The following is a 72,089-nucleotide window of genomic DNA, read 5'->3' as shown; positions in this document are numbered from 1 at the left end:
GGAAAGCTCTAGCAAAGCTGGTAAATTTAGTGAGCTCATTACCTGGAGTTTACCTGGAGAGAGTTCCGGGGGTCAACGCCCCCGCGGCCCGGTCTGTGACCAGGCCTCCTGGTGGATCAGAGCCTGATCAACCAGGCTGTTGCTGCTGGCTGCACGCAAACCAACGTACGAGCCACAGCCCGGCTGGTCAGGAACCGACTTTAGGTGCTTGTCCAGTGCCAGCTTGAAGACTGCCAGGGGTCTGTTGGTAATCCCCCTTATGTATGCTGGGAGGCAGTTGAACAGTCTCGGGCCCCTGACACTTATTGTATGGTCTCTTAACGTGCTAGTGACACCCCTGCTTTTCATTGGGGGGATGTTGCATCGTCTGCCAAGTCTTTTGCTTTCGTAGTAAGTGATTTTCGTGCGCAAGTTCGGTACTAGTCCCTCTAGGATTTTCCAGGTGTATATAATCATGTATCTCTCCCGCCTGCGTTCCAGCGAATACAGGTTTAGGAACCTCAAGCGCTCCCAGTAATTGAGGTGTTTTATCTCCGTTATGCGCGCCGTGAAGGTTCTCTGTACATTTTCTAGGTCAGCAATTTCACCTGCCTTGAAAGGTGCTGTTAGTGTGCAGCAATATTCCAGCCTAGATAGAACAAGTGACCTGAAGAGTGTCATCATGGGCTTGGCCTCCCTAGTTTTGAAGGTTCTCATTATCCATCCTGTCATTTTTCTAGCAGATGCGATTGATACAATGTTATGGTCCTTGAAGGTGAGATCCTCCGACATGATCACTCCCAGGTCTTTGACGTTGGTGTTTCGCTCTATTTTGTGGCCAGAATTTGTTTTGTACTTTGATGAAGATTTAATTTCCTCGTGTTTACCATATCTGAGTAATTGAAATTTCTCATCGTTGAACTTCATATTGTTTTCTGCAGCCCACTGAAAGATTTGGTTGATGTCCGCCTGGCGCCTTGCAGTGTCTGCAATGGAGGACACTGTCATGCAGATTCGGGTGTCATCTGCAAAGGAAGACACGGTGCTGTGGCTGACATCCTTGTCTATGTCGGATATGAGGATGAGGAACAAGATGGGAGCGAGTACTGTGCCTTGTGGAACAGAGCTTTTCACCATAGCTGCCTCGGACTTTACTCTGTTGACGACTACTCTCTGTGTTCTGTTAGTGAGGAAATTATAGATCCATCAACCGACTTTTCCTGTTATTCCTTTAGCACGCATTTTGTGCGCTATTACGCCATGGTCACACTTGTCGAAGGCTTTTGCAAAGTCTGTATATATTACATCTGCATTCTTTTTGTCTTCTAGTGCATTTAGGACCTTGTCGTAGTGATCCAATAGTTGAGACAGACAGGAGCGACCTGTTCTAAACCCATGTTGCCCTGGATTGTGTAACTGATGGGTTTCTAGATGGGTGGTGATCTTGCTTCTTAGGACCCTTTCAAAGATTTTTATGATATGGGATGTTAGTGCTATCGGTCTGTAGTTCTTTGCTGTTGCTTTACTGCCCCCTTTGTGGAGTGGGGCTATGTCTGTTGTTTTTAGTAACTGTGGGACGACCCCCGTGTCCATGCTCCCTCTCCATAGGATGGAAAAGGCTCGTGATAGGGGCTTCTTGCAGTTCTTGATGAACACGGAGTTCCATGAGTCTGGCCCTGGGGCAGAGTGCATGGGCATGTCATTTATCGCCTGTTCGAAGTCATTTGGCGTCAGAATAACATCGGATAGGCTTGTGTTAACCAAATTTTGTGGCTCCTCATAAAAAATTAATTTTGATCTTCGACTCTCAGTCTGGTTAGTGGCTTGCTAAAACCTGAGTCATATTGGGACTTGAGTAGCTCACTCATTTACTTGCTGTCATCTGTGTAGGACCCATCTTGTTTAAGTAGGGGCCCAATACTGGACGTTGTTCTAGACTTTGATTTGGCATAGGAGTTTAGTTTAATATGTTTATTATGCACCCCATACCCATCCTGTGGGCGGTAGTCAAAAGATTACAGAGGTACATAATTGGTCCAGGGACTGGACTCCAAAGTTTTGATAGCTGAGCAAGTTACAGAGATAATGAACTCACAATTTACAAAGGTAATTTTGGCATAGGAGAAGAAATACTTTGGGTTTCTTTCGATTTCATTTATGGCTTTTAGTTCTTCCCGCGATTCCTGACTCCTATAAGATTCCTTTAGCTTGAGTTCAATGCTTGCTATTTCTCTGACCAGTGTCTCCCTACGCATTTCAGATATATTGACCTCTTTTAGCCGCTCTGTTATTCTTTTCCGTCGCCTGTAAAGGGAGCGCCTGTCTCTTTCTATTTTACATCTACTCCTCCTTTTTCTTAGAGGAATAAGCCTTGTGCATACATCGAGTGCCACCAAGTTAATCTGTTCTAGGCATAAGTTGGGGTCTGTGTTGCTTAGTATATCTTCCCAGCTTATATCGGTTAGGACTTGGTTTACTTGGTCCCTCTTTATGTTTTTGTTATTGAAGTTGAATTTGGTGAATGCTCCCTCGTGACTAGTCTCATTATGTCGGTCTGGGGCTCCGCGCATACATGTCTGAACCTCAATTATGTTGTGATCTGAGTATATTGTTTTTGATATGGTGACATTTCTTATCAGATCATCATTGTTAGTGAAGATGAGGTCTAGTGTATTCTCCAGTCTAGTAGGCTCTATTATTTGCTGGTTTAAATTGAATTTTGTGCAGAGATTGAAAAGCTCGTGTGAGTGTGAGTTTTCATCAGAGCTGCCTCCTGGTGTTATTACTGCAACAATATTATTTGCTATATTCCTCCATTTTAGGTGCCTTAAGTTGAAATCCCCCAGGAGCAAGATGTTGGGTGCAGGAGCTGGAAGATTTTCCAGACAGTGGTCAATTTTTAACAGCTGTTCCTGGAATTGCTGGGATGTTGCATCCGGAGGCTTGTAGACTACCACAATGACTAAGTTTTGGTTCTCGACCTTTACTGCTAAAACTTCCACTACATCATTTGAGGCATTTAGCAGTTCTGTGCAAACAAGTGACTCTGCAATGTACAGGCCAATAGTTGATTAACTAGTTGTAATCCCTCCCACTCCCAAAATTTTCCTTCCATCCACAGGCATAATATTTCCCATGGGCATATTTTTCAGTAGTATGATTATTCCCACAAGCATAATAAAAATGTTCATCACAATTTGGTTAACACAAGCCTATCCGATGTTATCCTGACGCCAAATGACTTCGAACAGGCGATAAATGACATGCCCATGCACTCTGCCCCAGGGCCAGACTCATGGAACTCCGTGTTCATCAAGAACTGCAAGAAGCCCCTATCACGAGCCTTTTCCATCCTATGGAGAGGGAGCATGGACACGGGAGTCGTCCCACAGTTACTAAAAACAACAGACATAGCCCCACTCCACAAAGGGGGCAGTAAAGCAACAGCAAAGAACTACAGACCGATAGCACTAACATCCCATATCATAAAAATCTTTGAAAGGGTCCTAAGAAGCAAGATCACCACCCATCTAGAAACCCATCAGTTACACAACCCACGGCAACATGGGTTTAGAACAGGTCGCTCCTGTCTGTCTCAACTATTGGATCACTACGACAAGGTCCTAGATGCACTAGAAGATAAAAAGAATGCAGATGTAATATATACAGACTTTGCAAAAGCCTTCGACAAGTGTGACCATGGCGTAATAGCGCACAAAATGCGTGCTAAAGGAATAACAGGAAAAGTCGGTCGATGGATCTATAATTTCCTCACTAACAGAACACAGAGAGTAGTCGTCAACAGAGGCAGCTACGGTGAAAAGCTCTGTTCCACAAGGCACAGTACTCGCTCCCATCTTGTTCCTCATCCTCATATCCGACATAGACAAGGATGTCAGCCACAGCACCGTGTCTTCCTTTGCAGATGACACCCGAATCTGCATGACAGTGTCTTCCATTGCAGACACTGCAAGGCTCCAGGCGGACATCAACCAAATCTTTCAGTGGGCTGCAGAAAACAATATGAAGTTCAACGATGAGAAATTTCAATTACTCAGATATGGTAAACACGAGGAAATTAAATCTTCATCAGAGTACAAAACAAATTCTGGCCACAAAATAGAGCGAAACACCAACGTCAAAGACCTGGGAGTGATCATGTCGGAGGTCCTTCAAGGACCATAACATTGTATCAATCGCATCTGCTAGAAAAATGACAGGATGGATAATGAGAACCTTCAAAACTAGGGAGGCCAAGCCCATGATGACACTCTTCAGGTCACTTGTTCTATCTAGGCTGGAATATTGCTGCACACTAACAGCACCTTTCAAGGCAGATGAAATTGCTGACCTAGAAAATGTACAGAGAACCTTCACGGCGCGCATAACGGAGATAAAACACCTCAATTACTGGGAGTGCTTGAGGTTCCTAAACCTATATTCCCTGGAACGCAGGCAGGAGAGATACATGATTATATACACCTGGAAATTCCTAGAGGGACTAGTACCGAACTTGCACACGAAAATCACTCACTACGAAAGCAAAAGACTTGGCAGACGATGCAACATCCCCCCAATGAAAAGCAGGGGTGTCACTAGCACGTTAAGAGACCATACAATAAGTGCCAGGGGCCCGAGACTGTTCAACTGCCTCCCAGCATACATAAGGGGGATTACCAACAGACCCCTGGCAGTCTTCAAGCTGGCACTGGACAAGCACCTAAAGTCGGTTCCTGACCAGCCGGGCTGTGGCTCGTACGTTGGTTTGCGTGCAGCCAGCAGTAACAGCCTGGTTGATCAGGCTCTGATCCACCAGGAGGCCTGGTCACAGACCAGGCCGCGGGGGCGTTGACCCCCGGAACTCTCTCCAGGTAAACTCCAGGTAAACAATTATAAAGGCAGTGTGAAGTTATTCTATTTATATGGCTAAATTTTAAATTCATTCACAATTTTGAGTACATGTCATACATTTCCGCGACAAGTATTATATTATCCTCAGTGCCTACCTGTTTGTGGCATCTCGGTTGATGGTAATGTTGGCAGTGAATGTTGAGGTGGAGGGCGGCGACCTCTGCCTCTTGCAGTGAGGGCAGCCAGTCTGGTAGTGTGTTGGGTGACAATCTTCTCCAGACTATGCATGCTCCTCTGCACCCGTCTTATCACCCGGCCTGCAGTGAGTATACTATTACTAGTCGCTAATATAAATTATCACACTTTCAAAGGACCTTAATTAGATTATGAAAAGGTTGTAAATTATAAAAACACGACTACACGTACCTCAGGTATGGCTTTTGATTAGGTTACACACAGGCTTAACTTTTTCTTGTCATAGCTTCGAGAAGATAGCTCTCCTTATAATTACACTCCTAAGAACATATTCATCAAAACTCATAAAAAAAAGGAATCTTGCAAGGGGAAACTAGTACATTACAAAGATACCATAATACATAAACTTTGTCTTAGGAGTCTCAGCCAAACAAAACCCTCACCATTATTTTCCCCAGAGTGATTCAAATTAGATCTGATGATACATACAATCTTGTGACTTCATATGACTATACGAGTGGGTGTTATAGAATTCTCGCTGGTTTCCGCCCATCAAGAGAGGGTGAGCCAGACTCGACCCCCGTGATGGTGTCTCGAACAGGCTGTGTAAAAAACACACATGCGGAATCTAGGGCATTTAGTAAGACATTTCGCCCACTAGGCATATCGTTGGATCGATAAAGTCTCCCTGGTGCACGAAAGGTCTCATTAATAAATGTTCTAGTTACTGCATATGTTTCTTTCTCACATACACCTTCTCTTAGCTGGAGACTTCAACATCAACCTTGGCTTACTAGATGATCAGCCTGTAACTGATTTCATCAACAATATGAACAACACACTTCTCATACCAACAATAACTAAACCAACCAGGCTCACTGAGACAAGTGCAACCATAATAGACCACATATGGACCAATATACTAGCCCCCCTTAAATCAGGGATAATCACAGATAGCACTACAGACCACTACCCAACCTTCCTCCTGACAAACATTAGCAAACCACCACTTGAATACAACAAAGTCTCATTTAGACTCCATGACGAGGCCTCAGTAAGGAAGTTCACAGCTGACCTTGAGACTGTTGATTGGCCTACAGAATTCTCCAAGGCCAATGGTATTGATGACTGGACAGACATTTTTCTTAACAAATTACTTAGACTATACAACAAACATTGTCCTATAAAAACAAAACAGATCACAAACAAACGGCTTGGTTGCCCATGGCTAACCAGCACCATTCTGAAATCCATTGACAAGAAACACCAATATGAAAAGCAATATAGACAGGGCTTAATACACAAAGATACTCTTAAACACTATTCATCAGCTCTCATCAAAGTGATAAAAAAAGCCAAACAACTATACTACTCCAGTAGATTCACAGACACTAGAGGAGATATAAAAAAGACCTGGAAAACACTCTCTCAGATTCTAGGGACCCACAAACTGAGAAAAACCAAGAATATTGTCCTAACTAAACCTAATGAAACACCACTACATCCCACTGACACAGCTAACAAGATAAACGACTTCTTCTCAAACATAGGATCTAATCTCGCCAGTAAAATCCCACATACCAATACCCATGCCGGGGACTACCTAGATGGAAATTTCCCTAATTCCTTCTATCTTGCACCAACTGAGCCCACGGAAGTCATTGAGATCATAAAGTCACTTAAAAATAATTCGGGGAATCTGTCTCATGTCCCACCATTACTGTACAAGCGAGCGGCCCATGTCCTTTCGCATGCTATTTCATTACTTTTTAACAAGTCAATAGAGACTAGCACCTTCCCGAAACTACTCAAGATGGCAAGGGTTACACCAATACATAAAGGTGGTGACCCTACAGACTTAAACAACTATAGGCCAATATCTAACTTACCATTGCTATCCAAAATCTTTGAGAAACTCGTGCACAGGAGACTGTATTCATTTATAACGGCTCAAAACATACTCAACCCCTGCCAGTTTGGATTCAGGAAAAATAAAAGCACTAATGATGCAATCATAAAAATGCTAGATCTGCTTTACACAGCATTGGAAAATAAGGAATATCCACTAGGAATTTTTATTGACCTAAGAAAAGCTTTTGACACAGTAGACCACGACATCCTACTCCACAAACTTGATCACTACGGTATAAGAGGCCATGCGCTTGCTTATTTCAAATCTTACATTACTAATAGGTATCAGTACGTCACCATTAAAGACACAGCATCAGCAACACGGCCACTTGATACTGGAGTTCCGCAGGGAAGTGTCCTTGGTCCCCTGCTCTTCCTCATATACATCAATGACCTTCCAAACGTATCCCAACACCTGAAACCCATTCTCTTTGCTGATGACACGACTTATGTCATCTCTCACCCTAATCTTGCCACCCTCAACACCATTGTGAATGAGGAGCTGATTAAAATATCGACTTGGATGACAGCCAATAAACTTACGCTTAACACTGACAAAACCTACTATATTATGTTTGGTAGCAGAGCAGGAGATGCACAAATTAACATTAAGATTGACAACACTCTAATTACCAGAAATAATGGGGGAAAATTCCTAGGCTTATACCTTGACAACAACCTGAATTTCAGCACCCATATCCAGCATATAGCCAAAAAAGTATCCAAAACGGTTGGGATCCTCTCCAAGATACGATACTACGTGCCGCAAAATGCCCTTCTCACACTATACCACTCACTTATTTATCCATACCTGACCTATGCTATTTGTGCTTGGGGATCAACTGCAGCAACACACCTAAAGCCAATAATAACCCAACAAAAAGCTGCAGTAAGAATAATCACTAAATCCCATCCCTGGCAACACCCCCCCCCCCACTCTTCATAGATCTAAACTTACTCCCAGTTCAGTACATCCACACTTACTACTGTGCAATCTACATCTACAGGGCCTTAAACTCTAATATCAACCTTGACCTAAAACGCTTTCTTGATAGTTGTGACAGAACCCACAGGCATAACACCAGACATAAACATCTCTACGACATTCCCCGTGTCCGACTAAACCTTTACAAAAATTCAATGTATGTCAAAGGCCCTAAAATCTGGAATACCCTACCTGAGAACTCTAGAACTGCAGACACATTCATCACCTTCAAAACTACCATTAGAAAACATCTTATCCCCCTGATACACCCCGTCAACTAACTATACGAATACCACCTGGTGGTTCACACTTACACTCACTCACTCATTTGACCATAAACAGAAATATTAATCTCAGTCTTAAAATAATGAATCCTGTGATACTCCAATACTGAAACTATGTACTGTGCCAAAACAAAAGCATTCACATTGCTAAACTCACAAACTAGTATTTAGTCACTTAGCCATAATACCAACTTACCTCATAATTTGTAATATTTTACAATTAAGAATAAAACTAAGTATGCCCGAAATGCCTAGCCATGCTAAGCGTTCTAGTGGTACACTCTGTATTCACAATTTTACTACATGTAAACCAAACAATGACCAAATTTCTGTAAACTCAGCATTGTAATCCTTATAGAGAATAAACTTTGAATTTGAATTTTAATTACATAGACTCCACAAAAGTCATTATTAGACCTTAGTGCAATTACAAGTGAGAGTCTTGTTCTATTTTTAATTTGTATTTTTATATTACTAGTTTATACCTAGTTGTATTTTAGTTCATTCCAGCACAACACATAGACAACATCAACTTCATTATGTGTAGTAGTGACTATACCCTACATGACCAAAATACTCTAGCTATATACTTGTCCAAACTTCCTACCACTACAGATATCAGTACTAGAACTCAACACACAACTCAGGATATAAATAACCATAATTTAAACCTAGAAGATGATTGATCACGTTGACCCTGATCTAAACCTCCATAATCTGACACCCAATCAAAACCTATTGGAAAGTAACTGCCTTTATTACACAGCATCACAAGCCACCACTATCCTAAACAATGCTAAAAGTCTATCAGTACTTAACTACAACATCAGGTCCTTAAGCAAACACTATGATGACCTCCTAGCACTCCTTGAATCACTAAAGACACCCTTCTCCTGCATTATTCTTACTGAGACCTGGCTTAAACAGGACACAATAGATATCTACCCTCTACCAGGATACACAGCAATTCACAACTGCAGACCAAACCAAGTTGGGGGTGGTATTGCAATCTATTACTCTAACCAATTATCTTGTCTTAGCACCACTTGCTTTAGTGATGAATGTGGGGAATACATTTTTACTAATTTTACTGCAAAAAACCTTAAGACGCCTATAACAATCGGTACCATTTACCGGATACCTCACACAAACATCCCAAATTTCAGTGAGAAATTAAAGTCACTAATAACAAACAGACAAATGAATAAGCACCACCTTCTCTTAGCTGGAGACTTCAACATCAACCTTGGCTTACTAGATGATCAGCCTGTAACTGATTTCATCAACAATATGAACAACACACTTCTCATACCAACAATAACTAAACCAACCAGGCTCACTGAGACAAGTGCAACCATAATAGACCACATATGGACCAATATACTAGCCCCCCTTAAATCAGGGATAATCACAGATAGCACTACAGACCACTACCCAACCTTCCTCCTGACAAACATTAGTAAACCACCACTTGAATACAACAAAGTCTCATTTAGACTCCATGACGAGGCCTCAGTAAGGAAGTTCACAGCTGACCTAGAGACTGTTGATTGGCCTACAGAATTCTCCAAGGCCAATGGTATTGATGACTGGACAGACATTTTTCTTAACAAATTACTTAGACTATACAACAAACATTGTCCTATAAAAACAAAACAGATCACAAACAAACGGCTTGGTTGCCCATGGCTAACCAGCACCATTCTGAAATCCATTGACAAGAAACACCAATATGAAAAGCAATATAGACAGGGCTTAATACACAAAGATACTCTTAAACACTATTCATCAGCTCTCACCAAAGTAATAAAGAAAGCCAAACAACTATACTACTCCAGTAGATTCACAGACACTAGAGGAGATATAAAAAAGACCTGGAAAACACTCTCTCAGATTCTAGGGACCCACAAACTGAGAAAAACCAAAAATATTGTCCTAACTAAACCTAATGAAACACCACTACATCCCACTGACACAGCTAACAAGATAAACGACTTCTTCTCAAACATAGGATCTAATCTCGCCAGTAAAATCCCACATACCAATGCCCATGCCGGGGACTACCTAGATGGGAATTTCCCTAATTCCTTCTATCTTGCACCAACTGAGCCCACGGAAGTCATTGAGATTATAAAGTCACTTAAAAATAACTCTGGGAATCTGTCTCATGTCCCACCATTACTGTACAAGCGAGCGGCCCATGTCCTTTCGCATGCAATGCAATGCAATTTCATTACTTTTTAACAAGTCACTAGAGACTAGCACCTTCCCGAAACTACTCAAGATGGCAAGGGTTACACCAATACATAAAGGTGGTGACCCTACAGACTTAAACAACTATAGGCCAATATCTAACTTACCATTGCTATCCAAAATCTTTGAGAAACTCGTGCACAGGAGACTGTATTCATTTATAACGGCTCAAAACATACTCAACCCCTGCCAATTTGGATTCAGGAAAAATAAAAGCACTAATGATGCAATCATAAAAATGCTAGATCTGCTTTACACAGCGTTGGAAAATAAGGAATATCCACTAGGAATTTTTATTGACCTAAGAAAAGCTTTTGACACAGTAGACCTCGACATCCTACTCCACAAACTTGATCATTACGGTATAAGAGGCCATGCGCTTGCTTATTTCAAATCTTACATTACTAATAGGTATCAGTACGTCACCATTAAAGACACAGCATCAGCAACACGGCCACTTGATACTGGAGTTCCGCAGGGAAGTGTCCTTGGTCCCCTGCTCTTCCTCATATACATCAATGACCTTCCAAACGTATCCCAACACCTGAAACCCATTCTCTTTGCTGATGACACGACTTATGTCATCTCTCACCCTAATCTTGCCACCCTCAACACCATTGTGAATGAGGAGCTGATTAAAATATCGACTTGGATGACAGCCAATAAACTTACGCTTAACACTGACAAAACCTACTATATTATGTTTGGTAGCAGAGCAGGAGATGCACAAATTAACATTAAGATTGACAACACTCTAATTACCAGAAATAATGGGGGAAAATTCCTAGGCTTATACCTTGACAACAACCTGAATTTCAGCACCCATATCCAGCATATAACCAAAAAAGTATCCAAAACGGTTGGGATCCTCTCCAAGATACGATACTACGTGCCGCATAATGCCCTTCTCACACTATACCACTCACTTATTTGTCCATACCTCACCTATGCTATTTTTGCTTGGGGATCAACTGCAGCAACACACCTAAAGCCAATAATAACCCAACAAAAAGCTGCAGTAAGAATAATCACTAAATCCCATCCCTGGCAACACCCCCCCCCACTCTTCATAGACCTAAACTTACTCCCAGTTCAGTACATCCACACTTACTACTGTGCAATCTACATCTACAGGGCCTTAAACTCTAATATCAACCTTGACCTAAAACGCTTTCTTGATAGTTGTGACAGAACTCACAGGCATAACACCAGACATAAACATCTCTACGACATTCCCCGTGTCTGACTAAACCTTTACAAAAATTCAATGTATGTCAAAGGCCCTAAAATCTGGAATACCCTACCTGAGAACTCTAGAACTGCAGACACATTCATCACCTTCAAAACTACCATTAGAAAACATCTTATCTCCCTGATACACCCCGTCAACTAACTACACGAATACCACCTGGTGGTTCACACTTACACTCACTCACTCATTTGACCATAAACAGAAATATTAATCTCAATCTTAAAATAATGAATCCTGTGATACTCCAATACTGAAACTATGTACAGTGCCAAAACAAAAGCATTCACATTGCTAAACTTACAAACTAGTATTTAGTCACTTAGCCATAATACCAACTTACCTCATAATTTGTAATATTTTACAATTAAGAATAAAACTAAGTATGCCCGAAATGCCTAGCCATGCTAAGCGTTCTAGTGGTACACTCTGTAATCACAATTTTACTGCATGTAAACCACACAATAACCAAATTTTCTGTAAACTCAGCATTGTAATCCTTATAGAGAATAAACTTTGAATTTGAATTACTTGTAGGTGCTAATCGCCATTTACAACCTTACCCAGGCTGTTGGCGCGATCACTTGCCCCTTTGACCTCTATTGTGGCCTCTTGCGCAGCCAACTCTGTCTTCTGCAGCCCAGCCTTCATCTCTGACTCCATCCGTCTCAGGTGCTCCTGCCAGTTCTGTTCACCACAAGGGATGCACACCGTCATGTAATATTCTGCTTATGTGTACAGAGTAAAGAATGTGAAAAATGTGGAAATGGGTGTAAATCACTAGTTAAAAAAGTAATCAAAGCAATGAGAATAACACATTATATGTATTTTCTTCAGAAGACTTTCTCCATAACGGTGCCCTGTGGCGTGGTGGCTAAAGCTCACGTTTCGCACAGCATTACCACAAGTGTGTTTGTGTGCGTGCTTGTGCGTGTACTCACCTAGTTGTGGTTGCAGGGGTCGATTCACAGCTCCTGGCCCCGCCTCTTCACTGGCCGCTACTCGGTCACTCTTCCCACTCCATGAACTTTATCATACCTCTCCTTATAGCTATGTATGGAACCTGCTTCCACTACATCACTTCCCAGACTATTCCACTTCCTGACAACTCTGTGACTGAAGAAACACTACCTAACATCCCTGTGGTTCATCTGAGTCTTCAACTTCCAACTGTGACCCCTTGGTGCTGTGTCCCATCACTGGAACATCTTGTCTCTGTCCAACCTGTTGATTCCTTTCAGTATTTGTATGTCGTTATCACAGTGTGTGTGTGTGTGTGTGTGTGTGTGTGTGTGTGTGTGTGTGTGTGTGTGTGTGTGTGTGTGTGTGTGTGTGTGTGTGTGTGTGTGTGTGTGTGCGACCCAGTTAATATTTGTACTTATAACTCACTACAATTGTAACCGGATGTGGACGTGTGAATGGCTCATTACTTTGTAATATGTTCATGAATGTAACCATATATAGAAGTGTAGATGATTCATTACCTTTGTAACTTGTCATGATTGTGACCAGATCTACCTGGAGTTTCGGTCCGACTTGGACCATTTACCAAACCAAATTTACCATGACCAAATTTGCCTGAAATGCTCTACATAACAAGTGGCTTTCCATATGGTAGTATGTCATTGATGTCAGCTAGGCCTGTATACCATGTACATGTACTTGTAGAAAATAAAGATAGTATTATTATTATTATTATTATTATTATTATTATTATTATTATTATTATTACCTGGAGTTTACCTGGAGAGAGTTCCGGGGGTCAACGCCCCCGCGGCCCGGTCTGTGACAAGGCCTCCTGGTGGATCAGAGCCTGATCAACCAAGCTGTTACTGCTGGCTGCACGCAAACCAACGTACGAGCCACAGCCCGGCTGGTCAGGAACCGACTTTAGGTGCTTGTCCAGTGCCAGCTTGAAGACTGCCAGGGGTCTGTTGGTAATCCCCCTTATGTATGCTGGAAGGCAGTTGAACAGTCTCGGGCCCCGGACACTTATTGTATGGTCTCTTAACGTGCTAGTGACACCCCTGCTTTTCATTGGGGGGATGGTGCATCGTCTGCCAAGTCTTTTGCTTTCGTAGTGAGTGATTTTCGTGTGCAAGTTCGGTACTAGTCCCTCTAGGATTTTCCAGGTGTATATAATCATGTATCTCTCCCACCTGCGTTCCAGAAAATACAGGTTTAGGAACCTCAAGCGCTCCCAGTAATTGAGGTGTTTTATCTCCGTTATGCGCGCCGTGAAGGTTCTCTGTACATTTTCTAGGTCAGCAATTTCACCTGCCTTGAAAGGTGCTGTTAGTGTGCAGCAATATTCCAGCCTAGATAGAACAAGTGACCTGAAGAGTGTCATCATGGGCTTGGCCTCCCTAGTTTTGAAGGTTCTCATTATCCATCCTGTCATTTTTCTAGCAGATGCGATTGATACAATGTTATGGTCCTTGAAGGTGAGATCCTCCGACATGATCACTCCCAGGTCTTTGACGTTGGTGTTTCGCTCTATTTTGTGGCCAGAATTTGTTTTGTACTCTGATGAAGATTTAATTTCCTCGTGTTTACCATATCTGAGTAATTGAAATTTCTCATCGCTGAACTTCATATTGTTTTCTGCAGCCCACTAAAAGATTTGGTTGATGTCCGCCTGGAGCCTTGCAGTGTCTGCAATGGAAGACACTGTCATGCAGATTCGGGTGTCATCTGCAAAGGCAGACACGGTGCTGTGGCTGACATCCTTGTCTGTCAGATATGAGGATGAGGAACAAGATGGGAGCGAGTACTGTGCCTTGTGGAACAGAGCTTTTCACCGTAGCTGCCTCGGACTTTACTCTGTTGACTACTACTCTCTGTGTTCTGTTAGTGAGGAAATTATAGATCCATCGACCGACTTTTCCTGTTATTCCTTTAGCACGCATTTTGTGCGCTATTACGCCATGGTCACACTTGTCGAAGGCTTTTGCAAAGTCTGTATATATTACATCTGCATTCTTTTTGTCTTCTAGTGCATCTAGGACCTTGTCGTAGTGATCCAATAGTTGAGACAGACAGGAGCGACCTGTTCTAAACCCATGTTGCCCTGGGTTGTGTAACTGATGGGTTTCTAGATGGGTGGTGATCTTGCTTCTTAGGACCCTTTCAAAGATTTTTATGATATGGGATGTTAGCGCTATTATTATTATTATTATTATTATTATTATTATTATTATTATTATTATTATTATTATTATTATTAACCAAAGAAACTTATTAAGCAGCTTAATTCAGTGTAGCTTGTTGATAATGAGGTCCTTTGGCCATTTTTTACCAGGAACCGTCCCACAATAAACAACGGTTTCTATATACTGCTAAGTGAGCAGGGCAAAAGTGTGGAAAATTTTGAATTTTCCTAAATTCAGCATGTGTAAATTTGAATAATACAATTGTGTAATAAAATGTAATGCTGATTTGACCCTTTCGAGAAATTTCGAGTGAAGGGGGGAGAGGTGGAGAACATCTGCTGAGTGATCCAGACAGGGGAGATGCCATATTGAAGGTGAACGTGTGAACACTGGTCCTTTAATTGTGCAATGTAATCGGGCATCATCGAAGTTCAATAGGTGTATTGTAATTTAGAAATTGCTGACACGTTCCCGCTGAAGAATTGGGATAAACAGTATGGAAAACCTTTACAATTCGGCAACAAGAACGGAAAAATAGAGGACACCGATTCTCCCAGGAGCACACCTTAGCTAAGTGACACCCATAATGTAGTTTTGCATTTGCCATCATAAATTCTAGCTGTTGTGGTAGTGTTAGGGTGTGTTTAAAAAAAAATGATCCAGTAATTAAATGGTAAGTGGTAATACGAATTTACTTTCTAATAACACTATTGTAATTTATGTACAGTTTATATTCTGTATACCTAGGAAGCCTAATTATACACTTCACACTATAATTTACCAATATTGGTATTAATGTTTAATACTGTAATTACTGATTTAATATTAGGTCTAGCTTTTTGTGAGTGGTGATGAAGTGGGCATCGAAGGAGTAATAGTCTGGCGACCTACTGTGACAAAGTCCCACTTATCTCACTCAAATTACTTGCACGTAATAATTCAGGTAATACCCTGTAAACCTCATGCAAGTAATTGCTTACATAATAATTCACAGTAAGGAAACCTGCTCACATATTTCAATCTACTATACTTGTAATCTAACTACTTTCATCAAATAACAGAGAATACGCTACTGTAAAGTCGTTTCCTTTCTTTTCTGTGAGATAGAGTTTATCACAAACTAATATGAAGCCCTGACAGCATGGGTTAGGCCATGACCAACCTTGCTCTCCTCCCTCAGTGTGTGGATCTCAGATCTCAGATCCTGGATAGTGCGTCTCTGTGTGCGTTTAGTCTGCTTTTCACTTTCCAGTTCGGTCCTGAGGGCGATGAGTAATTGCTTATGGGCGCTCTGCACCTCTGCCACTGATGTTACGGCCTTCTTCAGCGACTCCGTCTGAGCCAGCAGGGACCGAACTACCTGTAGGCGGTACCAAAGGTAAATATCAAAACAGGAGCAGAACTCTTTATCATGATTGTTCAGAAATATTAAGAGTACATTTATATTGAAAACTATTTTTCAACAATCTTGAAAGACTAAACATAACTCATCTCACACTATCTATACCACTGTACATTACACACCAGCACGAACAACACACACCAACACCAACATGCATCACCCATACACACTACCATATCTACACGTGAGCAAACACTAGAACATATTTATTAAAAATCATTTCGATACTGGGACCTTGATAAGAAGTGATCAAAATCTGAGAACCGAAGCGTTTTCTAATAAGTGTTCTAGAGTGTTTGCTTACGTGTCTTTTGAAACCACCACACAAACACACACCAACACCACAATCTTCACCACCACCGCCGCCGCCACTGCCACCATCGTCGTCATCACCACCAGTGAGGGGAAGAAAACTATTATAGTCTTACCTCACCATGTTGCCTGACTGCTTGGCTCACCGTCTCCCTCTCGATACCCACCAACCTCTCGTCTCTCTCTCCTGAAATGGAAACATAAACAAGTGCAGTAATAATGAAGTTAACAAAAGAACCCTAGAAACTTACAAATTTATTCAAGTAGGAAAGAGAAAGAGCAAACCAAACCATACCACGGGTGGGGGTAGAACCCGCGATCAGAGTCTCTGATCGCGGGTTCTATCCCTACCCGTGGTATGGTTTGTTTGCAATCGTGTCATTACGATTTTGTGAGTCAAGAGAAAGAGCTTTCATCAATGAAATGTTTTATAAATTCTCTGCCACGTGTAACAAGCCACTTATCAAAATTAATGTATTCTAATTTTGCCAGTTCATAAGAGCTGCAATTATGGACACCCTTGTACTACAAAAATAATTGGAGAAAAGGTAATACATAGCCCGAATTACCTGAATGATAAGTAAAATAATGCTCGACCAAACCCACACAATCATTTTGAGGTAATGTTTTAAGTTTAATAGATTTATTATTCATCCCATACCCATCCTGTGGACGTTGAGGTAATATTAAAAAAAAAGTGAGAAAAACAAAGAGAGAGAACCAGCAATACGAGAGAACCAGCACAGAGGAGAAACAGTCAAGAAGTCTCACAGTACCATCACTTGAGCAGCGGCCAGATGTAGAAGTTAGGACGTCCTTGATCTCCCTGAGGATGTTGCTGATTTGGTAAGAGCAGGAGAGGACATCTGAAGGTGGCTCGGAACACTTTCCCAGCAGTGCCCACAGTAGCAACAAGACGACTGTCAATAATCTCATGTTGATGTATATGACTCAGCAGTGTTGATGGAGGTCATTCAACACCGTCAGCAGTATACAAGCTGTAGATCATTCAACACTCTCAGCAGTGTACACGATGAAGATCACTCATCCAACGCTACACTGCCTATATTCATGCAGCCTCTACAGTTATACTGATAACAATCAGTTATACCGATAGGTTATACTGATAACTATCAGTGAGCAAAGAAAGTAGATATGCTTAAAGATTTCTTCCTCTTTTTATTATGAGTACATGCTAACCTTCAGGAGGACTGCATAGGTGCTGGTGAAGGTTTTGTGACCTATGAAATTGAACCTTCCAACGTTCCCTTAGATCAGGACTGATTACCTCTCATTTCCTCGGACCTGTGTGATCCCTACGGATCACTTAGAGCCTGGGGAGTATTAACATTAGCAAATGATAGCATTGCACGCTGTAACTTATGTAATCACTAATAGCGTGGAAAAAAATATTTAATAGCTTTATCATGCACCCATACCCATCCTGTAGGTGGTAGTCACCTAATACCCATACTGTGGCAGTAGTCACTCCCATACATAGACTGTGGCAGTAGTCACTCCCATACATATACTGTGGCAGTAGTTACCCCATACCTATCCTGTGGACGGCAGTCAAAATATTATTTACCCACATACTGGGGTCAAGGGCGGGTCCTCGACATTTCGTTAGCTACGCAACAAATTTATTGACTGGGTAACAGTAGCAAAGAGTTAGTTATACAATGAATGCAATTCAGTTAAAGAAACTATACAATGAAGCATATTTAATGTTTCTAGTAAGCGAAGTTGGGATTCCTTGGTAGAACCCGTCGCTTTATTTCACAACGTCAGTAAACTTTCTTACATTGTGTGATTTTATTTAAAAGTGATTAAAAAGAGGCATCTAAAATTACAGAAAATCACTGTATAGAGGAGCTACACCGTAGCTAGGATCAGGGAGCCAACAATATGTAGTTTGACTGGAAAATACTTTGAGATTAGCATCTCTATAACGTTAAGCATCGTGCCTGGTATCAAAACAGAAGATGCATTGTAATTTAATTATTTGGAGAAAAGGGGTTGAGAAGGAAAGAAATGATAAATGCCTTCATAAATATGGGCTTTTCCACGTAAGAAATGTCTGCATCAAATGTGTCTTATTGGAAAATATTTTATTATTATTATTATTATTATTATTATTATTATTATTATTATTATTATTATTATTATTATTATTATTATTATTATTATTAAAGATAATTTCGAATGATGAAAGCAAATGTTATTGTTGTCATTCTTGGTATATGCATCTGATTTATTTGAAGATCAGATACAATTTTTATTATTCATTTGAAGGAGTGCTCATTTGCTATGAAGAACGATGCACTAGCTCTAACGCACGAGGTCGTGGATAGCATGACGCATTAGTTCTAATGCGTGTAATCTGTCTACAGGAACCTTAACAAGGAATCATTGAGGGCTTCACACAGACACGTCAGGACTCAGGCCCATCGTTGAATATGCGGCACTAGCAAGGAACCTACACTTGATCAAGCACGTTGACATAAACAACCTTGAGAATCTCCCAAGGTTCGTGATGAGACTGTTGTCGGAATTGAGAAGAGTTCAAACTAACACTAGAAGAGAACACCAGGAGGGACTAGTAAATTAATAAGTTTATTCAGGTCCATTAGGCAAGTCTGGATTTTTAGATTTGTCTTTAGTAACTTAGGTGTAAATTGCCCAGGTTAACCCAATACAGCCAATCAGTGACCTATTTTCATAATCTTGACATTTACAAGATATTCGAATTTGATAGCGTGGAGAGGGACATTGCGAGGAGGGGCTAAGGTGACAAATGATAGCTAATGACGATGGTAAAACGGATGATAGGGTGGTAAGACCCTTGGTTCATAAGAGAAAAGTCCCAGGTTCGATCCACGGATCGACGAGACTGAAGGGCAAGCTTCCTTACACCCCTGCCAACCTACAGCAAATAAAGTACATGTATATTACAGACTCGTGGGTCGCATCCATGTGAAAAATTGTTGTGCTCATACTGTATGCCAGAATATTCCATTCCTGTTGTAAGTCATATGGGCCATATGCCAATGTGTAGGCAAAGTTCAGTCCTCTGGAAGTATCCAAGTGTTAGGCTTCATGCGTGCATCATTGCATTACCACCTTTCTCACTCTGCACACTGACAGTTCATACACTACGTTCCTTGACCTTAAATCCGCTTTTGATGTAGCCAACCGACATGTAATCATTAGTGAACTTGCCAGAATGGATGTTGGAGGATGGCTTCTCCGCTGGATTAAAGGTTACCTGTCCAACAGAAAGTCGTCTGTGTTGTTCCAGGGACATAGAAGTGTAACTAAAGATTTTGAATTAGGAACCCCACAGGGAGGTGTGCTTAGTCCCACCCTTTTCAACATTTTGATTAATGCCTTACTTAATGCCATGCCTAGCCAGCCCCATCATTATATGGTTAGTTTTGCTGATGACATAATGATTCACACCACCGGATTCTCCAACATCCAAAACATTCTTAATCATGTACTAGCCTCGTGTCAGGACCTGGGGTTAATAATCTCAGGGGATAAAACAAAGATACTCAACAGGAGTCCTCCTCGGCAGAGAGGCACAGTTCGTCAGATCCAGTTGCATGATGGGTCTCTTCTAGAATATGTAAGCAGATACAGGTACCTAGGCTTTGAGGTTCCACTACTTGGACCTGTTGTAACGAGACTTTGTCGCCAATACAAAGAAAGGCTGAGAGCACTTAGAGTTGTGGCAGGTTTTCATCCCAGGTATGGTGCTAATGTTAAAATTGTGAAAATGATGTATCTTGCTTATATTAGATCATTGGTTGATTATGCGGCGCCACTACTTGCACTCGTGTCTGACTGGAAGCTTGGAGGGCTGGAAAAACTGCAAAACGAAGCAATGAGGATCATCCTAGGATGCCCTCGTACTGCCAAAATTTTAAATATGCGGAAAGAACTTAATATTCCAAGCATTAGAGATCGTGTTACTGAAAGAAATATCCTTATTGGGGTCAATATGCTTAGGCTAGCCCATTCAAACCCCTGCACAGAAGCCCTCCAAACTTTCCTCAGCACTGGTGAACATCCTTCCAGATGGATCGAAAAAACTGGAACCGACCTCCGCATGAACCAGCTACATGATCTATATCAAGTTAGACAACAGAGACATTTCCCTGCTCCATGGGATATTACCCCATTCCAAACTACCATTCCTCCATTTCCCCCCAAAACTCTTCTTAAATCACAACCAAAGCTTCGTCTTGAAGCCAAACATGATGCCTTAAGCTGTATTGATAACTTAATCACACAGAACACTCTTTCACAAATTATTTACGTCGATGGTTCTGTTCACCAGTCCACTGGTGCAGCTGGTAGTGCTGCTGTTGTCACACAGTGATGGCTCTCATAAAGAAATTGGAGCACGCATCAATAACTGGGCCTCTACCCTTCAAACAGAACTGTTTGCCATACTCCTTGCACTCAGATGTGTCCATGTATCTAAGGTTGACACTTTAATTGTAACTGATTCTCTGTCATCCATAAATGCTCTCAACTCATTAAGTATAAATTGTGGCATGCTTGTGTCAGAAGCCAGACATAGGTATGGTAAGATTGTGGACAGTGGAGTCAGAGTGCACATGCTGTGGATTCCATCTCACATTGGTCTTCAGATGCATGATAGAACTGATAAATTGGCTAAGCTGTATGCTTTCAAAGAGGGGGTAGATTACAATCTTGGGTTGTCAGTTAGCATTTTGAGAACAATAATACGAAAAGAACTTCAAATGAACTTTATTGACTTAGGGAGATTGACACAAGTCAGTCCATCTATCATCATTCCATCATGCAGGAGGAGCCACATGTCTATGGTGCATCCAACAAGATAAGCAGACTCTTGGATGTCACTACTGCCCGGCTCCGGCTGGGTTACAAGTATCTTTGGCAGGTTAAATCACCACCACCAGATGTAGACCAAACGAAATGTAAACTTTGCCAGATGGACTATTGTCACACCTTGCGTCATTACGTACTGGAGTGTGATCAAATTAATGAATTTAGAAACAACTCACTCAGAAATGTTCAAGAAATGGCAAAGTATTTTATCCACAGTGGTATATTGCAGACCATTCTGGAGAAATACCCTGACTTTGCTAGCTGTAAATAATGCATTACCATGTGTGTGTGTGTGTGTGTGTGTGTGTGTGTGTGTGTGTGTGTGTGTGCGTACTCACCTATCTGTACTCACCTATTTGTGGTTGCAGGGGTCGAGTCATAGCTCCTGGCCCCGCCTCTTCACTGATTGCTACTAGGTCCTCTCTCTCCCTGCTCCATGAGCTTTATCATACCTCGCCTTAAAACTATGTATGGTTCCCGCCTCCACTACTTCACTTTCTAGGCTATTCCACGGCTTGACTACTCTATGACTGAAGAAATGCTTCCTAACATCCCTTTGATTCATCTGAGTCTTCAACTTCCAATTGTGACCTCTTGTGTCTGTGTCCCCTCTCTGGAACATCCCGTCTTTGTCCACCTCGTCTATTCCGCGCAGTATTTTATATGTCGTTATCATGTCTCCCCTGACCCTCCTGTCCTCCAGTGTCGTCAGGCCGATTTCCCTCAACCTTTCTTCGTAGGACAATGCGTGTGTGTGTGTGTGTGTGTGTGTGTGTGTGTGTGTGTGTGTGTGTGTGTGTGTGTGTGTGTGTGTGTGTGTGTGTGTGTGTGTGTGTGTGTGTGTGTGAGTGTCTGTCTGTGTGTGTCTGTGTGTGTACTCACCTATTTACGGTTGCGTGTGTGTATGTGTACTCACCTAGTTGTACTCACCTAGTTGAGGTTGCGGGGGTCGAGTCCGAGCTCCTGGCCCCGCCTCTTCACTGATCGCTACTAGGTCACTCTCCCCGAGCCGTGAGCTTTATCATACCTCTGCTTAAAGCTATGTATGGATCCTGCCTCCACTACATCGCGTGTGTGTGTGTGTGTGTGTGTGTGTGTGTGTGTGTGTGTGTGTGTGTGTGTGTGTGTGTGTGTGTGTGTGTGTGTGTGTGTGTGGTGTGTGTGACTCAACAATCAATATTTGCACCAATAACTCACTACAGTTGTGACCGGGTGTGGAAGTGTGAATTGCTCATTACTCTATAATTTGTTCATGATTGTAGCCATGTATAAACGTAAGTAACCATTCTACAGAATTCATTACCTTTGTAACTTGTGAGCTCATTACCTTTGTACCTAGTTCAGCTATCAAAACTTTGGGGGCCCAGTCCCTGGACCCATTACGTACCTCTGTAATCTGTAAATACCTTTGTAACTTGTCATGATTGTGACCAGACCTACCTGGAGTTCATTACCTTTGTAAATTGTGAGTTCATTACCTTTGTAAATTGTGAGTTCATTACCTTTGTAAATTGTGAGTTCATTACCTCTGTAACTTGCTCAGCTATCAAAACTTTGGAGTCCAGTCCCTGGACCAATTATGTACCTCTGTAATCTTTTGACTACCGCCCACAGGATAGGTATGGGGTGCATAATAAACATATTAAACTAAACTAACATTGCGGTGCATCAAAGATAGGTGATACAGAAAAGGCCACCGGAACTGTAGGGAATATCTTTTCTCGGCCTTAGAGTAGTCAACAAGTGGAATACGCTAAATAAGATGGAATCAAGAACCATCCGCAATTTTAAGAAAAGTTATGACGGCATTGGATTATGATGTGTTTGCCCTTTGTGGAAGACATTCAGAGAACAAATAATGATGAATGTGGTTGTTTGGGTCACCCTAGGGTGCCTTGGTAAGCAAGTTTATTCAGGTATACACAAATACAATTACATAGATTATCATACTGATCATGCTGATGACACGACTTATGTCATCTCTCACCCTAATCTTGCCACCCTCAACACCATTGTGAATGAGGAGCTGATTAAAATATCGACTTGGATGACAGCCAATAAACTTACGCTTAACACTGACAAAACCTACTATATTATGTTTGGTAGCAGAGCAGGAGATGCACAAATTAACATTAAGATTGACAACACTCTAATTACCAGAAATAATGGGGGAAAATTCCTAGGCTTATACCTTGACAACAACCTGAATTTCAGCACCCATATCCAGCATATAACCAAAAAAGTATCCAAAACGGTTGGGATCCTCTCCAAGATACGATACTACGTGCCGCAAAATGCCCTTCTCACACTATACCACTCACTTATTTATCCATACTTCACCTATGCTATTTGTGCTTGGGGATCAACTGCAGCAACACACCTAAAGCCAATAATAACCCAACAAAAAGCTGCAGTAAGAATAATCACTAAATCCCATCCCTGGCAACACACCCCCCCACTCTTCATAGACCCAAACTTACTCCCAGTTCAGTACATCCACACTTACTACTGTGCAATCTACATCTACAGGGCCTTAAACTCTAATATCAACCTTGACCTAAAACGCTTTCTTGATAGTTGTGACAGAACTCACAGGCATAACACCAGACACAAACATCTCTACGACATTCCCTGTGTCCGACTAAACCTTTACAAAAATTCAATGTATGTCAAAGGCCCTAAAATCTGGAATACCCTACCTGAGAACTCTAGAACTGCAGACACATTCATCACCTTCAAAACTACCATTAGAAAACATCTTATCTCCCTGATACACCCCGTCAACTAACTACACGAATACCACCTGATGGTTCACACTTACACTCACTCACTCATTTGACCATAAACAGAAATAGTAATCTCAATCTTAAAATAATGAATCCTGTGATACTCCAATACTGAAACTATGTACTGTGCCAAAACAAAAGCATTCACATTGCTAAACTCACAAACTAGTATTTAGTCACTTAGCCATAATACCAACTTACCTCATAATTTGTAATATTTTACAATTAAGAATAAAACTAAGTCTGCCCGAAATGCCTAGCCATGCTAAGCGTTCTAGTGGTACACTCTGTAATCACAATTTTACTACATGTAAACCACACAATAACCAAATTTCTGTAAACTCAGCATTGTAATCCTTATAGAGAATAAAATTTGAATTTGAATTTGAATTTGAATACATAGCATATGTGTAGAGAACCTAGGATAACCCAAAAAAGTAAGTGACTTATTTCCATTAGGGTGGGAAAAAGTTGATGTGTTATAAAACGGAAATCAGGGACAGGAAGCCAACAACAAGTACAGGGATTGCCCAGTTCATTTGATAAGGCTTTCCAGTGTTATTTTACATCTGGGCACTGTTGTTGTTTCAGTGGCTTCCAATGACAGAATGTTCCACTCGTTTATTACCCTGGGATAAAAATATTTTCTGTTACTTCTCGTGCACTGGACAGGTACCTAAAGTCAGTACCTGACCAACCGGGCTGTGGTTCATACGGCATTTTGCGTGCGGCCGGCAGTAACAGCCTGGTTGGAGTATACCTGGAGAGAGTTCCCTGAGGCCTGGTCTCAGACCGAGCCGCGGGGGCGTTGACCCCCGAAACCCTCTCCAGGTAAACTCCAGGTGCATGATTACGAAAGCTTAAAAGACGTGGCCTCTCGTTTGTGTATTGTTAGGCATCTTAAAATCTTTCCAGATACAACTTTCGTTTAAATCCAAGATATCACAAACTTTGGTGTTCATACTTCAGTTAGTTTAGTTTACTTTCATGAATTTATATGAACATATGTGTATGTACTTGCGCATTTTGCATACGTATATAAGCATGTGTATGCACTTGTGACTACAGTGTTTGTGTGCATAGCTATGTTAATATTGGTTATCCTTACATATAACTAGCGACATTATAAGTTAGCTGTAATAATAATGGTCACACCACGGCATGACTGGTCACATCTTAAAGTCTCACTACTGTGTGATAATGGTGTGAGTGATAATATTGGTTACATTCCCATGTTAGTCGCACCGCTGTCTGATTTCAAATATAATACACTATCATACATTTAACTATGAAAATATCACCACACGTGATAGCATGATTAATATTGTCACTGTTAAGTAACAATGTGACCAATAATATTACAATATGATCAATACTTTTAAGTGGTCATTATTTTCACAATCCTTGTAAGGTACACGGTAGCAACCAACACTATGACAGACTATAAATATAGGGAGCTAATATTATCACAATATAGTCTCGTAATTAGAGGGATGAATAAGACCCATGTGCAACACGCCTCTTACTCTTTTACTTGTTGATGTTAAAATACCAGTAATACGAGCCTCGTAATTAGCTTGCCTAGTGAACAGCGGATGGAGGATCGAACCTCCACCACTGCACTGAACGACTTTCAGTAGGTCATGATTATTAAAATGATTATTTACGGTATAACGATGAAGGGAATAAATAGTTTATCAGCAACTTTATCTCGACACTTGACGTACTGTTAAAGATAATACCATCCACTGTGATCCCCAGCAACAGTGATGGTGGTAGAGGCTGCTCTCACCACTACGGCAGTGTACAAAATTGGAGACAGCAGAAGCAGAGAGGTGCAGAGTATGTGATAGTTCGTTAGCCTTGAAGAAGTAGTTTTGGGGTAGTCAGTCCCTATAATGTCTCATCAAGGCTTTCAAGTCTCGCAGTTCCGCCTGTATTAACCCTCTCCCAGCGTTATATATTCTTTTTCATGGTTTAGAAAGATACGTGAGCGAACACTAAGACATATGTATTAGAAAACGTTTCGGTCCTGGGACCTTGATCACTTCCTAGTGTTTGCTCACGTGACTTTCTAAAACAATTTGTTGATATCTATTACCAAGGTTTATATCATTCTAGTTCATGAAACGAGGTGTGGAACTGTATTTGTTAACCAAAGTGAATATATAGGAGGAACCCCAGTGAACACACGTATTGGCTGTACTGTATAACGCGTTTAGCGCTTCTAGTAATAATAATAATAGCAGTAATATTAATAAATCAACATTTTAGTGCAATTGGGTGAGATTTCTGAAGGATTGTTAGTGATCCTTTGAGAGGTTCAAAGGTGATTTATGAAGACTGCATAGAAACGAGTGACGTGATGATTGATGGTTGTTTGAGTGGTCATTGAATTTTGGTTTAAGTGATGGTTGATGGTTGTTTGAGTGGTGATTGATGATGGGTGTTTAGGTGATGATTGATGGTTGTTTGAGTAGTGATTGATGATGGGTGTTTAGGTGATGATTGATGGTTGTTTGAGTAGTGATTGATGATGGGTGTTTAGGTGATGATTGATGGTTGAGTGGTGATTGATGATTGGTGTTTAGGTGATTGATGGTTGTTTGAGTGGTGATTGATGATGGGTGTTTAGGTGATGGTTGATGGTTGTTTGAGTGGTGATTGATGATGGGTGTTTAGGTGATGGTTGGATGGTAAAAGGATGAGTTAAGTAAATGCTTAGTTATTGATGAAGACTGCTGGCCTAATGATCCGATATATTCACTGATAAGTGGAAGAGATGTAATTCTAAAGAAGGAATCATTTAGACGTAAAGTAACTGATGTTTATATATTTTTTAAAGTCATGGATTTAACGTAAACATATAATTTCAGTGCATCATTCACAACACCTGCACCTCCCACACTACGTACAATGACAACAACTGCACCTTACACACTACGTACGCCACGTCTGCACCTTTCGCACTACGTCCATTGATAGTACTACACCTTTCACACTATGTACGCTGACAACACCTACACCTTCCACACTATATGCACTACCAATAACACCTGCACCACCCACAACACTTGCAGGCACTCACAATTGCAAGTGATGACTTTTTTACAGTTGAATTTACTGGCTAAGATTGAGTTATCCGGCTTGACACTCAGAATGTTCCTGGCCGGCGCTTGAGCCGAGGTGGAACATTTTATCAAATCTGACCCCTCAAAGGAGGTTCCTTGACGCTAGTAAGGGGCTCTTGATCCAGGGAATTGGATCTGTGCTCCGGTTACCTGAACTGAGCCTGAATACCCTCCATCCTCTCCGCATGCGCTGTGTAATTCTACGGGTTTAGCGCTCCCCCATGATTATAATAATTTATCAATCACTCCTTTGTGCTGTTTTTGCAAACAATTTAAATTAAAGAAGTCAGTCAATAAAATTGCTAATTTAATGGAGTTATAAAAATGGATTTGACTAATTAATTGTTTCTTGATAAAAACAGTCGTGGTTCGTCTCTTTTTAACCGGAGAAATAGACACTTAGAATTGTCTCTTGGTTAGACTAGAAAAAGGCTGGCAAGAATGATGAGGGAGAGGACTGGAGTAGGATAAAGCAGTCATAATGATTGTGGTTAAAGAGAGAGACAGACATATTAGAAAGGGTAAGTGGCTTACGTCTAGAATATATTAATAAAATACGGTAACTAAATCTAATCTGTCATCTAATCTGTTTCTTTCCGGCAACACTTATTTTGGTAAAACTTGGATATAACTCCTGAGACAAGCACAATAAGTCTGGATTATTGAGTCACCTTGACGTGAGAGATTACAACTGATCTCAGCAACTTGTCAAGGACAGGCGATGTTTGCACAACGATACTAGTTTGTTTTTTAAAGGTACATAACCTTTAAATAAAAAAATATTTCACAAGTTGGCTGAGTACATATCAAACGGATGCTGTAAAGTTATATACAAAAAATGTGAAGTAATACACGCAGAGTGCACGTGAGACGTCAGCGGCGCCTGCAGGATAGTTGACCCTCTCAGCACGCACGAGTCACGTGTACCAGTGCATGTTGCTTTGCCACAATTTCCATGGATCTAATAATGATAATAAACTAACGCTGCCACTTTCGAAAGTGCTAGTGGAGCTTTCTACACTAATTCAAAGTGCTAGTGCAACTCTCAACACTGGTTGAAGCAGCATAACTTTGAACAAGTCAAGCTGGATATAACCTGACGGTAATTTTTAATGAAAATAATATCTTATACGGTTACCAGTCAGGTTTTAGGGGATCTTACACGACTGACGTTTGCTTAATACATTTTCTGCTTATACAAGGGCCCGAATATCGCAAGAAAGTTTCACAAAGATGGTAACCGTAGATGCACAAAAAACATTCTAAAAGAAATCCAGTCATTGCCATAGGATCTGTAGACAGGTTCATGTCTTATTTAAACTGCAGAAAAAAAAAGTTAAACCAACAGCAGAGATTCAGAACTTTTGTTGATAAAGTGTGAAGGTTCCACAAGGAAGATTCATGGATTCCTTTACTGTCAATGATTTGCCATTTAGTGTTAAATGGAAACTCATGCGACAGTGATCTCCGTGTCAGGAAAATATCCCGTAGATACAGCTAAATTAGTATCATCCGAACTGGAGTCAGTTAGGCAATGGTTAACAGAGAACTGTATCAGCGCCTCGATAAAACTGAGACAATATTATTTGATTAAAAACTATACAGTATATAATTTTATGTAACATGTAACGAAGAACCTCTGTCAACAACAACCTTAGTGAAGTAATTAGGCCTGTTCCTCGATCCCTGCTTATTATAACTGGTCACGAACACTACCAGTACAAGGCAAGGATGACAGGAAAACGTTCCTGTCGTCTTCTGCTACATGTAAACATTGTTGTATATCAGGCTCTTATACAATGCTATATAAGTTCTGGGAAGGTACACTGTGCGGCTGTATCTAATTTTAGTACAAAAATCAGTCTGGTTTACTAAATTTTTTGTGATTTATGGTTAGCTTATCTAATTTTTAGCAGTTCATGGTATCTTACTATAAATGTTCATGTGAATGCTGTGATTGAAGCTGTAGTGAAGCCACTGTTGCTACCTAGCAACAAACCTTGTAATTATTTGTAATAATTATTATAATAATGTGCGGCTAGAAGACTTATGCGGATTATTAATCCGAAGGGTTAATAACCCAGGATAACTCGGCATGTGTGGTTTATTCCCATTGAAATCCTTTGGTCCTGTTCCCTAAGAATCAATCCACAAGTCGGCTAACGACCATGCACCTAAGTGCTGCTCAGTGAACATATGTGTGGAAAATACTGTATATATTTTCCGGAAATACAGTATTTTATATGTAAATTGATGGCCTATATTGTAGGTAATAAAAATTAATTTGTAAATAAATAAAGAGCCAGCGATGGGTGAGCGTCGCTGGGGGAGAGACGCCATTGTTTTGAATGTGGTACAGGCACGATAGTGAAATGTGCATAAATTTTCGTCGCTCTAGGGGTTATATTGGGCTTAAAACCTCTCAAGTAGGAGCCGAAATCGTTGGATTTGCAGTCCTGCATAACGTGAGCATTAAGCAGATGGACAGGACAGCTTTGGAACCCCAGCTAAGTCGTCTTATTTTGTGTTGAAATTCTGGCCAGTATTTTCTTCATATTTTAGACGGGGGTTTTGTATATGATGCACCAAGTAATCTCCAGACAAATTGGTGAGTCCTATTATTATAAATTCTCCTTCAATGTATATGTTAAGATTTAATATACAGTCCACATATTTATATTAATGTTTTTACCAGAATTCTTGATGTATATTTCATTTGAAATTAATATAGGTCCAGAGTGACTTTTGGAGAGATAGATTATGGTAGGTATCGAAGGGGGACATTTTTTGCGGCCTAGGTGTCCTAAAATTCCTACTTGTCTCTGTAACCTTGATAAAGTATAATTATCTTTGTTACTTTTAAAAAATTACTGGTATATATCTTATGAGTTACATCCAGGTAAATTAAATTTTCCATAATATGTAAGGAAATTTAGTTTAATATGTTTATTATGCACTCCACACCCATCCTGTTGGCGGTAGTCAAAAGATTACAGAGGTACATAATGGGTCCAGGGACTGGGCCCCAAAGTTTTGATAGCTGAACAAGTTACAAAGGTAATGAACTCCAGGTAGATCTGGTCACAATCATGACAAGTTACAAAGGTAATTCAATTCAAATTCAAATTCAAAGTTTATTCTCTATAAGGATTACAATGCTGAGTTTACAGAATTTGGTTATTGTGTGGTTTACATGTAGTAAAATAATGATTACAGAGTGTACCACTAGAACGCCTAGCATGGCTAGGCATTTCGGGCAGACTTAGTTTAATTCTTAATTTTAAAATATTACAAATTATGAGGTAAGTTGGTATTATGGCTAAGTGACTAAATACTAGTTTGTGAGTTTAGCAATGTGAATGCTTTTGTTTTGGCACAGTACATAGTTTCAGTATTGGAGTATCACAGGATTCATTATTTTAAGATTGAGATTAATATTTCTGTTTATGGTCAAATGGGTGAGTGAGTGTAAGTGTGAACCATCAACACGTCTATGTCTGCCCAACTTGTACCGGGATCGAACTCAGGTAGGTAGACATCCAGGGCCCTTCATACGTGAGCCGAAGGTACTCCTACCAGACCCACGAACACAAGGTAATTAGTTTAATATGTTTATTATGCACCCCATACCCATCCTGTGGGCGGTAATCAAAAGATTACAGAGGTACATAATTGGTCCAGGGACTGGACTCCAAAGTTTTGATAGCTGAGCAAGTTACAGAGGTAATGAACTCACAATTTACAAAGGTAATGAACTCACAATTTACAAAGGTAATGAACTCACAATTTACAAAGGTAATGAACTCCAGGTAGGTCTGGTCACAATCATGACAAGTTACAAAGGTATTTACAGATTACAGAGGTACGTAATGGGTCCAGGGACTGGGCCCCCAAAGTTTTGATAGCTGAACTAGGTACAAAGGTAATGAGCTCACAAGTTACAAAGGTAATGAATTCTGTAGAATGGTTACTTACGTTTATACATGGCTACAATCATGAACAAATTATAGAGTAATGAGCAATTCACACTTCCACACCCGGTCACAACTGTAATGAGTTATTGGTGCAAATATTGATTGAGTCACATACATACACACACACACACACACACACACACACACACTTTAGTTTAATATCTTTATTATGCACCCCATACACATCCTGTGGGCGGTAATCAAAAGATTGCAAAGGTACATAATGGGTCCAGTGACTGTACCCCAAAGTTATGATAGCTGAACTAGTTACAAAGGTAATGAACTCCAGGTAGATCTGGTCACAATCATGGCAAGTTACATTATTTATTATTAAAGATTAGCCGGTATTCTCCCGGCCCGGGCCTTTTCCAAGTGGTGGCCCGGCCTTGGCTCCCTCTTTAGGGAGTGTCTGAGACCTAAGTCTCCCATGGGAGGAGGCACAAGTACCTCCTCATCTTTGGGACCAACTGTCCCCAGGCCTAGCCACAAGCTAGGCCTCTCTGGTCTGCCATCCCCGCCCCAAGGGGGCAAATGGGAATGACAGTCTTATGAGCTAAAGGCTCGGGCTCAGGCACCTACCCTACCCTAGAAGGGTTAGGCATGGTGTCGATCGGCAAGTTACAGAGGTAATGAATCAGCTTCACTCCTATACATGGTTACAGTCATGAGCAAATTACAAAGTAATGAACCACTGATACGTCCACACCTGGTCACAATTGTAATGAGTTATAAATACAAATATTAAGTGGATCATACACCCACACTAGCGCGCGCGCGCACATACACACACGAGGGCGCACGCACGGACATGTGCACACGAGCGTACAAATATATGCATACACACAAGGACGCACACCCACACACACAATTATCCCAGGACACCATTGACAAGTCGAGATAATAAGGATGCAATTTATAAAATAATAACGTATTGAATTATTATAAAGAAAGAAATTGTTTGCTCGCTCTGGCATCATCCTGAAATTCGGCTGACACACACCGTCTCCAACTATTTTCTGGATATTGTACACGAAGTTTGTTTGGTGTATTTAATGAAATGAAACAAATTTTGTAGATGTTATCTAACATAATAAAAATTATTCTGTGTCTGTCAGTCTCTCTCTCTCTCTCTCTCTCTCTCTCTCTCTCTCTCTCTCTCTCTCTCTCTCTCTCTCTCTCTCTCTCTCTCTCTCTCTCTCTTTCTCTCTCTCACACACAAACACATTATATATATATATATATATATATATATATATATATATATATATATATATATATATATATATATATATATATATATATATATATATATATATATATATATATATATATATATAAGGATCCACGTCCGCTGCAGTATATGGAGTCCCTTTGCCTCGGATTATTATAATCATGGGGAGTGCTAAACCCGTAGGATTATACAGTGCATGTGGGGGAGGGGAGATGGAAGGTATTCAGACCCAATTCAAGGAACCAGAGCACAGATCCAATTCACTAGATCAAGAGCCCCTTAAGAGCGTCAAGGAACCTCCCTTGAGGGGTCTTTGCCTCCAAATGAAATGTTTTCTTTGAAGCTGAAGCCTTGTGAACACAATCAAACAAATATGAACCCTCAGCTGAGTATTACCAGCTTCAGATATTTTTTTTTTTTTTATATATATGTTAAGAAATGCTGTTCATTGGAACTGCCGAAGAATCTTGAGCACTGGTTGAACATGTAGTTTAATTCTTTCGCTGTATAATATAGCAATACAGGTATGATGAGATAAGATATTAGCAGAAGAAGGGATGATGGAGGGAGTTGGCAGCAGTGTGGAGGTGGCAAGTGTGGCGAAGATCAAGAAAATTTACAACAGTTGTGAACAAGTCGTCGACGGGGTTGTACGTACTTCTTCTCTTGCTTTCTTAAGTATGTATGTATGTGTATTATGTATGTACCTCCTTTTTTTAACTAGTTAAATTTATCTATGTCCTATTTAAATTTATACAATAGTTGTAGTAAACGCATTATTATTATAATTATGTGGGTGTGATGAATTATAAAGGTTTATTAACTTTGATTAATCCCATGAAGCATACTAAAGTTTATTCAGGTATAATTTCACAATCTTTGGATGATTACATTTGTCACGAATAATATATGTAACTTAGAATAACCCAGATAAGTCAGTGAGTTATTTCCATTGAGAGTTCTGATGTTACGAAGTGTACAAGTTTTGTTTTAACTTGGCATTTACTAAGTTGCCCTGGTTTAATAAACTTGCATTATTTTACAAATTAATGCTGTATAGCCCTTGTGGCTTAGCGCTTCTTTTTGATTATAATAATAATTTACAGATTAGTCGTACAGTTTTACACCGTGGTGGCATACAATAATTAGTTAATATGGAGATCCGGCCCTTTTAAAAAAAATTATGTACAGTAATTAATATATATATATATATATATATATATATATATATATATATATATATATATATATATATATATATATATATATTATATATATATATATATATATATATATATATATATATATATATATATATATATATATATATATATATATATATATATATATATATTTTCATTCTATTTATGAAATATTAGTATGTTACGTATATCCCGTCATTAATTATTTCGTGTACAAATTATTTTGGGAGTTAATAGGAAGAAAAAGTAAATATTTTGGGAAGTGCAGCATGACTCTGGGCCAGTCAAGAGTTTAATATCGACTCAACAGACTGGCCAATCATTGAACGTAAAAGACGCGCTAATCCCATATCTACCGCTGGCGGAGTAAGGTTAGGTTTTAGGTTAGTTTAGGTTTGGTACGAATTCTTACATTTGCACAACATAAAACCATATCCATGACCAAAACTAACCTAATATTGGACATATTAAGGAATAAATTAATTGCCAATAAATGTAATAGGCGTTTAGTGGTATCTGTTCTCAGGACTTATGGCTACTTTAGAATAATTTATTCTTTCAATTATTATTATTATTATAATCAAGGGGGAAGCGCTAAACCCGGAGGATTATACAGCGCCTGGGGGGGGGATGTGGAAGGCATTCAGGCTTAATTCGGGGAACTGGAGCACAGATCCAATTCCCTAAATCAAGAGCCCCTCACCAACATCAAGGAACCTTCCTTGAGGGGTTATTCTTTCAAGGGGTGTGCCATATTTAAGCATTTTTGTAGCTGTGAATAAAAATCTTCAGTGTGACCTGCTTTAAATACCTATGAAATGTTGAATAAGGTAACCTGTCAGATAAAAATTGTTGGCACCCATTTTTTAGGGAACATTGATGTGCTCAAACTTGTGTTAATAAAGTATACATGTTATTGCTGTTTTCATTTGGTATATTCGTATTCTTATGTTGACTGCATGATAGTCTACATTGTAATAATGAATATTTTGAGTGCCTGTACTAATGTTTAAATATCAAGTTATCAATTAAAATATATTCAAGTGTTTCCTCTTATTTTCCCTTTTGTTTTCTTAAACAGTTATACTCAAACTTAAATTTGAGTATTTGAAAGAGAACTTTTTATATGATACTAAATACTGTATGTATCCCTAAAATGACTGAAAACAGATAACTGTATCTAGTTCTGTATCTTACGTTGCAATAAATCAGCGACACTCCCTTGTAGACCTTTTGTGCAGTGACAACCTAGAGGAGAGAAGCTTAATTCTTATGTGATCAATATTTTGTTATTTTAATGGTAGCTCCTTCCTGCTTCTTGGTACAGTAGTGATATTGCAACTGGTACTTGTCTGTTATTTACAGGAGTCATTTGATTGAAATTAGATTAAGGGAATTATGAAAACCAGTAACCTTAAGTAAGTTTATTTAAGTACAGGTACGTAGTTACACAAATAATCATACATAGTAATGTGTAAATTACCTATGATAAACCAAGAATAGTCAGTGACTTATGATGACTATTATGTAATGTAAGAGTTAATGAAAGTTTTTGTCAAAACTTTGCTATTAAATATAATGGGTAAGGCAGTGGTGTTTAATATTGTGCAATATTACTGTATAAATGTACTAAAACATTCAAATGCAGCAATTGTTTAAGATCTCTGAATGGTAACTTCTGCCTGTGTTCACTATCTTTGTACAGATTCATCATGGAAGCCAACTTACTGCGCCTGGCAACATACATGTGCCCTTCTATCCCTGTTGAATACTATGAATTTATAGCAGAGTATTTGGAAAGAGAGCTAAAGTTACAAACTACTCTTTTATATAATTCACGTAAATGTGGGCCAGATATCAGTCGAGGAGATCACCAACATATTGATCTAGGTATGACAAAGTTTTCTGTAATGTAATGTTATTTATGTTTGGATACTACGTATAGTAAATAAAAATTTTCAAACTGCTAGTCTGTTAAACAATATCGATATTTTATACCTTTGTGTCCAACTGGTTTTACATGTGTACAATATTTTGATACATGTACAGTGATATACTGTGGAACCTCGTTTTTCAACCACTGCGTTTATCAACCGATGCATATTTAGGCCGGTTTTTTGGCAGAAATTTTGCTACGTATTTCGGCCGTTGACTCGTATATCGGCCATATTAGACGTGTCGGCCTTCTTCCCACTGGGATGCCATACGTAGGCGAGTTAGTCTCCCTTTGTCTGTCAGCGAGTGAGCATATACCCCACGCATTCATCCAAACAGTTCCTTAAAATCCATTGTTTTTGGTGTTTTTTTATTAAGTGCAACTGAAATAAGTCACCATGGGCCCCAAGAAAGTTCCTAGTAAAGTACCTTTGGTAAAGAAAGTGAGAAACACAATGGAATTTAAGAAGGAAGTAATAGAAAAATACGAGTGGTGTGCAGGTGCTCCAGCTTGCCAGGATGTGTGGTAAAAACAAATCAGCAATCACTTCTATCCTGGCAAAGAAAGAACAAATCAAGGAAGCTGATGTGGCAAAAGGGGTAAGCATGTTAACGAAAGAGATCGCAAATAAATGAAGATGTGAAGTAGCAGTTGTTGTGGATCAGGGAAAAACAGTTAGCAGGAGATGGCGTTTCAGAGACGATCATTTGTGAAAAGGCAAGGCAGATCTCGTAAAGAAAATGCCTGATACTAGTGATGATAGTGAATTTAAGGGCAGCAGAGGCTGGTTTGAGAGATTTAAGAAGCATTGTGGTATACACAGTGTTTTAAGGCATGGTGATGCTGCCAACAAGTGTTCACTTGTGACAAAACAGGCCACTTTTGAAAGAAAATGCCAGAGAGGTCCTACATCACGGAGGAGGAAAAGGCACTGCCAGGACACAAGCCTATGAAAGACAGGCTAACTCTTTTTGTTCTGTGCTAATGCTAGTATACCTTGAGTATACTTGGAGAGAGTTCTGGGGGTCAATGCCCCCATGGCCCAGTCTGTGACCAGCCCTCATGGTAGACCAGAGCCTGATCAACCCGGCTGTTACTGCAAGCCACATGTAGTCCAACGCACAAACAACAGCCTTCCTGGTTAGGTACTGATTTTAGGTGCCTGTCCAGTGTCTGCTTGAAGACAGACAGCTAGTGGGGATTTCAAAGTGAAGCCTTTACTCATGTATCACTGAAAATCCCAGAATGTTCAAGGAAAACAATGTCATCAAGAGTAAATTGTGTGATGTGGAAAGCTATCATAAGGCATGGGTCACGAGGCAACTTTCCATTGACTGGGTCCATGAAGTGTTTGGCCCGAGTGTGAAAAAATACCTCCTGGAAAATAAATTGCCACTTGAGTGCCTCCTGGTAATGGACAATGCTCCTGCTCATCCTTTTTATAACAGTGAAGTTCTTGCCTCCTAACACCACTCCTCTCATCCAGCCCATGGACCAGCAGGTAATATCCAACTTCAAAGCACTCTACACAAAAGCAGTGTTTCAAAAGTGCTTTGAAGTGACCTTGGACACTGAATTGACCCTAAGAGAGTTCTGGAGGAATCACTTCAATATATACAACTGCATAAACCTTATAGGTAAGGCTTGGCAGGGAGTGACTTCCAGAACTTTGAACTCCTCTTGGAGACAATTGTGGCCAGACTGTGTCCTCGAGTAAGATTTTGAAAGGTTTGAGGCTGACCTTGAACCTGTCGACCCTCTGCCTGTTGCAGAATCTATTGTGGCATTGGGGAAGTCCATGGGATTAGATGTGAGTGGCGAGGATGTGGAAGAGTTGGTGGAAGACCACAGGGAAGAGTTAACCATTGAAGAGCTGCAACACCAACTTGAACAGGAACAGACTACAGCTGAGGAACTTGCTTCAGAGGAGGAGGAGGAGGAAGAGAGGGAAGGATGTGCCTTCTTCAGTGATTAAGAACATTTGTGCAAAGTGGAATGAGGTGTAAACTTTTGTTGAAATATCACCCTGACCAAACTGAAACATGCCATATCTGCAACATGTTCATTGACAAAACCTTGTCCCATTTTAGGGAAATATTAGAGATGCCAGAAACAGAGCACTCTGGACAGTTATTTTGTGTGACAGGGGTCCAGTGACTCTCAAGCTGGTCCTATTGGCATTAAAAGACAAAGAAGGGAAGTAACCCCAGAGAGGGACTTGTTACCTAAAATCCTTATGGAGGGGGATTCCCCCCTTCCAAACATTAATCTGCCCTCCCTGTCTTCCATAGGCCAACAAGAGTCTTCAGTAAAGGTATGTAATAGTGATTTAAATGTTCTTAATTTATTTTACTTAGTTGTCATTGTTTTGTGTATGCAAAACTATAATTAATTTTTAAAAAATATATTTTTTGTGAATATTTTTGGGTGTCTGGAATGGATTAATTGTATTTACATTAATTCTTATGGGAAATATTACTTCAAATTTAGGCCAACCTTCTGGAATGGATTATGGCTGAAAAAACAAGGTTCTACTGTACATACTGTAATGTATATAAAAAAAAAGAAATTTAGAAAAATAGTACTCCAAACATCTTCCATCTGAAATCATAAAGTACCCTTATTTTTTTTTTTTTTTTTTAGATGTCTTTGTTCATTTGACAATGAATCATATGAAAGGATGGTGCAGTAAAATTATCCAGGCCAATGGCTATGTAAAATTAAAAATTTAAAACATATCTTTTAATAATTTTGTTAAAATACCTTTTCAATTTTGGTTTAGCTAAATATTTTTTTTTACATATAGCCTATTTTCTCTCTTTCTAGCCTTTGTCTCTACACGTACTTATCTCCAAAATTTTAAGTGTGGCACAACCCAGTTCCACTTACTGCCAGTAGGAGCTGTAACAAAGCATCCAGTCAAGGGTGATGTGCTTGGCTACTATGCAGACATTGTTGTACACAAGGATGTTGAGTGAGTCTTAAAGCTAATATCCCTGTGCATTCACAGGTTAATGTAGATTGTAGATGCAAATGTATTATGTCACAGTACAAATCAGTTAAATATTTTAAATTATGACCTAAAAATTACTGTTTGCAAATTACCATATTTCGCAGCTCATTAGATGCATTTTTTCCATAAAATGTCTCCAAAAACCACCCTGCATCCTATTAACTGAAGGTCTGTGACGGGAGATATAAGTTTAGGGTGTGGGGTGGGCTGTAGCTCCCAGTTACGAGCCGTTGAAACTAAAACAAGGCTTATAAGGCGTGTCTTATAAACTGTGAATTTACGTACTTTGTAGTACAGATTTGCTCAGACAATTAGGTTTCATATGAGATAAAATATAGTGGAGTACTGTATGTATATCATTCATTACTATTAATAATAATATAATAATATCTTTATTTACTACAAGTACATGTACATTGTATACAGGCTTAGGTGACATCAGTGACGTACTTACTACTAGTAATTTGCCCGAAATGCAGAGCACTTCAGGGAGATTAGGTCCTTGTCCCAGGATGCGACCCACACCAGTCGACTAACTCCTAGGAACGCATTTTACTAATGGTGAACATAGACAACCGGTGTAAAGAAACACGCCCAATGTTTCTACCCTTGCTGAGAATTGAACGCAGACCCTAGCCATGTGAAGCGAGAGCTTAAGCAATCAGGCCACGGGGCACCTATCTTAAATGTCTTTTGCCCTCTGAAAATAATTTTTAAGGGGATTGCTGTATGTATATGTACTTATAGTACACACTGCAACCCCCTTATACTCTTTCCATTGTACCTAAAACATGTTTGAGCACATCTGTAATAGTAAAGGCTCTGAGGTATACTTGAACTGAAAACCATTTTTGCTCTAATAGTGCAGGTTTTGGTAGATTTGAAAAGAGGGTAAAGCAGCAGTAATATTAATGTTGTGATAGTTTACATTTTTTGCTTAGTTATGTGATTAAAGTTGTAGCTACAGTTAGAGTAAGAGGTAGATGGGACAAGAGGAAAATGGCAACAAGAAGTGAGAGGTGAAAGTGTATAAACTAAGGGAGGGGGAAGTTCGGGTGAGATAAGCAACTATTGGCAGAAAGGTGGGCTAGTGCAAGTATGAGTAGTTGGGGGAGGGGGGTTGAAGAGGGTTGGAATAGTTTTAAAAATGCAGTATTAGAATGTGGGGCAGAAGTTTGTGGTTATAGGAGGGTGGGTGCAGGAGGAAAGAGGAGTGATTGGTGGAATGATGAAGTAAAGGGTGTGATAAAAGAGAAAAAGGTAGCTTATGAGAGGTTTTTACAAAGAAGTGTCAAAAGAAGAGCAGAAAGGTGAAGAGTGGTGAGAGTGCAGAAGGAGAGCAGATGATAGTGGGAGAGGTGCTGTCAAGAAATTTTAATGAAAATAAGAAAAAATTTTGGAGTGAGTTAAACAAGTTAAGAAAGCCTAGGGAATGAATGGATTTGTCAGTTAAAAACAGAGTAGGTGAGTTAGTAGATGGGGAGATGGAGGTATTGAGTAGATGGCGAGAATATTTTGAGGAACTTTTAACCCTTTCAGGGTTTCAGCCGTACTAGTACGGCTTACGCGCCAGTGTCCATGACGTACTAGTACGCATAAATTCTAGCGCCTTCAAATCTAGTGAGAGAAAGCTGGTAGGCCTACATATGAAAGAATGGGTCTATGTGGTCAGTGTGCGCAGTATAAAAAAAATCCTGCAGCACACAGTGCATAATGAGAAAAAAAAAAACTTTGACCGTTTTTGAATTAAAACAGCGACTTTGCACTATATTTTCATATGGTATTTAGTGTTGTATTCTAGTTTTCCTGGTCTCATTGTATAGAATGGAAGACATATTACAGAAATTGAGATGATCTTGACTGGTTTTACAATGAAAAGTGCCTTGAAATTGAGCTCAAATTAGCAGAAATGCTCGATTTTTACCAAAGTTCAAAAGTAAACAAATCATGCTAAGCATCCAATACACTTCAACTGGTGAGTCTGATATTCTTTCACAAGTGCGGCGATATTATTTATACCATTTCTACGCTAATGCAGTAGTCTGCATAACAGTAAATCTTATTTTTTTTGTGAGTATAAAAATTCAAAGTGGAAAGCAAAAGAAATGCAAGAGGGGCCTGGGAATGTGACTAATGAACAGAGGAAATGTTATTTTAGTGCCAGAAATGTCTGTCTTGTTTAATCTGGACCCTGTTTGGAAACTGGCATCTTTTGAAATTTGTGTGAAATTGGCAAAATTGCTAAATTCTGACCACTGTATTGGATAGTTGAAATCAGTAAATTGGTGGTTTCTTGTACTCATTCGATAGAAAAAATGAAGTTCTAGCGAAATAGTTATGATTTTTGTCGACTAGTACATTGGAATTGGCCGAAAATAGGGCTCAAAGTGGGCAAAATCGCTGATGCGTAAACATCATCGAGACCGCTAACTTTGCGAGAGCATAATTCCGTTAAATTTTCCATCAAATTTCATACTTTTGGTGTCATTATGATCTGGAAAAGATTCTCTATCTTTTCATAAGATTTTTTTTTTTTTTTTTTTTTTAAATTTGGTTACCCTCAGAACAAGTCTCTGAGAGGGCCTGTGGACCCTGAAAGGGTTAAGGATCATTGAAGAGATTATATATTTCCTTGCATAAGGGGGGAAAAAAAGGCCAAAAGTATGAGAATTGTGGAGAAATACATCTGTGAGTATATTAGTGTTTGCTAGAATTATCAATTGTTAGGGGAAACGGAAAATAAAATTGCAGAGGAACAAGGAGGATTGTTTGTTTACATTTCCAGAGATTGTAGCACACACCACCATTTTTTTTATTCCATTCTATCGATGAAAAACTTCATAGTGCTGTATTCTTTGTGACTGTTTCTCAGATTACAACTGTAGCCTCTTGTTTTTGTTGATGGGGCTAGATTAAATATATTTGTAGGGTGGTAATTCAAAGACTTATTTTTAGAAGGGAAAATTAATTTCATTCGCAGTGGATGACAGCCTCACCATGGAAAGATATTAAGTAAGTTTATTCAGGTATACACAAATACAGTTATATAGATTATCATACATAGCACCATATGTGTAAAGAACTTATGATACCCCCAAAAACAAAGTCAGTGACTTATTTCCATTGGGGTCCTTGTGATAAATCTTATTTATATTTAAAAGTTAAAAACAGGGGATTTCAACTTAAGGCACCTAAAATGGAGGAATATAGCAAATAATATTGTTGCAGTAATAACACCAGGAGGCAGCTCTGATGAAAACTCACACTCACACGAGCTTTTAAATCTCTGCACAAAATTCAATTTAAATCAGCAAATAATAGAGCCTACTAGACTGGAGAATACACTAGACCTCATCTTCACTAACAATGATGATCTGATAAGAAATGTCACCATATCAAAAACAATATACTCAGATCACAACATAATTGAGGTTCAGACATGTATGCGTGGAGCCCCAGACCGACATAATGAGACTAGTCACGAGGGAGCATTCACCAAATTCAACTTCAATAACAAAAACATAGTCCTAACCGATATGAGCTGGGAAGATATACTAAGCAACACAGACCCCAACTTATGCCTAGAACAGATTAACTTGGTGGCACTCGATGTATGCACAAGGCTTATTCCTCTAAGAAAAAGGAGTAGATGTAAAATAGAAAGAGACAGGCGCTCCCTTTACAGGCGACGGAAAAGAATAACAGAGCGGCTAAAAGAGGTCAATATATCTGAAATGCGTAGGGAGACACTGGTCAGAGAAATAGCAAGCATCGAACTTAAGCTAAAGGAATCTTATAGGAGTCAGGAATCGCGGGAAGAACTAAAAGCCATAAATGAAATCGAAAGAAACCCAAAGTATTTCTTCTCCTATGCCAAATCAAAGTCGAGAACAACGTCCAGTATTGGGCCCCTACTTAAACAAGATGGGTCCTACACAGATGACAGCAAGGAAATGAGTGAGCTACTCAAGTCCCAATATGACTGTTTTTAGCAAGCCGCTAACCAGACTGAGAGTCGAAGATCAAAATGAATTTTTTATGAGAGAGCCACAAAATTTGGTTAACACAAGCCTATCCGATGTTATCCTGACACCAAATGACTTCGAACAGGCGATAAATGACATGCCCATGCACTCTGCCCCAGGACCAGACTCATGGAACTCCGTGTTCATCAAGAACTGCAAGAAGCCCCTATCACGAGCCTTTTCCATCCTATGGAGAGGGAGCATGGACACGGGGGTCGTCCCACAGTTACTAAAAACAACAGACATAGCCCCACTCTACAAAGGGGGGCAGTAAAGCAACAGCAAAGAACTACAGACCGATAGCACTAACATCCCATATCATAAAAATCTTTGAAAGGGTCCTAAGAAGCAAGATCACCACCCATCTAGAAACCCATCAGTTACACAACCCAGGGCAACATGGGTTTAGAACAGGTCGCTCCTGTCTGTCTCAACTATTGGATCACTACGACAAGGTCCTAAATGCACTAGAAGACAAAAAGAATGCAGATGTAATATATACAGACTTTGCAAAAGCCTTCGACAAGTGTGACCATTGTGTAATAGCACACAAAATGCGTGCTAAAGGAATAACAGGAAAAGTCGGTCGATGGATCTATAATTTCCTCACTAACAGAACACAGAGAGTAGTCGTCAACAGAGTAAAGTCCGAGGCAGCTACGGTGAAAAGCTCTGTTCCACAAGGCACAGTACTCGCTCCCATCTTGTTCCTCATCCTCATATCCGACATAGACAAGGATGTCAGCCACAGCACCGTGTCTTCCTTTGCAGATGACACCCGAATCTGCATGACAGTGTCTTCCATTGCAGACACTGCAAGGCTCCAGGCAGACATCAACCAAATCTTTCAGTGGGCTGCAGAAAACAATATGAAGTTCAACGATGAGAAATTTCAATTACTCAGATATGGTAAACACGAGGAAATTAAATCTTCATCAGAGTACAAAACAAATTCTGGCCACAAAATAGAGCGAAACACCAACGTCAAAGACCTGGAAGTGATCATGTCTGAGGATCTCACCTTCAAGGACCATAACATTGTATCAATCGCATCTGCTAGAAAAATGACAGGATGGATAATGAGAACCTTCAAAACTAGGGAGGCCAAGCCCATGATGACACTCTTCAGGTCACTTGTTCTATCTAGGCTGGAATATTGCTGCATACTAACAGCACCTTTCAAGGCAGGTGAAATTGCTGACCTAGAAAATGTACAGAGAACCTTCACGGCACGCATAACGGAGATAAAACACCTCAATTACTGGGAGCGCTTGAGATTCCTAAACCTGTATTCCCTGGAACGCAGGCGGGAGAGAGACACGATTATATACACCTGGAAAATCCTAGAGGGACTAGTACCAAACTTTCACACGAAAATCACTCACTATGAAAGCAAAAGACTTGGCAGACGATGCAACATCCCCCCAATGAAAAGCAGGGGTGTCACTAGCACGTTAAGAGACCATACAATAAGTGTCAGGGGCCCGAGACTGTTCAACTGCCTCCCAGCATACATAAGGGGGATTACCAACAGACCCCTGGCAGTCTTCAAGCTGGCACTGGACAAGCACCTAAAGTCGGTTCCCGACCAGCCGGGCTGTGGCTCGTACGTTGGTTTGCGTGCAGCCAGCAGCAACAGCCTGGTTGATCAGGCTCTGATCCACCAGGAGGCCTGGTCACAGACCGGGCCGCTGGGGCGTTGACCCCCGGAACTCTCTCCAGGTAAACTCCAGGTAATACTAGGGGAGAGGTAAACTTAGTTATTTTCATCGACAAAAATAGGATCAGATTACATATAGTGTATATATGTTAGATGTATAAGAAATCACTCTCCTCCCTTTCTGTAGCTATATTCATAAGGTACATTTTGGTTCTCTTCTTGAACTGGCTCATGCTATGACAGGCTTTGACATGTGCATGCAGTCTGTTCCACTCTTATTGCTGTACAGAATAATGCATCTGAAGCCTGATCACCAACTCGAGGTACTGCAGAGTTGTTCTCCCTTCCCCTAGTTCTATAATTGCATTGGTTCCCAGCCTTAACAAAATTAGCACTAAGATATTGGGACCACTGATTGTGAGCAATTTTATAAACATAATTTAGCATTAGTTGTTTTACTCTGTCTTCAACATTCAGCATATCCATTTGCTGTAATTCATTCTGGTCTACATGTACAAGGCTTTTCATGTTAAACCTTTGAAATTACCACTTGTTTCTTTAAATACTGTTTATTCACAATTTAAAAAAAATTGCTTGGAGAATTTTTATTTGAAAATTTTGATAAATTTGCAATGTGCTGCTACTCTGATAGCTACATGATGAAAACAAAAGCTCATTATGTTTCACTTTCATATTCCATAATATGCTATCTACTGCAAACAAAGTAAAGTAGTTATGCACTGGTGTAATCACTTGATTACACCAGTGCAGTAACTACTTGCATGCTTATAGTATTTAACCCATAAATGGTCCAAGCAGATCTACGTTCACATGTGTAGTGCTACAAAAGTAGATCTACGTTTTTTTACATATTTTCAAATGTAACAAAAAAAAAAAAGATCTACTTTTTTTACATACTTTCAAATGTTGAAAAAACGTATATATACGTTTGGACCGTTTACGGGTTAAAGTGAGGATGTAAATACTATAAGCATGCAAAATAAATAAAAAAAAAAAACTGGTAATTATCACTTTCAGAGAAAGAATGAAGGAATTTTTGGACATGAGGGGATGTAAATTTGTGTATTCACATGAAGATTCTCTTAGTAATAAACTCCTGCTACGTGCACTAAAGCAGATGGGAGAAGATGCTTCTTTCTTCTCTGATATACAAGGTAAGATTTTTGCCTTGCATCACATTAAGCTGCAGGTACTTCAGTTTTAGTAGTCTATTCAAAACTTTATTCTAATATCTTAGAGTAAATAAGTAATTCTTTAGGTTAGTAACCCATGTTAATTCAGTAAAGTTGAGTATTATGTATTTTCATTGGGGTCCTTCCCTAGGATTCAACCAACAAGTCTTAACTCATAGGTGCCTCTTTACTGATAGGTCATCATAGATGGCAGATATATTCCTCTCACTATTCAAAAATTTGAATCTGCCTAATGTATTAAGTATCTGCATAATATACTGTGCATACAGTGGACCCCCGCTTAACGATCACCTCCAAATGCGACCAATTATGTAAGTGTATTTATGTAAGTGCATTTGTACGTGTATGTTTGGGGGTCTGAAATGGACTAATCTACTTCACAATATTCCTTATGGGAAAAAATTTGGTCAGTACTGGCACCTGAACATACTACTGGAATGAAAAAAGTTCGTTAACCGGGGGTCCACTGTATACAGAAAACTTGATATGAATATTAACTCTGAGCTAAGACAAATTGTCGGAGAGTTTCAACATGTCACATAAGCATAACATTAGAAATAAATCTGATATTCCATATGAACTGGTAAACCTGAGTAAAAGCTGCATGCATATCAAAGGACTCAAAATTTGGAGTAACTTACCTGGAGGATAAAATTTTTATCTCCCAATAGCTTAATGAAATATTAAACATCTATATATAACTGTCATAAACATTTAATATGTCAAGTGTATCTTATATGTACCACAAATTTGTTACTTTGCTACCTTTCCATTTTAAACATTTAATATGTCAAGTGTATCTTATATGTACCACAAATTTGTTACTTTGCTACCTTTCCATTTTAAACTAATCCACCTTGTGTACAGAAATAATTTGCATTTAATTGTCACACAAAACTAAAATTACATGTTATATTCCTCATCTAAATACTATTCCTGTACTGGTATAATTCATAAGTACAGTGGACCCTCGACCAAAGATAGCATCGTATAACGTTAAATCTGACTAGCGATACATTTTAACGCAAATATTTTGCCTCGACTAGCACTAAAAAACTCGACCAACGCGATTCATTCTGTTCGAGACGCGTCCACATGTGGCCTGAGCGCGTCCTACTTGTCGCGTGGGTGCCGGTGTTTACAAACCAGCCAGCCACCGCGGTCGCATCCAAACATACAATCGGAACATTTCATATTATCACAGCATTTTTAGTGATTGCACCTGCAAAATAAGTCACCATGGGCCCCAAGAAAGCTTCTAGTGCCAACCCTACAGCAAAAAGGGGTGAGAATTACCATGGATATGAAGAAAGAGATAATTGCTAAGTATGAAAGTGGAGTGCGTGTCTCCGAGCTGGCCAGGTTGTACACAAAACCCCAATCAACCATCGCTACTATTGTGGCCAAGAAAACGGCAATCAAGGAAGCTGTTCTTGCCAAAGGTGCAACTATGTTTTCGAAACTGAGATCGCAAGTGATAGATGTTGAGAGACTGTTATTCAAATTCAAAGTTTATTCTCTATAAGGATTACAATGTTGAATTTACAGAATTTGGTTATTGTGTGGTTTACATGTAGTTAAATAATGATTACAGAGTGTACCACTAGAACGCCTAGCATGGCTAGGCATTTCGGGCAGACTTAGTTTAATTCTTTATTTTAAAATATTACAAATTATGAGGTAAGTTGGTATTATGGCTAAATGACTAAATACTAGTTTGAGAGTTTAGCAATGTGAATGCCTTTGTTTTGGCACAGTACATAGTTTCAATATTGGAGTATCATAGGATTCATTATTTTAAGATTGAGATTAATATTTCTGTTTATGGTCAAATGGGTGAGTGAGTGTAAGTGTGAACCACTAGGTGGTATTCGTGGAGTTAGTTGATGGGGTGTATCAGGGAGATAAGATGTTTTCTAATGTTAGTTTTAAAGGTGATGAATGTGTCTGCAGTTCTAGAGTTCTCAGGTAGGGTGTTCCAGATTTTAGGACCTTTGACATACATTGAATTTTTGTAAAGGTTTAGTCGGACACGGGGGAATGTCGTAGAGATGTTTGTGTCTGGTGTTATGCCTGTGGGTTCTGTCACAACTATCAAGAAAGCATTTTAGGTCAAGGTTGATATTGGAGTTTAAGGTCCTGTAGATGTAGACTGCACAGTAGTAAGTGTGGATGTACTGAACAGGGAGTAAGTTTAGATCTATGAAGAGTGAGGGGGGTGTTGCCAGGGATGGGATTTAGTGATTATTCTTATTGCAGCTTTTTGTTGGGTTATTATTGGCTTTAGGTGTGTTGCTGCAGTTGATCCCCAAGCACAAATAGCATAGGTGAGGTATGGATAAATAAGTGAGTGGTATAGTGTGAGAAGGGCATTTTGCGGCACGTAGTATCGTATCTTGGTGTGGATAAATGAAAAACAGATAGCAGGAGATAGCATCTCTCTAGCGATCAGATGTGAAAAGGCTAGGAAGTTGCATGACGATTTAATTAGAAAAATGCCTGCAACTAGTGGTGATGTGAGTGAATTTAAGGCCAGCAAAGGTTGGTTTGAGAGATTTAAGAATCGTAGTGGCATACATAGTGTGATAAGGCATGGTGAGGCTGCCAGTTCGGACCACAAAGCAGCTGAAAAATATGTGCAGGAATTCAAGGAGTACATAGACAGTGAAAAATTGAAACCTGAACAAGTGTTTAATTGTGACGAAACAGGCCTGTTTTGGAAGAAAATGCCAAGCAGGACCTACATACATTACTCAGGAGGAAAAGGTACTCCCATGACATAAGCCTATGAAAGACAGGCTTACTCTGTTGATGTGTGCTAATGCTAGTGGTGATTGCAAAGTGAAGCCTTTATTGGTGTATCACTCTGAAACTCCCAGAGTGTTCAGGAAAAACAATGTCCTCAAGGCTAATTTGTTTGTGCTGTGGAGGGCAAACAGTAAGGCATGGGTCACTAGGGACTTTTTCAAAGACTGGTTACACCATGCATTTGCCCCCACTGTGAAAAATTACCTCCTGGAAAATAAATTGGACCTTAAGTGCCTCCTGGTATTAGACAATGCTCCTGGTCATCCTTCAGACTTGCAAGAGCGACTTTCTGGGGACATGAGCTTCATCAAGGTCAAGTTTTTGCCTCCCAATACCACTCCTCTCCTGCAGCTCATGGACTACCAGGTCATTGCAAACTTCAAAAACTACACACAAAAGCTATGTTTGAAAGGTGCTTTGTAGTGACCTCAGAAACTCAATTGACTCTAAGAGAGTTTTGGAGAGATCACTTTAGCATCCTCAATTGTGTAAACATTATAGGTAAGGCTTGGGAGGAAGTGACTAAGAGGACCTTGAACTCTGCTTGGAAGAAACTGTGGCCAGAATGTGTAGACCAAAGGGATTTTGAAGGATTTGAGGCTAACCCTGAGAAGCCTATGCCAGTTGTGGAATCAGTTGGGGCATTGGGGAAGTCCTTAGGGTTGGAGGTTAGCGGGGAGGATGTGGAAGAGTTGGTGGAGGACAACAATGAAGAACTAACCACTGATGAGCTGCAAGATCATCTTCAACAGCAAGAGGCCAGACCTGAGGAAACTGCTCTGGAGGAGGAGATAGAGAAATTGAAGAAGTTGTCTACTTCAAAGATTAAGGAAATGTGTGCAATGTGGCTTAAAGTGCAAACCTTTTTTGATGAAAATCACCCTCACACAGCTATTGCAAGCCATGCTGGTGACTATTACACTGACAATGTTGTGAAACACTTTAGGAATGTCATAAAGGAATGGGAGGTACAGGCCTCTATGGACAGATATGTTGTGTGACAGAGGTCCAGTGACTCTCAAGCTGGTCCTAGTGGCATTAACCCTTTGAGGGTCGACAGGCCCTCTCCGAAACTCGTTCTCAGGGTCGGCCAAATTTCAAAAAAAAAAAAATTATTTTTTCTTATGAAAAAATAGAGTATTTTTTCTAAACATTATAGGCTAAACAAAAAAATTTTAACGTCAATACTTACCGAGATATGGAGGTGTGAAATTTGCCAAAATTGAACAACATATGGTAACATCGCCAACTGCCGTCACCCGGTATTTTTCTATTTACTTTTTTATGTACTATTTTCAATTATTTTTCAATTTTTCTTTTTCTGAGTAACTTTTATGGCCTCTGAGGCCAACATGATCAGTATTTTGTAAGTTATTTCTTTTTCAATACTACACAATAAGGGCGTAAACACTGTTGTCATTATTTTGTTTACAGAAAATATTTACACAAACAAACGATATGAAATGTTGTTTATTACTATTTTTCTATATTTTATATACACATATACAGTCACAGGGAATGTTTCTAGAAGTTCTGCAGCCTGTGGAACTCTTTGAAACATGGTGTCATGCACAGTGGAGTTTTGCACTCCTCACACATAAAACGAGTGTCTCTGCGTTGTCGTGGGCGTTTTCTTGTATGTGCACAGACGTAACACCTCTTCTGAGCCTTTTTCTTCAAAGCAGTAGCAGGCAGTTTTACCAGGAAGTGATCACCATGCTTCAGACGAGCAGGTAGTTGTTGATAATTTGGTGGGCGGTCAATTGCAGGTGCTGTTCCTTGGTACTTGAATACTATTTGTCTGATGACAGACAAACAGAATTCGCCGTACTGTGGTTTGTTTCTGGTGCTCATCTTATACATATTATAAGCATTGAGCATGGAAATGTCCAGAAGATGGAAAAACAGTTTGATGTACCACTTATAACTCTTGCGAACACAATCAGCAAACCCAATCTGCATGTCACATTTGTCCACTGAATGCATGTTGAAGGTGTAATCAATCACAGCTGCAGGTTTTAGAATGGGTTCATTTCTCTCTCTATGCTGCCTGCCACTGTTTGCCATTTCATTAGGGTGAATTGATGACAACAGTGTGACATCTCGTTTGTCATGCCACCGAAATGCCATGATGTCATTGGCAGCAAACGCCTGCACCTCACCTCTACGAGTGCCAGCGTCAAACCTGGGCATATGTTTTCGATTTGCACGCACTGTGCCACACACATCTGTCATGTTCACTCGCAAAAAATCACTGAGTGAGGGGCTTGTGTACCAGTTATCTGTATATAATATATGCCCCTTACCAAGGTATGGTTCTATCATTGTTCGAACCACATCACCTGAGATGCCCAATAACTTCCTGGTATTTTGCAATGTATAACTTCCAGTGTACACAATAATATCCAATACCAGACCACTGTAACAATCACAAAGCACAAACAACTTTATACCAAAGCGTTTCCTCTTGCTTGGTATGTACTGCTTGAAAGAGAGTCTTCCTTTGAACAGAATCAAAGACTCGTCAATTACAAGCTTCCTGAAGGGATAAAAATGCGTACTGAATTTCTGTTTCAGATACACAAACACATTCCTAATCTTATATAACCTGTCAGTTCTGTCAGGCCTGGTTTTATCTGAGAAGTGAAGCATACGTAACATTAGCACAAATCGATTCACTGGCATTATATCACTGAAACCTGGTGTTGCAATCAGGGGGTCTGTTGACCAGTATGATTTCACTTTGTGCTTATACACATGTGGCATAAGCATTATTGTGGCAAAGAAAAGATACATCTCAGCCACAGTTGCCTCCTTCCACTGGTGTAGACGTGATTTTGGTGAAAGTAATGTGTTTGCCATGGTGTACTCATAGTATGTGTTGCTTTCCATGACAATACTTTTCATCAGTGGTTCGTCAAAGAATAACTCGAAACATTCCAGTTCAGTGGCATTGTTCCCAAGTGCACAAGATGGCCGTATTCCACTTTGGCTGCCATCAAACTGGTGGGGATTTGGAACAAAATTGACAGCTTCCTGCCAATCCCAGGTGCGGTCTGCTGGTGGGTACTGGACAATGACAGGTGGTTGTGGAGGCTGGTGTGGTGGGAGAGTGGGGGATGGTGGCCTTTGTTCTAGATCAGCTGAGGCAGCGGCGTGGGTGGCAGCGTGGGTGGCAGCATGGCCCACTGCTGGTGCCTCACCGCCGGCACCACTACCACCACGCACATTTTCCATCCCAATTGCAACAGTATCTTCGTCATTTTCACTGTCTGTTCCTGTTGTACAGCCACGGGATGTACTCCGAGATACACTCCTTCCCCTTGGAATAGCATATGGCACACTTCCAGAGCGCATATATCGTCGTATATACTGACGCTTCACTGGGGAATATTGCACTTCACTATCACTACTGGAACTAGTTTGAAGAGCTTGTAGTTCATATTCACTATCACTATCATCACCCATGCTCTCATCTGAGTCTGGGATTTGGGAAAATAGAAGTTTCCTCTTGGGTTCTGGAACAACTGAACGTGAACACGAGGGCCCAGCACCAGAGGTGGAAGGCTGAGGGTCGTCTGGGTTTTCTTCACTATTACCGATATTATGGTCATTAGTTTTGGTCAGAACCTCACTAAAACCACGAAACTCATCTTCACTGGCACTTCCATCACTATTAGAACTGTCACTGGGGAACAAAAGTGTCCCAATTCGCCGAGGAGTGAGGAGCTTCTTACCGCGAGGCATGGTGGACATTGTTTACTAAGAGGGCATTCCCACAATGCACCACTGGGTCCCAGATTTTTTTTCTACCGCGCACACCGACCACGCAGACCCATTCTCTCACACCTAGGCCTACCAGCCTTTTCGCGCGAGATTTGAGGCCGCTAGAATTTATGCGTACTAGTACGTCAAAAACCCCTACGCGTAAAACGTACTAGTACGACGAAAACCCTCAAAGGGTTAAAAGAAGAAGGGAAGTAACCCCGGAAAAGGACTTGACACCTCAAGTCCTAATGTCAGGGGATTCCCCTTCTAAACACTAACACCATCCACACTCTCCCCTCCTCCCATCCTATTAATCATCACCAGAGCTTCAATAAAGGTAAGTGTCATGCAATTGTACATGTCTTCTTCAGTTTGTGTGTATTAAAATTAATATTTCATGTGGTAAATTTATTTTTCAATACTTTGGGGTGTCAGGAACGGATTAATTTGATTTCCATTATTTCTTATGGGGAAAATTAACTCGACTAACGATAATTTCGACTAACGATGAGCTCTCAGGAACAGATTAATATCATTGGTCGAGGATCCACTGTACTATACATGTACTAGTTTTGGTCTGTCTGAAATTCTTCACATAAAGGATTTTCCCTTAAAATGTAAATTATGACGTAATATCAGAGATTAAACAACACCCTGTAATTTGGAACTAAAATTTGATTTGGTAGGATAGATACATGGGTCTGCAAGATGCACGTAGTAATAACCTGGCAAATCAGGCAGGAATTTGGGCTACAGGCCATGCTGAGAGAGCAGAAAAACTAAAAAATCATTTAGATGCAACTTCTAATGACTTCTTGTACTCGATTCATCCCAGGGAAAAAAAAGATACACGTCTAATTATTATTATAATCATAAGCACTAAACCCACAAGGGTCATACAGCAATCCATGTCTCAGAGTCTACATACCCAGAATATTTTGTATGCAGTGCTTCCAGTCCTTCTCGTTCTTTCATTTGGGAACTTTTTTACTGTAAAGCTCATTCCTTCAACTTGGATGCCATTCTAGATGTGCTCTTTAGACTTATTTTCAGTGTTTATTAGTATTGTATACTTGAGAACAGGTCACCTGTATGAGGTAATGTTCTTAAGAAGTGTTTGCAACCTTAGCATGGGCTACTGATGGCATTTCTGTTTGTGCATAGGATGGGTATGGAGTGCATAAATAAACTTTTAACCTACTTCATGGGACAGGTTTAGAGTAATGGTTTTCCTTTCCTCACCACTCCGTCGTCCAAATGATATGGTCTGCAGTCATACCACGGGTGGGGTTAGAACTTGTGATCAGTCTCAAAACTCCAGACCGACACATTAGCCACTGGGCCTGCTAGCTTCAATAAGATTCATCCAATTGTCATTAAGATTTCGTGAGTCAGGTCTAGTCTCCTATCCCATTACCATTTGCAGGACCATTTTAATATTCTGCTTAGGTCTTCCTGTAGCTGCTACCTTTTTTCTATTTATGTATGCTTATTTTATCAGCAATATGAGTAGAGGGAGGGGGTAAAGGAGGGTTTTGTGGGCGAGAGACTTGGACTTCCAGCAAGCACACGTGAGTGTGTTGGATAGGAGTGAATGGAGACAAATGGATTTTGGGACCTGACAAGATGTTGGAGTGTGAGCAGGGTAATATTTTGTGAAGGGATTCAGGGAAACCGGTTAGCTGGACTTGAGTTCTAGAAATGGGAAGTACAATGCCTGCACTTTAAAGGAGGGGGTTTGGGATATTGGCCTTTGGAGGGACATCTAAACTGTCGTATCTAATCGCCTCTGCAAAGACAGTGATTATGTATGAGTGATGGTGAGTGTTGAATGATGAAAGTTTCTTCTTTTTCTTTGGGTCACTCTGCCTCAGTGGGAAATGGCCAGTGTGTTAAAAAAATGAACAAGTTTATTTCTGTTGTCAAATATATGTACTAGGAACAATTTGGGTTTCAAAATTAATTATTTTGTTACTGTTACACTCTCATCCTAATGCTTCATTACCTACTGTAACTTTTATTCTTTGTTTGAATACTGTGTACACTTGCCTTTTCTAATTATTTACCTGGTATGTTGGCTTCCTTTCAAATTACTAGTAGCATTTATTATGGCAGTCTAATCTACCCATTCCACTACTGTAAATTTACCAAGAATTCGGTAAGTGGCGTTGGGACATAGTCATGCCCTGTATTTACATGTTCTGAAAATCATAATCAGTTACTATTTCAGAAGTGTTATTTTTTTCAGGGGGTAGCACTAAATCAATAGGGGTCTTATAGTGCCTGAAGAATGGGAGACACACTGGTTTGATCCCAGGAAGGGGATGATAAGCCCCATTCCCTGGATCAAAAACTCCTAACAATCGAGGCACCTCCTCTGAGAGGTCCAGAAGTTTGACCTCAATTTTTATTGGTTGGTTTTATCATTTCTGCAGTCTCTGGAAGTCACCAACGTTCCATCGAGATGGTAGTGTCAAAAAAGTCTGAAGCAACTGCAGTGGATTCTTTGTCACTGGCCAACTACCTCTCTCGCCATTACTACCATGAGCCAGAGCTGTCTCTTGAATTGTCGTGGGGTCCACTTCCACCCCATCCCATATTAGTAAACTCGAAACTTCCAGGTCAGGCTGATTTTTATCACTGTCAGTTACTTTATTTATGAAATACTACTTTTTTAGTTTTTAATGATGTATTGGTGTAGCTAGTCACAAAGTAATTTTGCCTCTTTGCTTGCCTACATCAGATTCTATTTTCTAAATATACTAATCAACTTCTGTTTTCTAAATAATATTCTAGTGTACAGTTACTATGTCAACTAAAGAAAAAATTAATGATTCTTGATGAGTAAGTCTTGGATAACTAGGGAAGATTAACATATATTGAAAAGACGAATTAGTGTACTAGGAAGGGTGGAGGCTTAATCCTCTTTCCATTAATTGCTACCCATTTTGACCAGCCAGGCTGTTAGTAATTACTACAATGAATTTTGGAAAGAAAATGCCTGGAGCATTTCAAGCTTACTCAAATAAACAAGATAGAAAGGGGAGCAACCGTAAGACAGTAATAGAATGAATTGATCGTAAAAGTACCAAGTTGGTAATGATAGCATCAAATTGATATCAAGATATTTAGTATAGAAAAACCAAATAGTTCTAATACAGTAGGACCCTGTATCTGCAGGGGATTTGTTCCAAGGGCCTGCTGTGGATACCAGAATCATGGATAGTAGCAAACCCTATATATGTATACAAGTCCTGTACATACCTCTTATAAACATTAATTGATAAATTATGCATAAGTGAAGAATTATTACTTTTTCACTGATGAGAAGCTTCTCTTGTGCTTTAAAGAACTACCAGCTTCTCTACTTTTGCACTTTGGGGTCATTAAGAGGTATTTTTGAGCCACAGTAAATTGTGGATAACTGAAGCCACAGATATGGAATCAGTGGATACAGGGGTTCTACTGTATTTTTTAACTAAAACAATCTATGCTTTTTTGTCCTTTTATTATAAGCATCTCTTTTATGCATCCTTGAGTGGCCCATATGAGATTAATGCTTTGTAAATAGTGTCATGATTGTCTAAAATTAATTAAATGGAAAGTATACTAAGCTACAGCTGTAGTAATGAACAACTCGATCAGGTTTAGCATTTATGTATAATAATGTGCAGCAGCAAGAGCACTTAAATTTAATTAATGACTGAATAAAGGCCAAGAAGACCTATGTATGACTTAAGTATTTGCACTGTTAAAGGAACATACTTTTCTTTACAATTATTATATTCAAGAGGGACTACTAAATCTGCAGGATCCTTGTATCACCTGGGAAATTAGAGGCAATCAGGTTTGATTCAAAGATCATCGCTACAACTCCTTGAATCAAGAGCCTTTTAGTATAAAGGCACCCTCTTGAAGGATATTTACATGAAATTTTAAATTCTTCTGTTGTTTACTATTGATTATATATTTATGGGGACATCCTAGCCATTTTACTTTGCCATTTTTGTTTTCTCTAATGCATCCTCTTCAAGGGGGGCTCCTTGGCGTGGTGAAGAGGCTCTTGGTCTGAGGAATTAGACCTGTCGGTCTACTTCCTCAGACCAAACCTAATTACCCCCCAATCCCCCGTTCCCTATCCCATCCTCCCCTTTTTCCTTTCCTCCTCCCCTTTTTCCTTTCCTCCTCCTCCCCACCCCTCCCTCCTTTTGCCCTTCCTTTTTTTTTTTTTTTTTTCCACAGGCATGCTAGTTCCTAGGTAGGGGAAAGGGTACCGGGGTCCATCCCATTCCGTTGAGGTTCTTGGTGGTGGCATAGTTTGCCGTGGAATCTGGATTGCCTGGGGATGTCCTGATCCCTCTCCGGTATCCCGGAGGGTGGCTTTGGGTGTCTCTCGGGCGACGGGTGTATCTCTGGAAGCCACCTTTCGGATTCCGGGGGTGGTGGCCGAAGGAGGTATGCTTTGTGGCGGATTTCCGGCCGCCCTCTCTTTTGTCCACCGAGGTAGCTCGGCAGATGTGAGGTTGCTATCCCGGATTGCCGGTTTACTGGCATGATGGGTAGGGTATGGCACGGGTTCCATGCTGCATCTGCGCTACTTGCGGTGCTGAGGTCCTCTTGGGCGTGGAGGGAGATTTCTGGCCCTTTCATTCCTCCTAGGAACTATCCCTCCCCGGTCCCCCCTTTTTTTTTTATTTTTTTTTTTTTTTTTTTTTTTTTTTTTTTTTCTTTTCTTTTTTTTTCTTAAAAACAAAAAGAAAGAAGTAACCTAACCATGGCAGCCCTAGTCCATGAACCTGCTACCCCCGGGCCCCTTCTTGATACCGCACCCCGTTCTGACCCCGCCTCGTCTTTGGACCACTCTTCGGACACTCCTCATGCCTCAGTACCTCTTGCCGGTGCTGTTTCCTCACCCGCTTCAGGTACTGAGGCCTCAACTGACTCCTTTGATTTATCTGACCTTCGCTCTCCTCTGACTATGCTTCCGGCCTTTCCCTCTACGGTGCGGCAATTTTCGAATCGCCGGCCCGTTCCACGTCGGACCAACTCTGGTCCCACGCCTAAACGACAATGACAATTACCTGCTGATGATACTTCTCCACCTTCTCGTTCTTCTCAGAAAAGATTGACACGTCCTTCACTACCTTTCCACGCTCAGTTTCAGACTGCACAATGGACTAAAATCTTCACTTTACGACCGACTTCCTATACTGCCTATCTTTCTGACCACAGTATTGGCAAGGCACTCCTACGCCATGTTGGTAAAGATATTTCTTTTCATGCTCTTAAGAGCAGTACGCGCATTGTCACCGTACAGAATGCTACCCAGGCTCATGAGCTTTCTCGTCTTTCCCATATCGATACTGTTCCTGTAACTATTGAAAAGCATCATTCCCTCAATTCTTGTAGTGGTACCGTCATTCTGCCCCATACCATAGTTCAACAAAATTTCCAGACATGTGGCACTGACATTCTTGAACAGCTGGAACTCCAAGATCTCCCAATCCTCAAGGTAGACACTTACGTTCTTCCTGCCCGCGGGCGGAGACGATACCCTAGCAATGTGGCTCTTTTAACTTTTGACAGCCGTGAACTCCCATCCTCAGTTTATGTAGCAGGACATCGGTTACAAGTTCGAAAGGTGATCCCTACACCGCAACAGTGTAGAAATTGCTGCCGATTTGGCCATCCAGCGAAATATTGCAGATCTATCGCCGAATGCCCAGTCTGTGGTGCCGATGACCATTCTAATACGTCTTGCAATCGACCTCCCTCTTGCCTTAATTGTCATGAGGCTCACCCTTCGTACTCTCGCCGTTGTCAAGTCTACTTAAACGAGCGAGAAATCCATTACCTCAAAGAGGCAGAAGGTCTCCCTTATGCCATGGCAGTTTCTCATCTCCGCCTCCAAGGGAGACTACCTCGTGTTTCTTATTCTCGTGTTTCAAAACGTCCCCCCACTTCTGGTATCCCATCTTCTGCACCCACCTCTGTGGTTACCTCTCCCATAGTCACTCCTGTAGCTAATTCTTTTGCTGTCCTCGGCTCAGACGTCCCTACTTCAATGTCTCAGTCTGATCTTGCTTCTTCGTGTTCTCTCTCACAAGCCTCAGTAGTGACGAGATCTCGTATGACACCTCCTCCCAATCGTCCCTCTACTTCTCAAAAGTCAAAAAAAGGTATGTTAACACCTCCTACCCATCTTCCACCTCCTCATTTTCCCTTCCCTGTCTCTGTACCTGGTTCTCCCCCTCTCACTGGCTCTGTTACAAGTGTAGAGGTTCACCCTCCTCGTACTGTACCTTCCTTCCCTGTTCCCTCCCAAGTTTCTTCCTCTTCTGCCACCTCCCAGGTTTCTGCCTCTTCTGTCCCCTTCCACACTTCTCCAGTTCCCTCCACCCTTTCGCCCCCCCCCCCTACCTTGGTACAGTCCATTACAGTTCCAATCTTTACTCATCCTCCCCCTACCATTTCCAATATTGTCTCCCATACGACGTCTCTGAATTCTGAAACACTTGAAGCAATCTCTGAATATATTGCAGAGACCAAACCATCAGTGGACACTGATCCACCCTCCGCTCCTTCTCTCTCCTCTACTCCATCTGCGCAACTCCTTTCTTCACAGCGCACCGTTCCTTCGCTGCTTGAACGTTTTCCACTGCCTCCGCATGTGGACTTTTCTAACCCCACTAGTCCATAGGAACCCTTACCTGCGGATTTCAGGTATCTTTATCATTGCCAATCATGGCCTATTTACAGTGGAATATACGCGGCCTCGGGTAATCGGGGTGAGCTTCAGATGTTACTCTCCCAGTTTTCCCTTGTTGGTGTTTGCTTACAGGAACCAAAATTACATTCTGCTGTTATCTCTCCTATCTCAGGCTATAATTTATTGTATTATTCAGATCCTTTTCCTGATGGGACCTCTAATGAAAGTGCCCTTCTTCTACGCACCGATATTCCGTACCATCAGCTATTTGTTCGTACTTCGCTGCATTACACAGCAGCCCGTATCCACTTGCATAGGTGGTATACGCTCTGTTCTTTATATCTCTCTCCTTCTCGGGCATTATCTATTCCGGATATTGCCTTCCTTGTTTCGTCATTACCACCACCGATTCTGTTACTTGGTGATTTTAATGCCCACCATTTCCTCTGGGGGGGGGGTCTCACTGTGATTCCCGTGGAATTCAGTTAGAGGCTTTTCTTGCCACCCACCCCCTCCATGTTTTAAATACAGGTACTCACACCCATTTTGATCCTCGGACTCATACTCTCTCTTGCATCGATCTCTCAGTCTGCTCTTCCTCCGCCCCATTAGACTTCACTTGGTCTGTTCTCCCGGACTTACATGACAGTGATCATTTCCCAATCATTCTTACTTCCCCTTCATATTCGCCACCTCTTCGCACCCCACGCTGGCAATTTAATCGGGCAAATTGGAACCTTTACTCACACCTAACTGTTTTTAAAGAGGTTCCTTCTTCGTCCTCCATTGATGAACTTTTACACCTCTTCTCGTCCTCCGTTTTCACCGCAGCTTCTCATTCTATACCCCAAACTTCGGGCAGGCATTCTCAGAAATGCGTGCCTTGGTGGTCTCCTGCTTGTGCTCGTGCAGTACGTTTGAAACGCGCTGCATGGGGCAGGTACCGGTACAATAGAACCACAGAGAGACTCCTTGATTTTAAACAGAAGCGTGCGATCGCTCGCCGTGTCATCCGTGACGCTAAACGCACTTGCTGGCGAGATTGTCTCCACCATCACCTCTGCTTCCTCTATGAGTGCAGTCTGGAAAAAAAGTACGAAAACTGAGTGGTAAATATTCTCCTGTTCTGCGGGTTGCCGGTGTTGATATAGCAAACCCACTAGATGTTGCCAATGAAATTGGCAATCATCTGGTCCGTATTTCTCAGGGACTCCATCTATGCCCCTCATTTCTTTCCTCAAAGTCTGCCAGAGAGTTAGCACCCTTGGACTTTTCTTTTCTCAGAGAAGAACAGTATAATGTGCCTTTTACACTTCAAGAACTGGAGGCAACACTCTCAGCTTGTCGATCATCAGCAGCTGGGCCCGACGACATTCATATTCGTATGCTACAACATTTACATCAGTCAGCCCTTGCAGTCCTATTACGCCTTTACAATCTTATTTGGTCACAAGGAGTTCTTCCACAGCTGTGGAAATCCGCCATTGTTCTCCCTTTCTGCAAACCAGGCACTACGGGACATGAAACCTCCCACTATCGTCCCATTGCTCTTACCAGTGCAGTTTGCAAAGTAATGGAACGCCTAGTAAATAGACTTTTAGTGTGGTATTTAGAGACACACAACAGTCTCTCCACTCGTCAATATGGCTTTCGTAAGGGACGTTCTACCATAGACCCCTTACTACGCTTGGATACGTATGTTCGTAATGCCTTTGCGAATAACCACTCAGTTATTGCCATATTTTTTGACCTTGAGAAGGCATATGACACAACTTGGAGGTATAATATTTTAGCCCAAGCCCACTCCTTAGGCCTTCGAGGCAATCTACCATCCTTCCTTAAGAACTTTTTAACTGACAGGCATTTCCGTGTTTGGGTTAATAATGTGCTCTCCCCGAACTTTATCCAAGCTGAAGGTGTCCCCCAGGGATGTGTTCTGAGCACAACACTTTTTCTCCTTGCTATTAATGATTTGGCCTCTAGTCTTCCATCAAATATTTGGTCATCACTCTATGTTGATGACTTCGCTATTGCCTGTGCAGGCGCTGACTGTCACCTCATTACAGTTTCCCTCCAACATGCAGTCGACCGTGTTTCCAATTGGGCCACCACACGTGGGTTTAAATTTTCCAGCACTGAAACCCACCAAATTACTTTCACTAGATGCTCTGTCATCTCCGATCATCCTTTGTACCTCTATGGCTCCCGTATCCCTGAACGTGATACAGTCAAGTTTCTGGGCCTTCTCTTTGATCGTAGGTTATCCTGGAAACCTCACATTACCTCTCTGAAGGCAACTTGTCACAGCCGGCTGAACCTTCTTAAAACCCTTGCTCATCTTTCATGGGGAGCTGATCGTCGAACCCTCCTTCGCCTACATTCCACCCTTATTTTATCGAAACTTGATTATGGTGACCAGATCTATTCAGCGGCATCTCCTGCTACTCTCTCTAGCCTTAACCCCATTCATCACCAAGGATTACGTTTATGCCTTGGTGCTTTTCGCTTTTCCCCTGTCGAGAGCCTCTATGCAGAAGCGAACGTTCCATCCTTATCCGATCGCCGTGATGCCCATTGCCTGCGCTACTATGTACGCTCTCATGATCTCCGCAATCCTTCCATTTATAGAATGGTCACTGATATTAGTAGACATTCTTTATTTGTTCGCCGCCCCTGTTTACTCCGTCCCTTCTCTCTTCGCCTTCATTCGCTCTTGTCTTCTCTTCAACTACCACCTTTCTATGTACATGTAGCATCTCACTTTTCCCTACCCCCTGGGAAGTTCCAGCTGTTCGAGTCTGTTCTTTCTCCCTCCCTTGCTCGAAAGCCCAACTGTCTACGGTCGCTTCCCGCTCTCTTTTTCTTGACCACTTTCACTCTCATTCTCATGCCATTGCTGTGTACACAGATGGCTCTAAGTCTTCTGACGGCGTAGGATTCGCAGCAGTGTTTCCGGACAGCGTCGTACAAGGGCATTTACTATCTTCGGCTAGTATTTTTACTGCTGAATTATATGCCATCCTTACAGCACTTATCCGTATTGCATCTATGCCTGTGTCATCATTTGTGGTTGTCTCAGACTCCCTTAGTGCTTTACAGGCTATACAAAAATTTGATACACCTCACCCCTTAGTCCTCCGTACCCAACTTTGGCTACGCCACATCTTTACCAAGCATAAAGATATTGTGTTTTGTTGGGTCCCTGGTCATGTTGACGTACAGGGCAATGAACAGGCAGACACTGCTGCGCGGTCAGCAGTACATGACCTACCAGTCTCTTATAGAGGTATTCCATTTACGGACTATTTTGCTGCAATATCTTCCCACCTTCACACCCATTGGCAACAACGTTGGTCTACTATGCTCGGCAACAAACTTCAATCAATTAAACCGAGTATAGGTTACTGGCCGTCTTCTTATCACAAGTGTCGAGGTTAGGAGACTACTCTCTCCCGTCTTCGCATTGGCCATACTCGTCTTACTCATGGATATCTCATGGAGAGGCGTCTTGCTCCTCTCTCTGAGAATTGCCAAGCTCCATTATCAGTCAGCCACATTCTTTTGGACTGCCCACTTTATCAACGAGCATGCAGAATTTACCTCTGTCGTCGTCTTCGCTCCGCTGCTCTCTCTTTACCTTCCCTTCTCGCTGATGGACCCACCTTTCATCCGGACTCTCTCATTGACTTTTTGACAACAACTGACTTACTTCACAAATTCTGATACCTTCAGCCCTTTCTACTTCAATCTCTTGCTACCCTCTACCCCCGTACTATCCCCTGCCCCGCTGTTTTCTGTAACCTGCTGATCATCCCTCCTCCCTTCTGCCATCCAATACCCTCGCTTCCTTCCCTACCCTGCAGCGCTGTATAGCCCTTGTGGCTTAGCGCTTCTTTTTGATTATAATAATAATAATAATCTAATAATGTATAGTTAACTTTAAGGCCTTTTAAATGCAAGAGGGTTATTAAGTCACTTTTATATACAATGACTTGAATCATATTTTGCTTCATGATAAATGTGCCATAATGTAAACATTAAATACTTGTCTTATATTTCAGCTGCCTTGAAAATCAAACTTGAAGAGGCCTTATTGTCAATGCACAAACTTCCAGAGTGGATGAAGATTTTAAATTCATTCAACATTTCAGGCTTCCGCAAGACTTCTTTTGGCAATTACATTGAAGCTGCAGAACTCCTCGAGTTTACAGAATCACTTTCCTTTGGCATAACCTATTATTGATATTTGAAGTGTACTGTATTATAGTCCAAGGTTTATATATATAGAAATTTCCAAATATATTTTCATAATCTCTCAAGTATTATACAATCCTTAAGACAGAAGCTAAGAGAAGAAAAAATGGGAATTGCAAATATACTCTGGGGAAACTCACTAATGTGGAAGAATTAGATAGCACACCTCATGAATATGGATTAATTCCTTGGTGGATTTTTTTTTAATGCATACAGTAGGACCCCCATTTTTGCGGGTCCAATATCCACAGTTTCAGTTATCCACTGTTTACCCTGGCCCAAAAATAACCCTTAATTTTGTTTAATAATGGCCTCAGAATGCAAAAGTAGCGATGGTGGAAGTTCTTGAAAGTCTAAGAGAAGCTGTGAAGTGCTTTCCATCAGTGAAAAAGTGATAATTCTCCACTTATTATGCATAATTTATCAGTTAAACTTTATAATAGGGATGTATAGGTCTTATATATAGTGTTTGCTACTATCCATGGCAGGTCCTTGGCACACATCAGCACTGCATGTATTAAATTGGATTATGGTATACCTGGAGGGGGTTTTGGGGGGTGAACACCCCTGTGGCCCAGTCTGTGACCAGGCCTTGCAGTGGATCAGTGCCTGATCATCCAGGCTGTTACTGTTGGCCACACACACACGTGCACGAGCCACAGCCCAGCTGGTCAGGAACTGACTTAAGGTGCTTGTTCAGTGCCTTCTTGAAGATGGCCAGAGGTCTATTAGTAATCTCCCTTATGTAGGCTGGGAAGCAATTGAACAATCTTCGGCCCCTGACACTTATTGTGTTGTCTCTAAATGTACTTGTGGTAACCCTGCTTTTCATTGGGGAATGCTGCATCTTCTGCCAAGTCTTTTGCTTTCGCAGGGATATATTTTCATGTGCAGATTTGGGACTAGTCCCTCTAGGATTTTCCAAGTGTATATTATCATGTGTCTTTCTCTCCTTCATTCCAGGGAGTACAAATCAAGGGACTTGAACTGTTCTCTGTAATTTAGGTGCATTATTGTACTTATACATGCTGTGAAAATTCTCTATATTCTCCAGGTCTGCAATTTCACCTGCCTCGAAGGGGGCCGTTAGTGTAGAGAGAACAGGCGATTTGAAGAGAATCATCATGGGCTTGGCATCCCTAGTTTTGAAGGTTCTCATTATCCATCCTATCATTTGTCTCTAGACAAATGATAGGATGGACACATTGTTGTGATCTTTGAAAGTGAGTCTCTTTTGACATTATCACTCCCAGGTCCTTCACATTAGTTTTTTGCTCTATTATGTGGTTGGAATTTGTTTCATACTCAGATGCTGTATAGTCCTTGTGGCTTAGCGCTTCTTTTTGATTATAATAATAATAATAATTCATACTCAGATACAGTATTAATTTCCTCAAGTTTTCTATAGCGGAGTAATTGAAATTTGTCTACGTTGAGCTTCGTATCGTTTTCTGCAGCCTATATAAAGAATTGGTTGATGTCTGCTTTTCACTTTTCACTGTAGCCATCTCTGACTCTACTGTTTACCATTACTCTGTTAGGAAGTTATAGATCCATCTACCAACTTTTCCTGTTATTCTTTTATCATGCATATTATGTGCTATTATGCTATGATCACACTTGTCGAAGGCTTTCACAAAGTCTGTGTATACTACATCTGCATTTTGTTTATCCTCCAGAGCATCCAAACCACATCATAGTGGTCCAGTAGTTGGGATATGCAGGAGTGACCTGCTCTAAACTGATGCTGCCCAGAGTTGTGTAACTGACGGGTATCTAAGTGGGTGGCAATCTTGATTCTTAGAACTCTCTCGAAGATTTTTATGATATGGGATGTTAGTGCTGTTGGTCTGCAGTTGTTTACAATTGCTTTACTGTCACTTGTGGCCTGGGGCTATGTCTGTTTTTTTAGTGACTGGGATGACCTGTGTGTCCATGTTCCCTCTCCATAGAATGCTTAAGGCACATGAAAGAGGCTTCTTGCAGTTCTTGATGAACACAAAAGTTCTGAGTCTGGGCCTGGGGCAGAGTGAATGGGTATGTCATTTATTGATTTTTCAGTTAACCAAATTTTTAGTCTGTGTAATAAAAAGTGGTTTAACATAAAACCACTTAGGTACCTGAAATGATGACTTCTTTTTTGTTCCTTGTGCTATGCATTTTCTTCAAAGCTGTTACCTTGCCATATTACTCTTTAATTATATATAAAAAGACAGACTGGTTTACAGGGCAATGCCTTGATGCCATTGAAGAGCTCTTGATCCAAAGAATTTAGGGCTACCTCCTTTTCTTTGGATCAAGCCAAAGTACCTCTTATAAACTAGGTGCTGAATGACCTTTTAGGGTTTAGTACTTCCTCATGGAAATAATTATAATTTAATAAAGTAAAATTTTATCATAATACACTAGTGGATAAAGAAATAGTTATACTATGTAATTACATGTAACAAATAATGATAGTTTACTCTAACCATGTTAGTATTGTATTCCATTAATATGTGACTAGACAAGTTAAGCAGCAAGTGTCTTGTATTTCAACAGTTATTTGTGCTGTAAAGATCTCTGAAGCCAGACAAAGCAAAATGATACTTATTCACAATAATAATGTTAAGGGGCAATTTACCCTTGTGGGTTTAGTACTTTTTTTTTTCAAGTCGGCTATCTCCCACCAAGGCAGGGTGACCCAAAAAGAAAGAAAATCCCCAAAAAGAAAATACTTTCATCATTCACCACTTTCACCTCACTCGTACATAATCACTGTTTTTGCAATGGTGCCCTGATACAACAGTTTAGAAGCATATATAAAGATATATAACATATCCCTCCAAACTGCCAATATCCCAAATCCCCTCCTTTAAAATGCAGACATTGTACTTCCCATTTCCAGTACTCAAGTCCGGCCATATGAAAACAACCGGTTTCCCTGAATCCCTTTACTAAATATTACCCTGCTCACACTCCAACAGCTCATCAGGTCCCAAAAACCATTCATCTCCATTCGCTCCTATCTAATACACACACGCTTTCTGGAAGTCCAAGCCCCTCGCTCACAAAACCCCCTTTACCCCCTCCCTCCAACCTTTTCGAGGATGACCACTACACCGCCTTCCTTCCCCTACAGATTTATACACTTTCCATGTCATTCTATTCTGATCCATTCTCTAAATGACCAAACCACCTCAACAACCCCTCTTCAGCCCTCTGCTAATGCTTTTATTAACTCCACACCTCCTAATTTCCACACTGAATTTTCTACATAATATTTACACCACACATTGCCCTTAGACAGGACATCTCCTCTGCCTCCAATAGCCTCCTCGCTGCAGCATTTACAACCCAAGCTTCACATCCATATAAGAGAGTTGGTACCACTATACTTTCATACATTCCCTTCTTTGCCTCAATAGATAACATTTTTTGTCTCCACATATACCTCAACGCACCACTTGCCTTTTTTCCTTCATCAATTCTATGGTTAACCTCATCCTTCATAAACCCATCCGCTGACATGTCAACTCCCAAATATCTGAAAACATTTACTTCTTCCATGTTCCCTCTCTCCAATGTGATATCCAATTTTCCTTTATCTAAATCATTTGATACCCTCATGACCTTACTCTTATCTATGTTCACTTTCAACTTTCTACCTTTACACACTCTCCCAAACTCGTCCACTAACCTCTAACTTTTCTTTAGAATTTCCCATAAGCATAGTATCAGCAAAAAGTAACTGTGTCAACTTCCATTTTCTATTCGATTCCTCATAATTTAATCCCACCCCTCTCCCCAACGCCCTAGCATTTACTTCTTTTACAACCCTGTCTATAAATACAGTGGACCCCCGGTTTACAATATTATTTCATTCCAGAAGTATGTTCAGGTGCCATTACTGAACGAATTTGTTCCCATAAGGAATATTGTGAATTAGATTAGTCCATTTCAGACCCCCAAACATACACGTACAAACGCACTTACATAAATACACTTACATAATTGGTCGCATTGGGAGCTGATCGTAAAGCGGGGGTCCACTGTATATTAACCCTTAAACAGTCCAAACATATCGACGTTCAAATCCGTAGTGCTCCAAAAGTAGATATACGTTTTTTTTACATATTTTCAAAAATAACAACAAAAAAAATGTAGATAAGTTTTTTACACATTTTTAAATGTAAAACAAGAAAGAATATCTAAATTTTTTTACATACTTTCAAATGTTGAAAAAACGTATATATACGTTTGGACCATTTAAGGGTTAAACAACCATGGTGACATTACACATCCCTGTCTAAGACCTACTTTTACCGGAAAGTAATCTCCCTCTCTTCTACACACCCTAACCTGAGCCTCACTATCCTATGAAAACTCTTTAAAGCATTTAGTAACTTACTACCTATTCCATATACTTTCAACATCTGCCACATTGCTCCCCTATCCACTCTATCATGTGTTTTCTAAGTCCATAAATACAATGAAAACTTTCCCTACCTTTACCTAAATACTGCTCACATATATGCTTCAATGTAACACTTGATCTATACATCTCCTACCCGCTCTAAAGCCTCCTTGCTCATCCGAAATAGTACTGTACTCTCTCTTACCTCTAATTCTTTCAATAATAATCCTACCATACACTTCTGGTATATTCAGTAAACTTATTCCCCTGTAATTTTTACAATCTCTTTTGTCCCCCTTTGCTTTATATAAAGGAATTATACAAGCTTTCTGCCAATCCCTAGGTACCTTTCCCCTCTTTCATACATTTATTAAACAAAAATATCAACCACTCCAACACTATATCCCCTCCTGCTTTTAACATTTCTGTCATGATCCTGTCAGTTCTAGCTGCTTTACCCCCTCTTATTCTACATAATGCCTCACACCTCCCCCACACTCCCATCCTGCTCTTCTTCACTCCTGAAAGATGTTGTACCTCCCTGACCAGTGCATGAAATTACCGCCTCCCTTACTTCATAGACATTTAAAAGTTCCTCAAAATATTCTCGCCATCTACCCAATACCTCCAGCTCCCCATCTAATAACTCCCCTACTCTGCTTTTAACTGACAAATCCATTCGTTCCTGAGGCTTTCTTAACTTGTTTATCTCCAAAATTTGTTACTTTCATCAAAATTTCTTGACAGTCCCTCTCCCACTTTATCATCTGCTCTCGTTTTGCACTCTCTCACCACTCTCTTCACCTTTTACTCTCCATATACTCTGCTCTTCTTATAACACTACTGCTTCGTAAAAACCTCTCATAAGCTACCTTCTTCTCTATTATTATTATTATTATAATCAAAAAGAAGCGCTAAGCCACAAGGGCTATACAGCGCTGCAGGGTAGGGAAGGAAGCAAGGGAATTGGATGGCAGAAGGGAGGGGGGATGATCAGCAGGTTACAGAAAACAGCGGGGCAGGGGATAGTACGGGGGTAGAGGGTAGCAAGAGATTCAAGTAGAAAGGGCTGAAAGTATCAGAATTTGTGAAGTAAGTCAGTCGTTGTCAAAAAGTCAATGAGAGAGTCCGGATGAAAGGTGGGTCCATCAGCGAGAAGGGAAGGTAAAGAGAGAGCAGCGGGGCGAAGACGACGACAGAGGTAAATTCTGCGTGCTCGTTGATAAAGTGGGCAGTCCAACAGAATGTGGCTGACTGATAATGGAGCTTGGCAATTCTCACAGAGAGGAGCAAGACGCCTCTCCATGAGATATCCATGAGTAAGACGAGTATGGCCAATGCGAAGACGGGAGAGAGTAGTCTCCCAACCTCGACACTGGTGATAAGAAGACGGCCAGTAACCTATACTCGGTTTAATAGACTGAAGTTTGTTGCCGAGCATAGTAGACCAACGTTGTTGCCAACGGGTGTGAAGGTGGGAAGATATTACAGCAAAATAGTCCGTACATGGAATACCTCTATAAGAAACTGGTAGGTCATGTACTGCTGACCGCGCAGCAGTGTCTGCCTGTTCATTGCCCTGTACGTCAACATGACCAGGGACCCAACAAAAAACAATATCTTTATGCTTAGTAAAGATGCGGCGTAGCCAAAGTTGGATACGGAGGACTAAGGGGTGAGGTGTATCAAATTTTTGTATAGCCTGTAAAGCACTAAGGGAGTCTGAGACAACCACAAATGATGACACAGGCATAGATGCAATACGGATAAGCGCTGTAAGGATGGCATATAATTCAGCAGTAAAAATACTAGCTGAAGATAGTAAATGCCCTTGTACGATGCTGTCCGGAAACACTGCTGCGAATCCTACGCCGTCAGAAGACTTAGAGCCATCTGTGTACACAGCAATGGCATGAGAATGAGAGTGAAAGTGGTCAAGAAAAAGAGAGCGGGAAGCGACCGTAGACAGTTGGGCTTTCGAGCAAGGGAGGGAGAAAGAACAGACTCGAACAGCTGGAACTTCCCAGGGGGGTAGGGAAAAGTGAGATGCTACATGTACATAGAAAGGTGGTAGTTGAAGAGAAGACAAGAGCGAATGAAGGCGAAGAGAGAAGGGACGGAGTAAGCAGGGGCGGCGAACAAATAAAGAATGTCTACTAATATCAGTGACCATTCTATAAATGGAAGGATTGCGGAGATCATGAGAGCGTAGATAGTAGCGCAGGCAATGGGCATCACGGCGATCGGATAAGGATGGAACGTTCGCTTCTGCATAGAGGCTTTCGACAGGGGAAGAGCGAAAAGCACCAAGGCATAAACGTAATCCTTGGTGATGAATGGGGTTAAGGCTAGAGAGAGTAGCAGGAGATGCCGCTGAATAGATCTGGTCACCATAATCAAGTTTCGATAAAATAAGGGTGGAATGTAGGTGAAGGAGGGTTCGACGATCAGCTCCCCACGAAAGATGAGCAAGGGTTTTAAGAAGGTTCAGCCGGCTGTGACAAGTTGCCTTCAGAGAGGTAATGTGAGGTTTCCAGGATAACCTACGATCAAAGAGGAGGCCCAGAAACTTGACTGTATCACGTTCAGGGATACGTGAGCCATAGAGGTACAAAGGATGATCGGAGATGACAGAGCGTCTAGTGAAAGTGATTTGGTGGGTTTTAGTGCTGGAAAATTTAAACCCATGTGTGGTGGCCCAATTGGAAACACGGTCGACTGCATGCTGGAGAGAAACTGTAAGGAGGTGACAGTCAGCGCCTGCACAGGCAATAGCGAAGTCATCAACATAGAGTGATGACCAAATATTTGATGGAAGACTAGAGGCCAAATCATTAATAGCAAGGAGAAAAAGTGTTGTGCTCAGAACACATCCCTGGGGGACACCTTCAGCTTGGATAAAGTCCGGGGAGAGCACATTATTAACCCGAACACGGAAATGCCTGTCAGTTAAAAAGTTCTTAAGGAAGGATGGTAGATTGCCTCGAAGGCCTAAGGAGTGGGCTTGGGCTAAAATATTATACCTCCAAGTTGTGTCATATGCCTTCTCAAGGTCAAAAAATATGGCAATAACTGAGTGGTTATTTGCAAAGGCATTACGAACATACGTATCCAAGCGCAGTAAGGGGTCTATGGTAGAACGTCCCTTACGAAAGCCATATTGACGAGTGGAGAGACTGTTGTGTGTCTCTAAATACCACACTAAACGTCTATTTACTAGACGTTCCATTACTTTGCAAACTGCACTGGTAAGAGCAATGGGACGATAGTGGGAGGTTTCATGTCCCGTAGTGCCTGGTTTGCGGAAAGGGAGAACAATGGCGGATTTCCACAGCTGTGGAAGAACTCCTTGTGACCAAATAAGATTGTAAAGGCGTAATAGGACTGCAAGGGCTGACTGATGTAAATGTTGTAGCATACGAATATGAATGTCGTCGGGCCCAGCTGCCGATGATCGACAAGCTGAGAGTGTTGCCTCCAGTTCTTGAAGTGTAAAAGGCACATTATACTGTTCTTCTCTGAGAGAAGAAAAGTCCAAGGGTGCTAACTCTCTGGCAGACTTTGAGGAAAGAAATGAGGGGCATAGATGGAGTCCCTGAGAAATACGGACCAGATGATTGCCAATTTCATTGGCAACATCTAGTGGGTTTGCTATATCAACACCGGCAACCCGCAGAACAGGAGCCGGGTCAGGAGAATATTTACCACTCAGTTTTCGTACTTTTTTCCAGACTGCACTCATAGAGGAAGCAGAGGTGATGGTGGAGACATAATCTCGCCAGCAAGTGCGTTTAGCGTCACGGATGACACGGCGAGCGATCGCACGCTTCTGTTTAAAATCAAGGAGTCGCTCTGTGGTTCTATTGTACCGGTACCTGCCCCATGCAGCGCGTTTCAAACGTACTGCACGAGCACAAGCAGGAGACCACCAAGGCACGCATTTCTGAGAATGCCTGCCCGAAGTTTGGGGTATAGAATGAGAAGCTGCGGTGAAAACGGAGGACGAGAAGAGGTGTAAAAGCTCATCGATGGAGGACGAAGAAGGAACCTCTTTAAAAACAGTCAGGTGTGAGTAAAGGTTCCAATTTGCCCGATTAAATTGCCAGCGTGGGGTGCGAAGAGGTGGCGAATATGAAGGGGAAGTAAGAATGATTGGGAAATGATCACTGTCATGTAAGTCCGGGAGAACAGACCAAGTAAAGTCTAATGCGGTGGAGGAAGAGCAAACTGAGAGATCGATGCAAGAGAGAGTATGAGTCCGAGGATCAAAATGGGTGTGAGTACCTGTATTTAAAACATGGAGGGGGTGGGTGGCAAGAAAAGCCTCTAACTGAATTCCTCGGGAATCACAGTGAGACCCTCCCCAGAGGAAATGGTGGGCATTAAAATCACCAAGTAACAGAATCGGTGGCGGTAATGACGAAACAAGGAAGGCAAAATCCGGAATAGATAATGCCCGAGAAGGAGAGAGATATAAAGAACAGAGCGTATACCACCTATGTAAGTGGATACGGGCTGCTGTGTA

At 40.8% G+C, this 72,089-nt stretch overlaps 2 protein-coding genes across 5 annotated transcripts in view; one reads left to right on the top strand and one right to left on the bottom strand.

The window, feature by feature from the left end:
* LOC128689849 (CD209 antigen) overlaps nucleotides 1-17,668 on the bottom strand; it is a 32,555-nt gene extending 14,887 nt beyond the window's left edge. Inside the window, exons 1-5 of one of the 2 annotated variants that reach the window (XM_070087600.1) lie at nucleotides 17,350-17,668; nucleotides 16,690-16,760; nucleotides 16,022-16,219; nucleotides 12,271-12,394; nucleotides 4,986-5,147 (exon numbers count right to left, since the gene is read on the bottom strand). In XM_070087600.1, the coding sequence (XP_069943701.1) occupies nucleotides 4,986-5,147; nucleotides 12,271-12,394; nucleotides 16,022-16,219; nucleotides 16,690-16,760; nucleotides 17,350-17,509 (715 nt within the window). In that variant the 5' untranslated portion in view covers nucleotides 17,510-17,668. The remainder of the gene's footprint in view (nucleotides 1-4,985; nucleotides 5,148-12,270; nucleotides 12,395-16,021; nucleotides 16,220-16,689; nucleotides 16,761-17,349) is intronic. The other variant, XM_070087599.1, reaches the window with a different exon arrangement.
* A 15,440-nt stretch (nucleotides 17,669-33,108) lies between these two features.
* LOC128689676 (uncharacterized) lies at nucleotides 33,109-63,229 on the top strand. 3 transcript variants are annotated; one of them, XM_070087597.1, is made up of 6 exons: nucleotides 33,109-33,229; nucleotides 35,487-35,671; nucleotides 38,544-38,691; nucleotides 45,454-45,590; nucleotides 54,641-54,826; nucleotides 62,976-63,229. In XM_070087597.1, exons 2-6 carry the CDS (start codon nucleotides 35,494-35,496, stop codon nucleotides 63,155-63,157), a joined length of 831 nt encoding a protein of 276 aa, XP_069943698.1. In that variant the 5' UTR covers nucleotides 33,109-33,229; nucleotides 35,487-35,493; the 3' UTR covers nucleotides 63,158-63,229. The 3 variants fall into 3 exon arrangements, with proteins under 3 accessions (XP_069943698.1, XP_069943696.1, XP_069943697.1); XM_070087595.1 differs by having other exon boundaries at nucleotides 33,114-33,261; XM_070087596.1 differs by having other exon boundaries at nucleotides 33,124-33,257.
* Nucleotides 63,230-72,089: the final 8,860 nt, after the last annotated feature.

The sequence above is a fragment of the Cherax quadricarinatus genome, chromosome 22 (assembly GCF_038502225.1).
Source record: "Cherax quadricarinatus isolate ZL_2023a chromosome 22, ASM3850222v1, whole genome shotgun sequence".
Classification (NCBI taxonomy): domain Eukaryota; kingdom Metazoa; phylum Arthropoda; class Malacostraca; order Decapoda; family Parastacidae; genus Cherax; species Cherax quadricarinatus.
The sequence above is the reverse complement of the archived record's forward strand: the minus strand, read 5'-3'. Positions and strand labels throughout refer to the sequence as shown.

Bases quoted from the DNA above. Each gene is read 5' to 3' on its own strand.
- LOC128689676 (XM_070087595.1), top strand. From the start codon at position 33,137: ATGATGGAGGGAGTTGGCAGCAGTGTGGAGGTGGCAAGTGTGGCGAAG. The intron at 45,591-54,640 runs GTAAGATTTTTG...TCATTTCTGCAG, and splicing joins TTTCTTCTCTGATATACAAG to TCTCTGGAAGTCACCAACGT. The intron at 54,827-62,975 runs GTCAGGCTGATT...CTTATATTTCAG, and splicing joins AGTAAACTCGAAACTTCCAG to CTGCCTTGAAAATCAAACTT.